Source organism: Cupressus sempervirens, chromosome 6 (genome assembly GCF_028749045.1).
Source record: "Cupressus sempervirens isolate cs-2001-9-10 chromosome 6, ASM2874904v1, whole genome shotgun sequence".
Lineage (NCBI taxonomy): Eukaryota > Viridiplantae > Streptophyta > Pinopsida > Cupressales > Cupressaceae > Cupressus > Cupressus sempervirens.
The window spans coordinates 491,036,440-491,108,528 of NC_143123.1; the positions used below are offsets into that span (position 1 = coordinate 491,036,440).

The window sequence follows — 72,089 nt, forward strand, 5'->3', positions numbered from 1 at the left end:
AAGCTCTCTCTATTGGCTCCCTTAGCCCCTGCATTAACATGGGGATCATTAAGCTTCTTCCTAAAGATGGTGACAAGGCCCTCATTAGGAACTGGATGCCCATTACTCTCCTTAATGTCTCCTATAAAATCTTGGCTAAGGTCTTGGCCCTTAGATTGGTCGATATTCTTCCCAAGTTTATATGTGCTACCTAGACTGGTTTCATCAAGGGAAGATACATCCTCAAGAATCTCATCACTAGCTGGGAAGCCATGGACTGGGCCAAGTTCTCCATCAAGATTATGCTATGCTTCTTTTAGACTTTGAAAAAGCTTACAATAGAGTTGAGTGGAACTTTGTTAATATGATGTTGGAGGCTTTTGGCTTCCCTCCTCCCTTCTGTAATGTTGTTAGAGTGTTGATGAAGGATGCCTCAGCTTAGGTTGAGGTTAATGGTGCCCTCTTTGATTCGTTCCCTCTTGGTAGATCTATTAGGCAAGGTTGTCCCCTTGCTCCTATGCTTTTTGTCATCTCTTCTCAAGCCCTATTTTATATTCTTAGGGATAACTTCTTATCTCCTGCTACTAAAGGTATCTCTCTTCCTAACGATGAAGAGCTTATAAACTATCAATTTGCTAATGACACCTCTATATTCTTTGAGGCTACCTCCAACAACTTTGTTGCTCTTCAACATAAGCTTGATCTTTTTTGTACCCTTTTAGGGGCTAAGGTGTCTCAATGCAAGTCCATTTGTTTAGGATGGACTGATCAGCCCCTAGACTAGCTTCATCAATACCAGTTCTAGTAGGGGGGCCCTCATAAAGTGGTTAAATACCTAGGTATCCCCTTTTCTATGGAACCCTCTACTAAGGATATGTGGTTTTGGCTTAAGGACAAAGTCTACAATAAGCTTAACAAGTGGCATAATAGATCCCTTTTCTTAGCCAGTAGAATTCAAGTCTGCCAAAAGCTCCTCTCTACATATACCATTTTTTATTCTTCTACCTAGATGTTTAGTAACTATCATATTCTTGAGATTTATAAAATCATTAGAAACTTCCTCTAGTCAGATGGTAAGGGCAATAAAAAGATCCATGTTGTTAAGTGGTTATGGTGTCATACTAAGAAATCCCTTGGAGGCCTTGGGCTTAAAGATATTAAAACTCAGGGTATTGCCCTTGCTAACAAATGGATCTTTCACTCCATGGAGGGGAATGATCCATGAAAGATCCTTATTCGACATAATATTGAAAGAGGCATCCCAAAGAAGGCTAAGAGCTAGAAAAATCTTCCCTTTGGTGACCTTATCCTTGGAAACTTCCTTGTTCGGGTTCATGGGTCCTCTGTTTTCAGGTCTCTCTAGAAAGCATGGGAACATGTCTGACAGAATATTACTAATAAGGGCTTCCATGATGATTCCCACCTATATGGTGAGAGATCCATCTGGTCGAATCTCCAACAATCGGGTAAACCCTTGGCCCTTTCTCAAGGGTGTTTGGCTAGATCCTAGTCCAAAAAAAGGCATTAATTAGTTTATTTATATCTTTGAACAGGACAATCTTATCTCCTGGGAAGAGCTTAGGTGCAAATTTAATATCCCTGGTTCTAAAAAAAAATGTTCACTATGATTATGAGAGCTACTAAAGATCTTCCCTCCAAATGCAAGGTTGACTCCCACAATTTCTTAAAGTGTAAATGGCCTAATGGGGTCATTATCGCGAAACTTAAGGCTAAAACTATATACAACATCCTTGATCAAAATGATCAGATTATTAACCATGCTAACTCTCTCTGGTATACTTCTATGAATAATAAAAGATGGAATAAATACTTCAAACTCCTTTGGATGGGAACTATTGAATCCAAAGTTAAGTGCTTCAAATGGTTGGCTTTGTTGGACAAACTTCCTCTTAGGAAAGATGTTGATATGGCTGATTGCTCTAGCTTGTGCAGGCTTCCTGAAACTACTAGGCATATTCTTTTTGATTGTATGTTTGCTAAGGAAATATGGAGATTATTTGGCATTATTTACCCCACTAACGTCACTATTATTGAAATTATCACTAGTTTTATTGATGGATTAAGCAAAGATGCTAATAATTTCTAGTTTATTTTATCCTCTAACATTCTTTGGTAGATCTGGAAGTGTAGAAACGAGGAAAGGTATCAAGGTCGTCATAGATCTCTTACTGAAGTTTTTCGAAAACTCACTCAATATAATTTTTTTTTACAAGTTCAAACTGCGATGATGATTGCTAAGCTAAAAAAGTTCCTTAAAGATGGTTACACCACTTTTTTCATCTATGAGTTGAAGCATGGTCTTGTCTGGAAAAAGGCTCTAGATGACTTTCAGATGTTCGAAGGTGCCTGCAACCGCCTAAACCATGAGATTAGGAAGAGAAAGAACATTGACATAGAAGAGTTGTGCATTTTGAACGAGATCCAAAGCAAGAAGAACATTGTATGGATGGAAGGGTCGTTAGGGTGGACCGCTTGGGTTGACTTATACGAGGATATTCTCCATTAGCTCTCTTCTGCTCTTAACCTTTTTTGGTCTCTTTTTTTTGTATGCATAAACTTTGCTGAGGCTTGGCCTCTTTGATACTCTCAGTGCTACTTGGGTTCTTAGCCTGGTTATTGTTTTGATCCCACGATTATCAATAAAAAAAAATATTAAATCTACAAATACTTAATGATTCGAAAAGGTCTCTCTTTTTAAAATATTTTTATCTATTAATTTACTTATGTGGATGTTAGGATTTATATTCCAATAATAATATTTTTATAAATATATTATTTGTATTATTTTAATAGTATTTTATATATTTTATTTTTTGATATTTTTTACATACAATTTATTTATTGTTATTAAAAAATAATGAGATTTTGTTGGAATTATGAAACTCAATTCTAGTTTATTATTATATTTATTTAGAAACCAAATTAAATATAAATAAGATTTTAAATCCTTAACCAATAAATAAATAAATATTTGTATAAAATTAACAAAACATTTGATCTAATAATTATTCTTTATTTAAAAATATTAAGATATTTATATATTAAAATTAAAAATATTATTTACTATAAATATATCTCTTTTAGTACAATCATTAATTTTTTTATTAAAAAAAATTAATTTTCATTACATTTTCTTTTTCATCATGTAATATTTAAAGGCTTACAAAGAGCTCACCAAGGATCAAGTCTTTCGAGTGCGAGGTTCCGACATTTATAAGGGATGAGGCCGGGATCGTGCCTCGGACGAATTTGGCGAAATGGATACTACTTAGTCCTTCTTAACCAAAGAAGCTAGGCGAAAAAGCTGATCTCCATGGAAAAGGGAAAAAAATTGCTAAACAAACTAATAGTAATATTAAATACAAATCTTACCATTTTAATCAGTGGCAATATATTTTTAAAATAATTGGAAGAATTTTGCAACTGATGAAAAGAGCTCTAAAGCGTCAACTCAGCTATTTAATAGGGCCCACATAAGCCAACGTAGTAGTTATGAATGTGTGATTTGCGTACATTTGTACTGGTATGGGACTGTCACAAACAGAGAACTGACGGAACCAACGGGCCAGTGCCGACCAACTTAACACAGGCTCTGAAATCCGCTCGTCCATGTCCTACCACGCGATTGCAACGTTAACCTTTACAACGGCTATATTCTATTATTTTGTTTTTGTTTTTGTTTTTGAAAATCCAGCATCGTTTCAATATTTAATGTTATTTTTTTACAACGGCTATATCGAATATTTTAATATTTTAATCATTCTTAACCTCACGGAAAAGGCCGTGTTTCATTTTTTAAAGGAAAATCCAACAACATTGTTATTCATCTCTTTTGCTATTCCATTTCTTTCCGAGAGAAAATAAAATCACGATTTTGCGCTTTAAAATCGGTCTGCAAATAAAATCAATTTAAGCATGTAAAAATGCTACAAGACTGTAAAATCGTTAGGAATACATGTAAAAATGCTACAAGAATGTTCAAGCATGTACGGGTATGTGCCATTTTTCTGGTTTAGTACTAGTATTTCTTTTAGGTTTTCTTTTTTCCTTTGATTTTGCAGTGTTTCAGTTGGGGTTTTAAGTGCTAGAGGCGTCTGCATTGATTCAAAGTAGATTGGAGGGTTTCTAGGGTCTATTTAGAGATGATTTGTTATTCATATAGGTGTTGGAATTTATTGTAGGTGTATTTCATCAACTGCAGAGATGGTTCTGCAAAAACTCAGTAATGGAGGCTCTGTAGCTTTATGCACAGGTATGTACCATTTTGCTTGTTTAGTACTTTCGTATTTCTTTTAGGTTTTCTGTTTTCCTTTGATTTTGCAGTGTTTCAGTTGGGTTTTTAAGTGTTAGAGGCGTCTGTAATGATTCAAAGTAGATTGGAGGGTTTCTAGGGTCTATTTAGAGATTATTTGTTATTCATAGAGGTGTTGGAATTTTTTGTAGGTGTATTCCATCTACTGCAGAGATGGCTTTGTAAAAACTCAGCAATGGAGGCTCTGTAGCTTCATGCACAGGTATGTACCATTTGCAGCATGAATTATTGAACTGAACATAGTAAAAATCATATGCATTGAACATACGCATAGTTCACCTTATTAAAGCAAGGCGGTGAATTAGTAATTTATTAGTTAGACTAAATCTAAACTATGATGAACTGACTGAGAATCAATCAAATACATGCGATAACAGCTAACTCCTTATTCAAAGCAAAGAAAACTAAAACTAAAGAAATCTATCAATTGCGATACTGATGGTGGAATCGGAGTTCGAACAAGCGGTAGATCTGGAGTTTGGAGAAGCAGTAAAGATGAAACAGAGCATCAATCTTCACCCAAGTCTTCCATTTCAGTTTCCAAAGCCCAAAATTGTTACCTGAATGCAATTCTCATTAAACATGGTAAAATGCACTTAAAATCTTTTACAGCTGGTAGTTGCGTATATAAAAACTCACACCCTCTGCATTCAATATAACAATGTCATTTGCCAAAACTTTTATGAGAAGAATCACGGACACTCAAAAGCTCGCAGACTGAATCTATTAAAATTTGGAGAAATAGTTAAAAGCCCATCTAGATTTATGCCAATATTGCAGTCTGATTCTAATGCAAATAGTCTTAATTCATCATTTCTTTGCATAACAGATCAGGATTATGTGGGTTCTCAAGATAGACTATTTTTAACCAATTCGAGCTTCCCACAAGAAGTTCAGACCATTTGCTGAGTGTGTGATGCAGGGGATGAACAGATCCCGCCTGTTAGCAAACGTTAAAATGCAAAACCTTTTTGCATGACCATATTCCAATGTAAGTTTAATTTAGGTTCATAAATCTTCAAAAAGAAAACTAAGTTTTCAGGGCTTCATATATTAAGAGGTACAAGCAGTAAAACGTTTACCAATTTATAAAAGGAACTTGGATGCCATTGTTTGTGTACAAAAGAAATGAACATTACTTCGCTAGAGAAGCTCCAATAAACACCATTTTCCTAGATTGTGAAGGCATAAGGCATATGCAGTACAAGATAGGTAAAATAGAACAAGCAGTGCAATCTGCATTAATGTACTTGTTGCATATTGACTGTTTTAGTCTGAGGTTAAATCAAAATGGTGCTCATCCCCCATTTACATATCAAAGCATTTGTATTCAGACTGTAACATTCAAATCATTGACTACCCATAGAAATGAAAGCACTCAGAAAAAAAATCTGGCAAGTGCTAACAAAAATGAGAGAACCAAATAGATGGCCACCCTTGAGTGTGTTTCTGTAAGATCAGCCAATACTATAATGTTATTGGTTGGAATCCTTGAACAAACCAAAACCCATAATCCCGAACTCATGTAATATCCTTGGGATCAATGGAAGAAAAGCCGGGAATGCTTGCATAGTTCAGAGAAGCAAGCTCCAACAGTCTAAAACAATGAAGCACTTCCTAGAGGCCAAAATATGATTCAATCTTATACATATAGACAACGTCCTCAACTGCTATCAGGGTAGTAGAAATAAAATCAAATATTAGTGGGCATTAATTTCTAAGGAAGTTGTAGTCCTTTCTATCTGCTGGCATTAAAGTATAACTTTATCAATATGGGGACATAAAGGAGACCGTCTATTAAGTTGAGATTTCATTTTAATTTTCTCGAAGTAACGTACTCTGATCAAGGTGGATCGGAGATTACTTGAGGGGCTGTATGATAATTAAAAAGATTTGGTTTAACTTCAAGTTGGGTTTTTACTTACAAACGGAAACCCATGCCCAATTGGTGTCTTGACTTAAAAATAACCTTTTCTTTTAACTTTATTTGGGAGGTCTTATAACTGGAACATCCATGTTTTGTTGGTGATAACTTTTACTTGAGCATCATGGTGAGTCAGCCGCTTGAAGCAGAAGAACACAAGTACTTGTTTATGACATGGTACGTAGAGATGTTGTACATACCTCAAAAGTTGCTCAATAATTGGTATAGTTTTCTAATTCAGAAAATTTTCTTTAGTGGATTGTCTTGATACATTTCCATACATGAATAATAGAGAAGATGAAAAGCAATTTAAGGACAAACTCGATAAAGTCCATGTAATGTAATGTTTACTGGCAGTAAGTTTTATTGTTTGCTTCTTATTTATTTTGTGGAGACAAGATAAATGGCTGATGTTAACAAGTAAAATGCAATGATGCATTCAAATCAATCCTAAGTTGAAGAACAACGATGGGCTTTTTGTGTTGCAGATTTTGAGAATGCTAATAAATTTTGAAAGAGAATCAACATGAAAACCTTTTGAAAGGGCTAGAAAAGTAAAATATAAATATTTGGAAAAGTAAACAAGATCATGAATAACAGAGAATAGAAAACTGAGTGAGAATCATTTTGGGACATCATTGAACATATGAACTGATGCAGGGAGTTTAGAGAGTCATAACTTTTGACTCGGATTTGGATTTTCTTAGAATTTTTTTGGGTTATTTTTTCGAAATCTATAGTTGAGGTGGATTCCAATTCAACCAACTCTATTGGGGCTGTCTTGATTTATTTTTGGAGAGCTAAAAATTCCATCTTGAGCTAAGATATTTCAATTTTAAAATATCTTAGGTGTTTTTTTATTTTTTCTACTTTGTAATAATTTCTAAATTTCTGAGATTAGTTGGCAATTCACCTTTTGGTAGATATAGGAAACATCCAGAAGATGATGAGTAGATGGCAACAAGATATATAAATGGTTTAAAATTCACCATCTAAGATGAGTTGAGCATGCACCATGTCAATAGTATGACATATTTTTTCAGTTGTCGAAATCTGCCAAATTTGGAAATTATTTAAGAGTTAGTTATTATTTAATCCAGTTAGAGATCCATGTAGAAGCAATTTTCAATAATCATTTCAGAGTTTGAATCTATATTGAGTTTTGTCATGAGTTATTAATTTTTTTATGAATTGAGATCGATGTGCTACATCATTTGGTATCAGAGCCACAAGATGGCTGGGAGAGGAAGCGTTGTCCAATTTCAAAGAATCATATTGGACTTGCAAACGTAGATTGAGGAGCTTACTGAAAGAGTTGATAATCAAACAACATGAAATGATAATGTATTGGAGGAAGAAACAGACGGAGGAAGCACTGATCGAACCGAGGGAAATGTAGAAGATGAAGCTGAGGAGTTAACATGAATGAGCTATGAAGATAGAGTCCTAAGGGCTTTAGAAGGAAAGAATGATGGTATCAAAATTGAAGTCTCAGATTATGCTGGTAACCTTAAAGCAAAAGAATTGATAGATTGTTTAAATGAGATGAGTAAATTTTTTGACTAGAAGCCGATGACAAAGGAAAAGAAGATGAAGTTTGCATGCACAAAATTAAAATCTCATGCCATGATCTAGTGGGATCATCTCCAAAAGGAGTGGGTGAAGAAAAACAAGGACAAGATCAAGACATGGAGTAAGAGGGAAAAGAAATTGAGGGAAAAAATATTGCCTATAGATTACTCTCAAACTCTCTTTCTTAGGTTCCACAATCTAAAGCAGAACCTATCTTTTGTGCAAGAATACACAAATGAATTCTATAAGTTGTCCATGCATATAGAACATCTAGAAGATGATGAGCAGATGGCAACTAGATATATAAATGGCAACTAGATATATAAATGGTTTAAAATTCACCATCTAAGATGAATTGAGCATGCACCATGTCAATAGTATGGAAGAGGCCCCTATCAGTTGGCTCTAAAGGCCTATGAGTTGAGCATGCACCATGTCAATAGTATGGAAGAGGCCTATCAGTTGCTCTAAAGGCTAATAGACAATATAACTAGAGGAATAGAGGAGGACGCAGAGGCACATCAAACCCTTTTTGAGGAAGTTCCAGTTATGGTCGAGGAGACTCATCCTTAGGATTTGATAAAGCAATAAATACTCGACAAGAAACTCAAAACCCAGAAAGAGGCAAGGGTTTTCAAAGAGGATGAGGCTATGGTAGCGAAAGAGGATGGAAAAATCAAAGAAGGTCTTTTGTTTGCTTCAGATGCGGAGAGGAAGGACATAGGGCTTTCGAATGCTCAAACAATGCAAGGAGGACAAACCAGAGTGAACCTGATGCAGGTAGAAGAAGAGGAGGAAGAAATCTCACCAAATGTAGGGGAAAATCTTATGATGAGGAGATCAATGATCATCCTAGAGAAGGACATAACTCTTGCAAATAACTCTGACAATTCATGGCTACGAACCAACATCTTTAGGACCAGGTGCACTTCAGGTGGAAAGGTATGTCAAGTTATTATTGATGGGGGTAGTTGTGAGAATATTGTGTGTAGAGAAATGGTAGAGAGACTAGGCTTACAATGTGAAAAGCACCCTCATCCCTATCATATTGCATGGTTTAAGAAAGGAAATGAAGTCACTATTGATAAAAGCTTTATAAGGATGAGATATGGTGTGATGTTATCCCTATGGATGCTTGTCATATATTATTGGGGAGACCATGGCAATATGACAAGAAGGTCACACATGATGGCGAGAAGTACATACACATTCTGGAAGGATGGCTCAAAAGTGGTTCTATTACCACTTAAGAATGAAAGGAAGAGTGAGGCCATGTGTCTGCAAAAGAAGTTGCCAACGAAATGAAGGTAATAGGGTGTTGTTATGCCCTAGTAGTGAAAAGGAAAGAAGACCAGGAGAACCCAATACCATCTGATGCAATGAAGGTATTAGAGGAATTTTTTGATGTTGTACCTGATGAATTACTAGATGGTCTATCGCCAAAGAGGGATATCCAACACCACATTGATCTTATCCCTAAAGCCACCCTACCTAATCAAGCAACCTATCGAATGAATCCAACCCAACATGCAGAGCTATATAAACAAGTCGCAGAACTCTTGAAAAGGGTTTGGTTAGAGAAAGCATGAGCCCATGTGCAGTACCAGCATTGCTGACTCTAAAAAAAGATGGTACATGGAGGATGTGCACTGATAGTAGGGCAATTAATAAGATTACCATTAAGTACCAATTTCATATTCCTCGTATCGAGGACATGATGGATGAATTGGTATGTGCTAAGTGGTTATCACCATATTTGTATTTGAGAAGGGGATGAATGGAAGACAAATTTCAAAATAAAGGATGGTTTATACGAATGGATGGTCATGCCATATGGACTTTCTAATGCACCAAGCACATTCATGCAATTGATAAATGCTGTACTACAACCTTATATTGGTAAGTTTGTGGTTGTTTATTTTGATGACATCTTGATTTTTAGCAAGAACAGAGAAGAACATGTACAACACCTAAAAGTTGTCTTAGTTGTACTAAGAGCAGAGAGACTCTATGCAAACTTAAAAAAGTGCAGATTCATGCAGACTAGCTTAACCTTTTTAGGATTTTTCATTTTTGGAGATGGTATCCAAATGGACCTAGAGAAAGTTAGAGTGATTCTTGAATGGCCTACTCCTACAAACATAACAGAGGTCTGGAGTTTCTATCGAAAGTTTATTAGGAATTTTAGTAGCATTGTAGCACCTGTAATAGATTGCACAAAGGGAAGGGATTTTGCCTGGACAACAGATGCAGAAGAAAGCTTCAAGTTTTTAAAGGAGAAGGTAACTATAGCTCCTATACTTGCACTTCTAAATTTTGACAAAGTTTTTGAAGTAGAGTGTGATGCCTCCCATATTGGAATAGGTACTATTCTTAGTCAAGTGGGTAGACCTGTAGCCTTTTTTAGTGAAAAACTCAATGATACAAGGAAAAATTACTCTACCTATGATTTGGAATTCTATGCCATTGTTCAAGCACTATGCCATTGGAGACACTACTTAGTGCCATAAGACTTTGTGCCATTTACTGATCACCTTGCTCTAAAATACATCAACACCCAAAAGAAGTTGAATACACCACAAAATCAAGTTGTTGATGCCTTGAGCAAGCATACTTCTCTATTAACCACAATGGCAACTGATGATGATTTTTGGGAAATTGTGGTTCAAGCATTAATAGGACGTCTCATGTCAAAGATGATTATTTTCTGCAGGATGGTTACTTCTCCAAGGGAAGACAACTATGCATACTAGTTGGCTCTATGCGAGTAAATATTATTCGAGAATTTCATAGTGGAGGGATGGCTAGACACTTTAGAAAGGACAAAACAATACACTTGGTGACACATAAGTCTTATTGGCAAGGTGCAAAATATGTCAAATGGCTAAGGGACATTCACAAAATACAGGTTTATACATGTCATTACCAGTTCCCATTGAACCATGGACTGACTTGAGTATGGATTTTGTATTGGGTCTTCCACACACTAAGCAAGGTAATGACTCTATTTTTGTTGTTGGTTGGTTTTCCAAAATGGCTCACTTTATTGCTTGTAAAAAGACTAATGATGCCACTAGGATCGCCAAATTGTTCTTCTTATAAGTTGTTCGCTTACATGGTTTACCCAAAACCATTACTTTTGACCGTGATATCGAGTTCTTGAGTCATTTCTGAAGGACTTTATGGAAGAAATTGGGAACCAAGTTACAATTTAGCAGTGCTTGCCACCCTCAAAACAATGGACAAATGGAGGTAGTCAAGCAAAGTTTGGGGAATCTATTACAATGCATTGTTGGTGAGAAGCCCAAATAGTGGGACTTGGCATTAACCCAAGAATAATTTTCTTAAAATAGTTCTGCTAATAGGTCAACAAGGAAATTGTTTATGGTAGAAATCCTTAAGGTGTTCTAGATCTCATGCCTCTACCATTAGGTGATAGGATTAGGGATGATGGAGTGGCCTTTGCTGAACACCTTCAACAACTCCAACAAGATGTCTAGCACAAGTTACAAGTCAACAATGATAGCTACAAGATTCTTGCAGATGCTACTAGAAGACACCAAACATTTATTAAAGGTGACTTGGTCATGGTTTGCCTCTACCATTGGGTGACACAATTGGGGATGATGGAGTGGCTTTTGTTGAACACCTTCAACAACTCCAACAAGATGTTCGACACAAGTTACAACTCAACAATGATAGCTACAAGATTCTTGCCGATGCTACTAGAAGACACCAAACATTTACTGAAGGTGACTTGGTCATGGTTTACTTATGCCGCGAGCAGTTTCCTATTGGCACATATCACAAACTAAAATACAAAAAGATTGGGCCTTGCAAAATCCTTATGCAAATTAATGATAATGCCCATGAAGTCAGCTTACCCGACAATCTAGACATCTCTCCTGTGTTTAATGTTGCTGATTTGCATAATTTTCATGGAAATGTTCTAGAGGTAGTTGATGGACAGGAAGTTGAGTGGCAACATCACCTTCCAAATAAGACACATGATACAATTGCCCAAATTCTTGATAAACAATCTACTTCTACAAGGCACAGTCAATACGATTGCTATTTAGTACAGTGGGATGGCTTACCAGACACTGAAAACACATGGCAATCTGAGTAGGCAGTGCTGTAGTTAGATCCTTCCAAGTTGCACCACTTCACCAATAGTCACTTGCAGGAGCAATGTTTCTTTCTAGAAGGGGAGACTGATGTAGGGAGTTCAGAGAGTCATAACTTTTGACTTGGATTTGGGTTTTCTTAGATTTTTTTGGTTTTTTTCAAAATTTATAGTTGAGGTGGATTCCAACTTATTTTGATTTTCTTTTGAGAGCCAGAAATTCCATCTTGACCTCTGAATTTCAGTTTTAAAATATCTTAGGTGTTTTTTGTTTTTTTGCTTTGTAATAACTTCAAAATTTCTTTCTAAATTTCAAAGATTAGTTGGAAAATTGCCTTTTTGATTTAAAGGGTAGATATAGGAAACTTCAGATTTGCTTTCAAAGGTTTTTTAGAAGTTACCAAAAATGGCATATTTTTCCAGTTGTCAAAATATACCAAATTTGGAAATTTCCTATTTTCTCTTTTAAGAGTCAGTTGTTATTTAATTGAGTTAGAGATCCATGTAGAAGCAATTTTTAATAATGAATAATTCAGAGTTTGAATCTATATTGAGATTTTTCATGAGTTATTAAATTTTTTGTGAATTGAGATCGGTGTGCTACATCATGAACTTTGGCACTTATAGAGTTTGAACAAAGCATAACTATGCATATAATTTCACATTGAACTACTAAAGCCTTATTCTAAAGGATGAACATCCAAATATAAAAATATGAAGAAAAATAAATAATATTTCTCTAGATATCAGCATTGATGAATCTTTAGATGGTTACACATAGCTTAAGTTGGAATGACAAAATATTCAATAACCAAATAGAATATTAAAGGCGAGATGACTTAGCACCCATTTTAGATATAAAATGGTTAGTGACTGATTGATAGTCCTTCTACTTTCTTTGATCAGGCAGGAAATTTCCAATCAATAAGAATCTCCCATTCATTGACATGATACAATAGAATTTGATTAAATGTGGAAATTTTCAACAACTCTTCCAATTATAGCTGACCTAACCTCTCTATATAAACAGGTCATCCTAATGGAAGTGAGGGTACAACTGCTTCATTAGCTTCCTTTCAAAAAATTAGAAAGTCTGCAAAACTATAGTAGTTATAAATTCCAAAAATTATGTGTGTGTACCATATAAGGTACATCTGTATATATAAAATATATTTTCTACATGCATATTGTAAAAAATACTATGAAACATCCCTAACTTTAGTGAATGCTTATTTCACTTGCATTTGCATTGATCAAATATAAACAAATTATAGAGATAAATTTGTGTGTACATGGGCAGAATTTTTTGATTATAGTATTCCCATAGTTGCATCTCTTTCTGAATGGCTACATAACAGGAAAAGAAAAGATTAACTAAACCAAATGAATGATTAGAATTTTTTGGACATATTTGTGCAAGAACTGTCAAAACATTTTCACAATATGAGACTAGTTAGAAAATAGTTTCAAAAACCACACAAGCTGCCTTAACATGGACCTTCAGACAAAAAATATGGGCAATTTAACATACTGTTCAAGCAATTTTGTGGGTTCGCCCTACAAGCTACTTCATCAATTTTGTGAAAGGTCTTAGGTTACCATTGAACTTCTGAGCTAACTATTTCATTTGTTTGTTTTATAGGTGTCCTCGTAGGGCTAAAGTTTTAGATGAACCCAGCAGTAGCACAGAGGTACCACAAAGCTACCATTTCTCTTATATGCATCACACATAGGAATAATACTGACATATGTATCACCAAAATAAACTTCAGTGTATAAATTAAATCGAATAACTTTTACCTGGAAATGCACATCAAGGCTCCACACAAATATAATTAAATTGGGCGTAGCCTAAATCAATCTAAAGCCTTTATTTTTCTAGCAATAAAAGATGCTCCAATGGAATACCTACTCAATATATGCAAGTACTGCACAAATACCAACAAATTCACAACTTTGAAAACTTTGATCATCTACATTCAAGCATTAAATTTCAAAGAAGTGTATCCAATGTCATAACAACACTAAATTAAGAAATCATACTTACTAGGAAGGGTCCTCAAAATCCAATGGCAACAGACCCTTTAATTGTGTCATTCTGATGAATCTTAGTCCTCCTATTAAGCTAAGAAAGAAAATTAATACTGTTGGGCAAAAAGGGAAAATGTAAAATAAAAATTGCAACTAAAAATATTGGTCTCTGAATTTTAGAGCAAATCTAAACTTTGTCATTCATAAGAGAAATTCAAATTCGTGATAGAAAATATCATTTAGCACTTAGGTGTCTTGTGCTTGAGAGTGATAAAGAGAATTGAACAATGAATATGATGGGCTTTTGTAGAGCAATACACTTGATTTCTGAAGTATAATGGATGATCACATAAAATATGTCATGACAATGCTTTCATTTGTCATCATAGTTCCCATGTGTCATTTTTCATTTTATTATTATTTGTCATGCTAGGCAATTCCTATGGATCCTCAACAAATATGTTCTCCACAATTTGTTTTCTTCGCCATGATCTTTGGTATCATGTGTTCTCTGACATTGGTAGTCATGGAAGGCTATGCCGCTGTTTGAAATGGGTAATGAGAATTGGCAAAATCATGTCTATTTATTGCCAAAATAGTGACCCCAAGAAATTTATTCTTGCTCCCTCCCTCAATATATGTGTGTTCTCTTGGGTAGAAATTTGTAAGTGCTCTAATTTAGCAAGCATAAAACTACCGGCATCCATTTTGCTAATGCAACCATTGAAGACTGATAAACTTTTTGCTCACAAACATTGATTAAAATATAACAATGATAAAATACAATAGAACCATTGGACTTGAAGAAAATGTTTAATCACTAGTTAATGCTTACCCTCGGCAATAGTTCTCTGCCCATGGACAAGAACATGAACTAATAAATGGTATTGTAAGATGAGTGGACATTTACATGTAGACAAAATCAAGGGCTTGTTTGATTTCCTTTTGAAAATGTTGATCTATTTCATGCTACTTGATAAGGGGAAGAAGGGGGCAAACATTATCTGCAGATGATTTGCTAAACATATATTTGATATTTCTAATAAGACCGCCACATCATTCAGCCTATGAAGTTTGGGATGCAAATGATTTCTAAACATTTCAAAAGCTATAATTTAATAGACTACATAAATTTCCTCTTACGTAACTAAAAATCCTTGTTTGTTTAATTTGATAGAGTACAAACAAAGGTAAGATGGGGGTGGGTTTTGTTTAGATGAAGGAAAGTAGGTAAAAAATAGGTCTAACAATGAAGCTACCACAAATTTAATTCCTTTCTCCAATTCCCCGTGTTCTCATGAATTCGTTCATGAGACCATTTATCTACAAGGTCAAGGAGAGGGAGAGATGGTTCATTGTCGTTGAGTCTCCTTCAATCATGACAAAAAAGTTCTTTAATAGGTGTTTGGCATTTAGTTCATATGCTTATGATTTATTTAGCAATTACAAAGATTCTATTGACTTATCATTTATTAAATTGGAGGAATTACTTTTTTGGAGTAGATCCATTTGCCTTTAGATATTTCATGTAAAATGCCTTTAGATATTCCATATAAAATGCTCACATTTATTACAATATATAATAGTTGAAAACACAAATCAATGAGAATTTAAAGTTCTTTATTGTGGTTGAGAGATTATGTACCTTAAGATGCATTCAATGATGCCTACTCATTGGAGACTCTTGATAGATGAATTCTCAATCACTCTAGAATTGTGAACATAATCTATGTTGTTCATCCCCATACAAAAAGTAAAAGAGTATGTATTATATAAGAAAATTTTGTTTAATTAGAGGCAAGGTATTCCAAACCTCCATAAGGATCAACCACAACATATAGAACATCAATACCTTGCAAACAAGCCTTGAACTTGAGCTTGTCCTTTTGATTCGCTAATAACTCTTAGATTATTTTGGTGGATATTTCTTAAAGTTTTTCCTTTAACCAAAGCCCATTTCCCTCTCTCAGAGTCTAGAATTGACCTATCTATCATCTTCCAAACTAATATTTTTTTTTTTCTTAAAATTTGTTTATTACTCTGAACTTAAGGTGAAAGTTCAATAAAAAATAAGATTATCATATAAGAAAGAAATATAACAATAATGAGGATGACTTGTAGAAGCTATGAGGTTCTTTGACGATGGAGGAGAATCATGGATGTAAGAAAAATCTTGTATCATGCAAAAATCTTTCTAATTTGTCATTAAATAAGGGTTCTCTCAGTGTAGAGTTATTGTTTCTAGAGGTATACTATTTTTAGTAAGTTCATTATTTGAGCTTAGAATGTTTTGATTTCATCCTTGGAGGTTCATTTTAGATATATCAGCCAACTAGTAAAGTTTTATTGCAATATTAAGTCTTTTTATGAAGTTATTAAAAAAATTTGGTATTGGCAGTAGGGTATATAACCATTAAACTTAGTTTTGATGATGTAGGGTATAAAACCTTTGAACTTAGTTTTGAAGACTTTAGAGGTTCTAGCAGGATATCATACTTGAACCGAATAGAGCTTGTGCAAGCTAGATGTTATAGATTAAGTCACGCCATATCCAAATGGGCTCATAATAGTCAATCAAAATGACTAGCAATGAGTTATGGTATTTGGAAGTCGCACCACCTAAAATGGGCATAAATGACATCTCTTAAAAATTTCTTTTGAGTTTTAAAAGTTCTTTGGGCATACTCTAATGTAATCAAATATAAAACATAATAATAACTTATGGTTGGTCGACCTCAAGGTTCTTAAGGTCTAAGGTTAAATTTCAAGAACCTTCTTGGGTGGTGGAAAATTACCTCTATAAAGAAGGCTTATCGGGTTGTCTAGGATAGTTCTAGGGTGTTGATGGTAAGCTCTATATTATAGAATTTTATAAGGAAAATGTACATGTGGCTTTGCATGCTTTATTTCTACAATTTGTAATTTCATACTTTTAGAGATAATAAGAAGTGAGGTTTTTATTCTCATGATACTCTTGTCACAAATTCTAATCCCATTGTTCATATTTCTTAGTCCTACTACTCTAATCCTTGTCTATAGAATTTCTTTTTTTTAAATCATTCCCTTAGGACCTTAACTCTTACCATCTCAAGGCTTTTCCCACAATACTCTTTATATTTATTAGTGGATTCCAAAATAATTCTTTACCAATAACAATATCTTGCACTCCTTACTGTCAATATAAGATACTAAGTTACCACTATAGACAACACAACTTTGAGCATATCTTGTGATGGGGACACAACCCAACAACAGAATAAACACAATAGAAAGGGGGAATTATATTGACTGAGTAAATAAGCTAGTACAAATAGTGCAGAGAAAATAAACTTCAAAACATGCCCTACGAGCTTACAATAGCATAAATCTGGAGAATATCTCTCCTTTTAGCACCTCCTCTCAAGCTCCAATCCGAACTGCCTTTTACAATGCCAGAAATCTCCTTAAATAGACCCCGGAGGGTTAAGGACTAGGAGTACATTCTAGAAAGTGCTAGTAGGCATCCACCGACAAAATAGAAGGTTCCAGAAGCTGCGTTAGAAGTCGGTGCAAATCTAGAAGAATCTAGAAACGGTAACCGAACTTCCGGGAGGCATAACTTTTGAACCGTAGCTCCGATTGACGAACTGTTTACATTTTCAAAAAGCTCTCGAAGCGCTCTATAGCCCTATGGACAAGCTTTGCTCATCCCCCATTTTTTGACCCTTTTTGAGGTCATTTAATACCCCAAACCTGACTTTGAAGCATTCTTAGGAGGTCTCCAAAACCCGAAAAATTGCAATAACTTTCAAACCGTGGCGCCTATTGACCTGATTCTTTTTCTGGAATGCTCTAAATCATGATTACATTCATCTGGCCAATTCACACCTTCTAGTTTACCTAAATGATGGCCCAAATACATGCTCCTATTTTTTCGAGATTTTCAAATGCACTGATAGTTGAACTATGAGAGTTGGAACCTTTATTTGAGCCAAATGGGTATCCAAAAATGTAAAGACATAAAACAGAAACTAAGTCTAAGTACATTTTTTTTTTTGGGTGACACAGGATTGCCCTTATACCTCTGGATGCTCCTGCATCAGACACCCAGGGTAGATTGAAAAGTGACCCTGTCACTTTATGGATGGTAGAGGAAATCCCAAATGGAAAACCTCAACTGCTAAAATCCAAGTTGAGTCCTCGATCGGTCGTCCTTTCCATTTGACCAAATACTCTTCATACTGCCTGTTTCTGGCACTCCTACCCACACGATGATCTAGAATGTCTTCTATCTCCTCCTTCTTAGAAGCAGGAATTGGACATGGCTCTAAAACCAGCTCCTCATCTGCACCATCATCATGATACTCTGTTAAATCTGCAATGTTGAAAATGGGAGAAATGTGAATACCATCTGGCAGCTCCACCTCATATGCATTTCCTGAGTTATGTTTCTTCAAAATTTTGCAGGGGCCAAATTTCTTCATTTTCAGCTTGTTGTAAGTACCAACTGGAAATCTTTCTTTTCGTAAGTGCACCATGACTAGGTCCCCTACTTGGAATTCCTTATGTCTTCTCCTTTGATCAGCCCTAGCTTTATACTCTTGATTCATCATGATAATGTGTGCTTGAACCTCCTCATGTAGATGCTTGATGTGTTCAGCAAATTCCTCAGCTTCAGCACTTGTTCTCTCCCCTTGTTCTATCTTCCTCAATTCTGGTGCAGTCTTTGGGCTATTCCCATATACAATTTGAAATGGTGATTTTCCAGTACTCCTATTTACAGAGTTATTATAAACAAACTCTGCGTGTGGTAGAATCAAATCCCATCCCTTGGGCTTATCTCCAACTAAACATCTCAGCAAATTGCCCAGACTTCTATTTACCACTTCTGTTTGGCCATCAGTCTGTGGGTGATGCGTGGAACTGAATTTCAAGTATGTTCTCAACTTCTTCCACAATGTCCTCCAGAAATACCCCACAAATTTAGTATCTCAGTCAGAAACTATACTCCTTGGAAGACCATGTAGTCTTACCACCTCTTTGAAAAACAAGTCTGCAATATGGACAGCATCATGAGTTTTGTGGCATGGAATGAAATGTGCCATTTTGGAGAACCTGTCAACCACCACGAATACTGAGTCATTACCCCTTTGTGTCCTTGGCAATCCAAGAACAAAATCCATACTTATGTCCTCCCATGGCCTTGATGGAACAAGCAATGGCTGATATAGGCCAGTATTGTGACTAAACCCCTTGGCAACTTGACAAACCTGGCAACTCTGTACAAACTTCTTCACATCCTGTGTAATTTGAGGCCAAAAATAATGTTCTCTAAGAATGGAAATGATCTTATCCCGACCAAAATGTCCTGCCATACCTCCACTGTGTTTCTCCTTAATCAGATTTTCCCTCATGGAACTCCTTGGAATGCACAATTGACTACCTTTGAACAACATGCCATCCTGAATCAAATAGTCTAACCACTTGGTTCTATCTACAACAACAGGTTCTTTACAAGCTTTCCATGCTTCAGCAAAATTAGGATCCTCGGGGTACAAATTCTTGAGTTCATCAAACCCAACTACTTCAACCTGCATTGTTGTAAGCAACAACTGTCTCCTACTTAATGCATCTGCAACCCTGTTAGATTTTCCACTTCTATGCTTCAACACAAATGTATAACTCTGCAAGAATTCTACCCACTTCATATGCCTCTGATTCAATTTACCTTGGCTATTTAGGTACTGTAATGCCTGATGATCAGTATACAAAACAAATTCCTTTGGCAATAAATAATGTCTCCATTTCTTTAAGGCTTGAACTATTGCATAGAACTCTTGATCATAAACAAAATACTTCTTTGCATCATTCAATTTTTCACTAAAATATGCAATAGGCTTACCTTCTTGGCTTAACACAGCCCCAATAGCGCTACCACTAGCATCACAATCCACCTGGAATACTTTTCTAAAATCTGGAAGTGCCAACACAGGGTGTTCAGTCACCTTCTTCTTCAACAATTCAAAACTTCTTGCAACTGCTACAGTCCATTTGAACTCTTTTCTATCCCCTCTTATTGTATCAGTTAGAGGTGCACATATGCTACTGAAATTCTTAATAAACTTCCTGTAAAAACTAACCAGACCATGAAATGATCTTACCTCAGTAGCAGACCTTGGAGTAGGCCATTCCAAGATGGCTTTTACCTTCTCTGGATCCATTTTGAGACCTTCAGGTGATATAAAAAATCCCAAATAGACTAACTCCCTTTTTGCAAAGACACACTTCTTTAGATTAATTAACAGTTTCTCTTCCCTTAGCCTTTCAAGGACACTACGAATATGCAGTAAATGTTCTTCCAAAGTCTTGCTGAAAATTAAAATATCATCCAAATAGACAATAACAAATTTTCCCAAGAACTTCTTAAGTACCTCATTCATGAGCCGCATGAAGGTGCTTGGGGCGTTCGTCAATCCAAAGGGCATGACTAACCACTCATAAAGACCCTCCTTGGTCTTGAAGGTTGTTTTCCACTCATCTCCTTCTCGAATCCGTATCTGATGATAACCACTCTTCAGATCTATCTTTGTGAAGTACTGAGCTCCACTCAAGCAGTCCATAAGATCATCCATCCTTGGCAAAGGAAACCGGTACTTGATGGTTATCCTATTTATAGCTTGAGAATCTGTACACATCCTCCACTCTCCATCCTTCTTTGGTGTGAGTACTGCAGGTACTGCACATGGACTCAGACTCTCTCGAATCAAGCCCTTCCTCAACAGCTCCTGAACCTGTCTATTTAGCTCCTCTGTTTCAGTAGGAGTCATCCTGTGAGTAGCCTTGTTAGGCAAACTAGCTCCTGGAATCAGATCTATCTGATGACTAATTTGCCTTACTGGTGGCAATCCATCTGGAATATTATCAGAGATAATATCTCCAAATTCCTCTAGTAAATCTGAAACTTCAAATGGTATTTCACTACTACCTTCTTTATCTTTCCTAGGAATCAAAGCATAGCACATACGCTGATGTTTGATGACATCTAAAAACTTCCTTCCATCAACAAGACAAATCCTAGCACTGCTACATACCTTTTCACCTTCCTTTTTCATGGGCTTCAATTTGTGGCGAACTCCATCCTTTGTCAAAGAGTATGTGTTTGCATGTCCATCATGTATTGCATGTCTATCAAACTGCCATGGTCTACCCAACAATAGATGGCAAACATCCATCGAAATAACATCACAGAGAACTTCATCATGGTAACTCCCAATTTTGAATTTTACTAAACATTGTTCACTTACCAGGACCTTATGATCATCTTTTACCCAAGAAATTCGATAGGGCTAGGGCTGTTTCTCCCTCTTGAGCTTCAGCTTAGAGACCATCTCTTCTGATACCAAATTATCAGTGCTACCACCATCAATGATCACATCACAACATTTATCCTCACATTTGCATCTGGTACGAAACAAACTCCTCCGTTGTCCTGGTTCATTCTCACCACTTAGTAGGACTCTTTCATTTACCAAGGTCTCTCCTCTTTCTGCATCCTCTGAATGTGATGATTGTGCATCCTCATCCACATGAGCAACCCTAGCTTGGCCCTCAGCTCTCCTATCTATCCTTCCTTGTCGTTGAGGGCATTCAAAGGCATGATGACCTTCTTCATTGCAATGGAAACAGGTACCATGGAAGCCTCCTCTTCCTTGTCCACGTCCTCTACCTCTTCCTCTTTGATTTCCAAAGTCTTGATCATGGGAGCGGTTGAAACCCTCATTCCTCTGGTTCCTGCTAGTACCCTCATCTTCATTTTTCTTTTGAGTTTCATTGCGGCCTCCAGATGATCTACCGCTTCCCCTTCCTCCTTGACCGTGCCCTCTTTGTCTTCCTTCAAACCTTTTACTCAGCTTCTCTTCAACTCGTAGGGCAAACTGGTATGCTTCTTCAACGTTGGTCATTCTTACCAGACTTAATTCCTCCTGGATGCTAGGTCGTAACCCACTGATATAACGAGCAACCTTCTCCTTATTTGCTTCTGCATGCCCCGGTCTAATCAGGAGTCGGTAAAACTCCTCTGTATATTCTTGGACTAATCTTCCTACTTGCTTTAACCCATGCATCTTCTTAAACAGATCAAGCTTGTAGTCCACAGGAATGAACTGCTTCTTCAATTTGTCCACCATGCGATCCCATCTTGTGATCTTCTCCTTTCCTCTTCTAAGTCTTTCCAGTTGAACCTCTTGCCACCAGATTTTGGCATGGCCTTTCAGTTTGGCCTTTGCAAACTTAACCCTATCTGGGTCCCTTATATCCTCATACTCAAAGTATTCTTCCAGTTCATTGATCCAATCGATCAACTCATCTAGTTTCAAATTTCCCGAAAATATACCCACTTCAATTGTAGGTCTTTTCCCAAACCTAGTAATGGCCCTAAAAAGCCTTTCCTCTACAGGATTCAGAACTTCCTCGTCAACTTCCATTACTTCCTCTTCATTGTCATCCTCACTATTGTCATCTGCGGCAATATTTGCTCCTCTACGAAGCTCCTCTTGCAATGCTTGTACCTGTCTCTGGAGGGCTCTAACCTCCTCAGGATCAATAGCTCTAGCCCTTCCGCCATGCTCTCTTCATGGAGGCATCTTCTAACTCGAACCCACAACCACACAGTCATGGTGCAAACTGCCTCACAGTCGGCGCTCTGTCTACACACTCAGGAAAACTGGCTCTGATACCACTTGATGGGGACACAACCCAACAACAGAATAGACACAATAGAAAGGGGGAATTATATTGACTGAGAAAATAAGCTAGTACAAATAGTGCAGAGAAAATAAACTTCAAAACATGCCCTACGGGCTTACAATAGCATAAATTTGGAGAATATCTCTCCTTTTAGCACCTCCTCTCAAGCTCCAATCCGAACTGCCTTTTACAATGCCAGAAATCTCCTTAAATAGACCCCGGAGGGTTAAGGACTAGGAGTACATTCTAGAAAGTGCTAGTAGGCATCCACCGACAAAATAGAAGGTTCTAGAAGCTGCGTTAGAAGTCGGTGCAAATCTAGAAGAATCCAAAAATGGTAGCCGAACTTTCGGGAGGCATAACTTTTGAACCGTAGCTCCGATTGACAAACCGTTTACATTTTTGGAAAGCTCTCAAAGCGCTCTATAGCCCTATGGAAAAGCTTTGCTCATCTCCCATTTTTTGACCCTTTTCGAGGTCATTTAATGCCCCAAACTTGACTTTGAAGCATTCTTAGGAGGTCTCCAAAACTCAAAAAACTGCAATAACTTTCAAACCGTGGGGCCTATTGACCTGATTCTTTTTCTGGAATGCTCTAAATCATGATTACATTCATCTGGCCAATTCACACCTTCTAGTTTACCTAAATGATGGCCCAAATACATGCTCCTATTTTTTTAGGATTTTCAAATGCACTGATAGTTGAACTATGAGAGTTGGAACCTTTATTTGAGCCAAATGGGTATCCAAAAATGTAAAGACATAAAACAGAAACTAAGTCTAAGTACATTTATTTTTTGGGTGACACAGGATTGCCCTTATACCTCTGGATGCTCCTGCATCATATTGATCATCCAAAATCTTCCTAGTACTTAGATAACCTCTAGAGCCTTAATCTTCTCCTCACAATATTAAAAGTACAACCTCCCAATATCTCTTTTGTGGGCAAAATTTTAATTCCATTCCAATATCATAACTTTGTGATAATTTTTTAGAGCTTCCATGGATTCAAGTCATGTGCAAAACCTTCCATTATCTCAAGCAACAACAAATCTAGGTTAAATATGCACATTCACACCACCCTATCAAACTTGGGGTTTTATTCTATTTGAACTAGGAAGAAAAATACATATTAATACACATTGTTTACCTAGATCAGGGTTTTGATGCTAAAATGATGCTAACTCAACATCCTAACATGCCATATAAAAGAAGATTCAAAGTGAATTCATCTAGATTGCAAACAAATGTTGTGATTAGTATTATATAACTATAAAAGCATGTAAAATATGTTGGAAACTTATAATGTTTATTGATCCAGATCTCTTACATTGACTCCCTACCCCAAAATTGGACTTACCAACATATATAGACTATTATCAACTATGGGAACCAACTCAAACTATTTAGACACATTTAAGCTACCTTTTCTAATTAGGTTGCTCGCTAATTCCATGTTGTCAATCTTGAAAACTTACATGTATTTTGGCTTTTATCATTTAAATATTATCGTATTACATTTTGAAATGATCTTCCGAAGACCTTATGAACATAAATTAAAACCCAAACCCCTAGGCTCCCCATTAGCCCTACATTTAGCCCTTTGGACCACTATTTGCCAACCTTGGCAACTTTGTATTTATGGATTTTTTTCGTCCATATTACATTTAAATGGCTCTAATGGCCATGAGTATAGCCTTTAATGACCTTATAGGTATTGTTACATTAGAAAATGATCACCTTATTGGTCTTCAAGTGTTTAAGGTATTCGATGTTGACCCCTTGGTGTTCCTTCAAGTCCTAGTTCTCCTACACCAAAAATTGATTCTTGGAGTTGCAGAGGTGATTGGATTCAATCAAGGTAAGATTATTTTTAATGTATAATCAACTAGAATGGTATGCTTCTAGCTCTAAGTCGTCTATATTCTAATTAAAGTTCTTAAAGGCTTAGTTAAGTAAATGTGTAGAAATAACTTTAATGGGAACACCAATAAATTATATCAATCTTCCACCTTTTAAAGACCAAAGAAAGAAAATGAGAATTGACTCCTAGTCCTTTTTATTCAAACTATATGTAGACCAAATAGTAATATAAGGGGAAAAAAGTGACCAAATATGAACAACTCCGGACATTGATGCTTATCATAGATTGTTTGATTCTTGATTCTTATATTACTCTTTCATAGTTTTTATCAAATGACTTATGTAGATGTTGGTAGGACCTGTATCCAACAATATTAGATGGGTGTAATCTTGAAGTGAGATAAGAGCTATCATGACAACATTTTGGGAGAAGGTTGGTCTACACCTTACATAAGAAGTTAATGTTATCAAGTCATGGAAGGTAATATAGTACTCTAGAGTCAAATTAAAACTATCCATCTTCTATAGAACCCATGAACCAATAGTAGTAATATTTATGTTTAGAAAGCTAAAGAAAAGTATTAATGAATGATGACATCTCTATATTGTATTTGTAGCATAGAGATGAGGTAGGCACCCACAAAGGCAATCTGACAACATTAATGAAAGTTGAAGAAATCACATGCTGTTGAATATATACTTTAACAAAAATTAGTCAATAATTCATTGCAAATATCAATGACAGTAAGGAAAAAGATTTGGTGGAGGAAATAATATAGAGGACTCAAAGTAGAAAAGAGAGCACCTTGCGATAAATTTGTAGCACAAATTAGAGCCACTTTTAGCATTCTCTTTTGAAATTTATGCCTCATAAAAAAATCTTCTTGCAAAGTACTATGCAATTTACTGGGCTACATTTGTATAAAAACTATAGAGCCAGATAAACTTAGGTGAGAATGAAACTAAATTAAAAAACTAGGGATTTAACTGGCATCTATGATTAATGTGGAAAACCCTGAGATAGTATAAGGAAAAAATATCTTGTTCGCATTCAAGGCTACCATGTCTACCTTGTTAAATCTTCCTTAAACTATTGAATCATAGAAGTTATACTTAGTGGAATTATCCAACCTATTATTTTACATGACAAAAAAACATTGGAGTAATTCTCAAGAGCCACTCTAGATTTTTGAGGGGAGAACTTTTTGGAAGCTGGTGAAAAAAGACAAATAAATAATATATACATTATTGTCTGGTCCCTTATTGCAACTTTTAATTATTTTTTCAATTAAGGAAAACTCGTCCTAGGGCTTTATCCTTGACATTTGGAATAGACTTATAACTAGGTCACCTATTTGAGTGTGGATGTGGATTTAGGTGTGCATATGCATAATTTTTTTGGGGGGTATGCATAAATTTTTTGGGGGGTTTTTGAAACAAAATACAAAATTAAATCATTTGATAGTATTATATTTCATCATTAATAAACATCAAATACAAATGGAAGTATTTAACATATAATGTTGGTTATGAGAAGGTATCAATATATTTTTGGGGGTATGCATAATTTTTTTGGGGGGCTTTTGAAACAAAATACAAAATTAAATCATTTGATAGTATCATATTTCATCATAAATAAACAGCAAATACAAATGGAAGTATTTAATATATAATGTTGGTTATGAGAAGTTATCAATATGTTCAAAGATCAATTTTTCTGCCTAATTTTTAACTATGGATCAACTTCCCACATTAAAACTTAACTAGCTCAAGATAAATCTCAACAACCAACATGAGTAAACATTCAACAAAAATCAGATCTAACTTTTAAATTAACAAACTGTCAAATTTTCATAATTTCAAAGTATACCCAATTCCATAGATCACAAATTGAATCTTTGGTTATTAGGAATGCATATTTTGTTCAATTGGAAGCATTTATATATGACAACCAATCAATTGATCAATCTTGCGAGAAGTAAGATTGGTTGCACTATGAAACCTTGCAAATATGTTGTTCCTCCAAGATAAGGGACTTATGTTCAAGATGTAGATGTTTCTTGGATAGAGATGTTGTGAATATATAAGCTAATTAGCTTGAATAAGTAAGGGTAAATGTGAATTAAGGAAGATGATGGGATTGTCTAGTACTAAAGGTTGCACGCTTACATTCTTTTCCTTGTATATGGCTATAACCTTATCCATTATCTAATAAAAAATTGGGCAAGAAAGTTGTGTATTTTTTTCTTTTTAACATCAATAATTACATTTTTGTACCTAAAGGCTTCTTTTATGTGCACTCTAGTATATAGAGGAAGTACATCTTAAGGATGTGGATTCCCTGTAGATCTATTAAAATGCATCTATAGGGCATCCACCCCTAGAATGCACTTCCAAGATGCATTTGAAGTGCGTCCACCTCCCAACACATTTGTATTGAGGGAGCACATCAACAACTTAGATTTATAATATAGTTGATGGTGTGGCGTAATTGTGAAAAGATTGGATTTTGGAGTCCCTAGCAGACTTTATAAAAATCTAAAAGAAAAATAAAGAGTTTAACTAGCTTCATCATGAGCTCTCTTTTAGAATCTAATTTTTTCTATCTCATTCCAAAGTTTGTTCTATGATTTCCTTTTGTTGCATGATGGAAGAACCCTTGAATATTCCCTAACCTATTTCATTGTTCTACTCTATTATTTCCCCTATTTTCTACTCTAATGTAATCCTATTTTCTTTGCACAATTATTAGTTGAAAGACTAAGACAAGATAAAATCTATGAATTGATTAGAGATTGACAATTGACTTGGACTTCATGCAAACTAAGGGATTATTTGACAAAAAACTTAGTAAAAGAAGGATGAAAACTAATTTCTAAAGGCTAGTTACATTTTTCCCTACCATATGGCCACTACCTCAATCAATAAATTCTTTCCCAATCTTGCTCTGGTTTCATTAGAGTTGTTTAAAAAATGAATAATGTATATTTCATGCCTATTTTAAATTTTGATAATAACCTTCAGACACTACTCACCAATCTAATCTTTTATTATGGGTGAAATTTTATTCGTTAGATAAATCTAAAACAAACCAAACTAAATTTCAAAGGAGCAATTATGAAAAAAGTGAGGAATGATGGCAATCACAAGTGTGCCACTAATGGTCCTATTTAAGATGTGGGAGATAAACATAAATACCCAATCAAAGTGCGATAGCCAACGTTCAATGCAATTAGAAAACATTTCAAATTGTTTTTTTGGTGGGAAAACATAGAGTAGCATGTTATAATGTAAATGGAAATATAGTCAATACATTTACTAATTCTTAATGAAAGATGTGCATATCATATTGTTTTGCACCACATCACAAACTGACAAAAACAAAATATTAGCATAGATAAGATAAGATAATGATATTAATGTCCAACAAGAGACCAATGAGGGTCTATGGGATTGAAAGATACAATCATATAAAGAAGACTACAACAACAAGAGTGCCAAAAGGCATCCAGGAAAAGAAAAGAAAACACCAAACAAGAAGCAAAAAGAGAAGAAAACAACATGAAGAGAGAGAAGGATCATCAATCCTTCCATGGTACAAAGAAATCACACACAAAGGGATAAGGCGTAAGATGGGTAAGGGTTAGGGCCTCACTCCGCCCTTGTCTCTATCTCTGTGTAGCAGTGGGGATAGGGTGTTGCCGTCTGAGGAACCCATGCCGAGGTTTAACCGATCAGGTGTGTCCAGAGATGAATGTATGTGACTGTGCATGTTAATTAGCCTTAGAGGCTAACCTCAACTCCCAACTTGTGGGAAAAGTGTCTCAAATCACTACCTTGAGGTTTTTGATCATTGCCCACTTACCCTCCTACTGGGTTGCCATAATAAGAACCTAAACCCACTTAAGTTCTGCCACTTGTGATCTAGTAAGATCCTCATCAAGATAAATCTTCACAGAGAGAGGGAAAAGCTTCCTCTTTTCCCTAAGAACCTGAAGACAATCAGCAAGTGAGAGGAACTAGATAAAGAGGGTGCTATCATGCCCAACCTAGGCACCATCTAGTGTGATGTCAGTGATATCGAATTGGTCCTTGAGGAAAGAGTAACCTACAACAAGAGGCTCTGAAGAAGAAGAAGGAGGAGGAAGAGGGAGACCACGAACTCGCAAGTTAAGCTCACGGGTGCACCTAACCCTTTCATCTGCTATCTTAGTTTGGACCAGCATAAACAAATTAGTTTAATCTAATAATTAAACTACAAATCCCTTCTAAAATCCTTTCAAATTTGATAACAAGCATTGCTTGTTGCATATTTGTCCTACTTGATAGAACTAATGTATACTATTATTATGAGGCATGTGGCCCAATTTCTTTGATGTCCAAAGCTTGTATGACTAGGTGGCGACATTTTTCATCATATTTGTTTACATGGTTTCAATTGTACCCTAAAGGTATACCAAACAATACAATCAAATAAATTGTAACTTGAATATCCGTCTAAATGTAGTTTTGTTATTTATTGCATTGGCAAACATTCACACAATTTCATCCTTTAATGACCACTTTACAAAGCAAACATAAATATTTATAATCACTAAATAAAATACATAAAATAATAATAAGTATACAAAAGTAAACAGAAAAATCTCATGTCTGGCTTGAAAACCTACCTTTCACTTCATTATTAGGTGAAATTTAAATTTTATATATCATTATATGAATCTTTGTAAAGATAGTATTGTTCCAAAATCAACAATCATAAAATAATTTATGGACATCAACTAAAGGAAAAAATGTCAAACCCTCCAAATCTTTGTTTGATATGTCGTTAAGTTCTTAAAAAATTGGGCCACAATGTAAATCTTGGTGGTCCTTTATTTTTTTGGTCTAGTTTTTAACCCTCTTGTTGGGAACATGGTGAGTTCCTCTAATTTGTTGGGTGGTGTTCCATAGTTGTGTTAAGATCCTTCATTGCTATATCTTTCTTTTCTCTTTGGACAAGATTTTGTGTCCTTTCAAAACATGTTTTTACTTAATCAAAACAATCATAACATAATGGAAATTAAGAATCAATTACACCCTAGGAATTGCAAAAACATTCTCATTGAGCCAAACTAGACATATAGCTTTCAAGTCTTCATAATGTCACTGGAAGCATTTAGTTCACATACTCTTTTGTCAAATGTATAATGCAAACAATTCTCAACAAATAAACTATCAATAAAAAATGCAACCTCTCTCACAAGTGCCAAACCTTTAGGAGGAAACTTGAGCCAATAGACTAAACTTGATGAGTGTAGGATTCCACAGGCATAATGCTTTAAACAAAAGAAAATTGGACAATTTAGAGTTGGATATAAGCTTATGTCACAAAGGTCAACCTAGAGCACACAATTAAATCCTAATTATATTTAAAACTTAGCTGTGTGGAAATTATATGCGGTATTAGGAATTTTTGAAACTGATAGAAACTAAAAAGCTAGATCAATTTATAAATTTCACCATCAAATTGCCATTTTAAAAATTATTATGATATAAATAAGGCCTACTAAGATATTCAACTTAAATATCTACCATATATGTATATATGTATACATAAATAAACACATTTATATTTATATATAAACACATTTATTTTTATATATATGCATGTATATATATAGAAATATCTATATTTATGTATAGTTATAGATATATCCACTATTAAGAAGTCAAAAAGCAAGAAATCCACAAATCAAATATTATAACTCACCATAAATGATAAATCTCAGAAAATGGGAGGCAAAATTATTTAAATTTTTTATTATAGAAAGATGCGAATGTCTAATCTTTACTACAAGGGAAGAAAATGAATCTATGATGGTCTTATGTTAAAGAACACATATCATGAAATGAATATAATAAGTTATAATTATCAAATGTATAACTTAGGTCAACATAATTTCAAACATAGAGTGCTTATGGTATAGTTCATGAAATAATGTTGGAAAATGAACCATCTAAAAAGGGTTCAAGTCGAAAGGATTTTGGAAAATAGTGTAGTTCATAATTTGGTTATTGGTGATCATGAAATCTTTCGATAGTATGCAACCAATCCATCATATTTTTCTTGGATTGCTATTTACTGCAATTATTTTTAATACAAATGTTGCCTACAAAAGCAATCTAGAGGAAAGAATAGGGGTGCAGTTAGTTAGGGCCTCTATGGATGATCTTGTACTTAGTGGAATCAAGTTTTTTCAAAATAGATTTATTTCTAAGAGAAAAAATTGAGGATAAAATGAAAATAAATAAATATGTGAATTATTACTTCTACCATGTGTTCATCACCCAACAATCAGAGCAACAAATCTAGTAGGTGGATCTAATTCATCTATTGAGGGATCACAATATATAGAAGTTCTACCATTTAAGTGAGTATTATTACCAGATCTTCTAGCTTGGTGGAATTAGACACATCTACTAGTTCTTTTACCTTCAGATTGAGAGCAGTGATCTCTGCTCTCAGATTTTTTAGGGTATTGGTTTATAAAGTCTTATATAACAATTGTACATGCAAAATGATAGTTGTGATATCTCTACTCAAATCCTAGGGTGTGGTATTATGTTTCATAAAGGAAGTATGTAGACTGAGAGCTTTGACATCTCCACTCAAATCCTGGAGTAAGATGACATATCAATAATGGGATAAAAGTTGCACGTGTAGACTTAAAAAAGGAATTTTGTACTCCCAAAAATTCGTAATGTCCTCTTTTAGATTTTGATGCAAACATTCGACACTAAGTTTGGTTTGAAATCAAAAACTTTGTCACTGCAAAAATTTTCAATACCCCTATTTTATCCCAAATACGTTCCCCAAATTTTATCAATGTTTTAAACAAATCTGGATTAGTTGCATAATTTTTTTCTACAATTGACATTATTCTGGTAATAATATCTATTAATTTCTTATGATTCTTATTACTATAAGCATAAAAATATAGATAAGTCTATGCAAAATCTTTGTTAGAGAAAATTCCATGAAGAACTCACCTAATCAATTATGTCATTATCAAAATATTGTTAAACACCAATACTATTAATTTTTTTAAATATTGTTGAACACCAACACTCTTGAAACTTTTAAAAAAGATTTAATGATGCAATCTTTAGGATGTAGCTCACTCAATTTTTTAAATTTCATTTTAAGGTAAAAATCTAAGCTCACATATTTTTAATTTTGGAGTATCTGTCACATCTTTTTTATGTTGTAATTAGGGATCAATTAATTTTTTGTCCTTTTCAATGTTATACTATGTAGTTGCTATTAAGGATCCATTAATTACTTTTTAAACCACACCCATCATGGCTTGAAACTGGTCATATTTAAAGGTTAGTCAAATATTTTAAATAGGAAAAAGAAATTAATCAAAGTTTCTTCATCACCATGTTAACGATGTGATTCTACGACCTACACATTATTTTAATTACCATAAAAATAGTATCCCAAACTTGGTCAAGCCAAATACAGTTGAGGTGAACCCTTTCCACATGTTATTTTGATCAAGCTTAGCTCACGTTTATTTAACTTAGGGGCTTCTCTTTCTCCTTTTTGTAATGAAATTTGATTTGTGTTATCTATCTCTTTTTTGTAAATGTAATTTTTGCATTATATATCTTGGGATTGGACTATACATGATTTCATGTGGCTTTAAAAAAAAGAAGAAGCTCTCTCTCTCTCTCTCTCTATATATATATATATATATATATAAAAGGACTTATCTTTATTATAAAACACAATGAGTAGATATGCAGTCATTGTTAATATATGGTAGACATTAACTAGAAGTATAATATTGTAGACATTACGAACATAACAAAAAATCCATAGAATGAGGTCAAATTAACATGTTAAAACATCTTCTCAATGTAAGTAAAAGCTCAATGGAGCATTTTACTGCTAAAAATTGGAAAGTGTAATGTTCAACATCTAACTAGATCAAATATATTCATAGGACAAGTGCATGACATATAGGAATCTTCATAATGGACATGTGTCCTTACATAATCTAAGACCAAATGATTAGGAGAGAGACATGGTTGGAGGAAAATAAGTTGCTAGAATAAAAAAATTTAGGTCCTTGTAAACTTGGGTTTGCTTCTATTGGTTTATTCTAGGTTCCAGGTCCTTGTAAAACCTGTGTTTTCTTTTGTTGGTTTACTCTAGTGGTTTTAGGTCCTTGTAAAACCTGGTTTTCTTGATGTTTTGTGGTGAACTTTAGGTTTTAGGTTCTTGTAAATCTCGGTGATGTGTCCTATTTATCTTTAGCTTTTGTAAAGGGTTTCGAGTCCATTCAAAACCTATTTTTGCATTAATCTAAAACACAAATCAAATTTTGTTTTCTAAAAAGAGACATCTAATGTAAATAAAATTTCATTTATGGAAAAGAGAAAGAGAAGCCCCCAAGTCACATAAATGTGAACCCATGATCAAAACAACACGTGGAAAGTGCTCACCTCAACCAAATTTAGCTTGATTAAGTACATGATACTATTTTTATTATTATTAAAATAATTTGTGGGATATAGACAAAGTTTGACCAATTTGTTTCTATTTAAAATATTTTATTGACCCTTAAATATGACCAATTTCCAATCATGATGAGTGTTGTTAAAAAAGTAATTAATAGAACCCTAATTACAACTATGTAGTATAACATTAAGAAAAAAATCTAATTACTAATTATAGCTTATGTAATGCCTAAAAATTAATTGATCCCTAGTTGCAATATGAAAAGGATGCGACAAATGCTCTAACATGAAAAAGATGCAAGCTTTCATTTTTTTATACCTAAGAATGAAATATAAAATTGAGTGAACCCAATCCTTAAATAATGCTTCATTAAATCATTTTTGAAAGGTTCAAGAGTGCTGATGTTCAACAATATTTTGAAAATTTCAACACTATTGGTGTCTAACAATATTTTGAAAATGATAGAATTGATATGGAGAGCTCTTCTTGAAACTGTTCTATGAGAGCTTTTGCATGAACTTCATGATATGTTTGATGCTTATAGTAATAAGAATTATAAGAAATTAATAGATATTATTAACACAATATTTTCATTGGTAGAAGAAATTTACGTGACTAATGCAAATTTGTTTAAAAGATTTGTTGAATTTGAGGAATGTATTTTAGATGAAAATAGTGGCATTGAAAATTTACGTAGCTACTAACATTTTGATCTCATGGCCAAACTCAGCTCCAAACGTTTGAATAAGGAGCTGAAAGAGGGAATTCATAATTTTTTGTAGTATGCAGTTTCTTTCTTATTTCTACATGTAGAACTCTTGTGTCATAATTCACATGGTAATTTACTCTAAGGTTTGAGTGGAGATCTTAGAGCTCTCGGTCTACATACTTCCTTTACTATATATACCAATGCACTTGAAGATTTGAGTAAAGATATCACAACTTTTACTTTATATGTACAAAGTTTATTTAAGACTTCATAAATAAATACTCTAGAGAATTTGAGTGTAGAGACCACTGTTCTCAGTCTAAAGATGAAATAACTTGTAAATTTGTCTAATTCCACCAAGATGGAAGACTTGGTAACAACACTCACTCATAAGGTAAAACTTTTACATACTATTTTCTCTCAATAGATGAAGTAGATCCACCCACCAGATCCACTACTTTGATTGTGGGGTGATGAATACATGGTTAAGGTAACAACCACCACATTTATCTATTTTCATTTTATCCCCAAATTATTCCATTAATAATAAATTCATTTTGAGAATATTAATTCCACCATAAAGTAGAAGCTGAGTAGAAGATCTTCTAGAGAGGTTCTAACTAACTGCATCCCTATTCTTTCTAGATTACTTTTACAAGCAACATTTTTATTTAGAATCGCTATAGTATATAAAAGTGCAAGTAAAGCATGATGGATAAGAAACCCTTTTAGATGACATGAAAAGAGATCAAATGGTAGAAAAATTATAATTATTTCCTCAAATGTCATGGTAGTAAGCATAGGGAGATATAAATTTACATACAATGTCTAAGACCCAAAAATATTCCTCAGTTTGACATCTGTCGATTCTATTTTTAGAAATAATTCAAGATTCAATTGATGACATGTTCAAAGCATAAATCTAAATTAATATTTCTTTTTGGACTCACTACACATCAATTTCAATTCTGCATTTTATGTTCATGTTTATATTCCCATTGTAAAATATAAATGATTTATTTCCTTTACTGACATAACTTTGATGATTCGTATATAACTAAAAAGAATCCTAAAAGCACTAACCAAGAGTAGGATTCCTTACATTAACAAGTAATAGGACAAAGTCACAATGAAGTAGGTGAAAGGTCATGTTGGACATCATCTCTCAAGTCTCACACATTTTTTGAATAGCCAAAAAAAATTCTAATAAATATTGTGTGATGAAAATAGTGTTGATTAATGGACGTATGAACATGATAACAAGATACTGAGTGGGGGTAGGGGAGGAGGATTCGGTGAATCAGAATCTTAAGCACTTTGTCTTTTAAATAATTTATTCACATATTCATCAGTTAACTTGTGCATGTAAAACTTGTAATAATAAACATTCTTTAATCATGTAAATCTAATCTATCTTATGTATGAAAATAAACACATAACACAATATTTGTTACCCATAAACCCTCCAAGGTGAAGGTAAACCTCGGGTGGGATGACATCCAAAAATGATCACAACTACAGTAATAAAGTTAACCTATTAGGGTTACAATGTTTGATCATAATATATGATCTACATTGTGAGGGGTTTGCCTTGTTAAAAGTGTTTGAGACTGCTAAGTCTCACCTTGTTAGAGGATTTAACACTTACACTAGAGTAAGGACTCTGTTAGGAGATTTGCAAAGATATATTAAGACCACTCTATTAAGACATTTACCCTAATTCAAGTTGGTTAGAACTGATTTAGTACGTGACTCTCGTTATGCTCTATAAGATGATTTCGAGTCTTCTCCTTGCTAACTGACCCTCTCTTCTAATCTAATAAAACTTTTCTTCTCTCTCATTGGTATGAATAGGTCACTTGCTTTGTTAAGAGAGAAAAGAACACTTTCAGTGACTTATGATCTAATCTCAATCTTTCAATTTGCTATTACATTTCGCTCCTTGTTTGCATACACACTCTTCTCCTCTCATCTCATTGCTACACCACACCATACAATTTAGGTTACAATCTTCTCTATTTTAATAGTTGCATAAATATTTTTCTAGATACTTCCATATTTTGCCTCTTCATCTAAATCATTGATCACAAAACATAGGGATCTATGATCCACATCATAAATGTGTAAAATATTTGTAATGATATCTACATATTAAATGTTCTTTCAAAGTCATCTTCAAAATGGTTGATGTCAAAATTTGTATAATTCCTAACTTTTATGCATAGTCTACATTGCTCGGCCTTTACTATTTTTTTGATGCTCTGCATTGCTGTTTCTTGATCTCTATTGTGTTCGACACATACTATATAACTTGGTGCTTTGAACTGCTCGATAGGTGTTGAGCTCACTTCATATAGAAAATACTTGGTGACCATAAACTTACTCGACTCCCATAGAGTTTGGTACATACTTAATTATGTACATGACTTGGCCTATATAGAGTAGCTTGATCACAGTGATGACCTTTTGACTCTAACTTGTAAATGACTAAGTGTTTAACACTAATAGACAACAATATTAGAGATACCAACAATCTCCCCCTTTGACATTAGTGGAATAAACATTTTTTCATATTTACATCTTTACAAATACAATCTGATATAAGCTCCCCCCCTAAGTCTTATGACTTATGCCAAAAATGAATGATGAATAAATAATATAAAATGAATACTTATCCACTTACTCTGCTTTATGTCAACAAATTCATTTCCCCCTTATTTTTGAATATGTATGTCATGGTTACTTGGGTTGAATAAGTGGAAGCAAACCATATTTATCAATGAATGTCTAATGAACTCGATGATCATGGACAATGCATGATCCCATGTGGTTCTTGCTACCTCCAAAATGTGATTATGAAACTGTAATCTTACAACTAAATTAATTAAGTTGTTAGCGATGGAAAGATTATGTTCTTTGTTGATAAGATCCTAGGTAGATTACATCACACTTTGCACGACCTCTAAACAAGGTATTAACATTGCTTGAATAGAGATCAATTTAGATCTCATGTTACTATAAGTTGTTTGAAGCTCAGTCAATGTGCCTTAAGCATCTAGTAATGTATTGTAATGATCAATGCGAGATCCTACTAACTGTGAAATAATATTATTGGATCTCTTCATCTCAGCTTGAATCTGGTGTATTTGTGCCTGAATGTCACTTGTGAATCTTGACATGTCTGAAAAAATATTGTACAAATAATGTACTTTCTTTGTAAGTTCTATCATAACTTGTACATGCCCTTGCAATTGAACTTTGTACTCGATAATTGTTATGGAAACTTTATCCATGACCTTATTCTTGAATCATCCACACTAACTTTAATATCTGGCAAAGTGTCATTTATTTCTTTTCCTCTTCTACTTAGTGAAGGAGTGTTGCTACTCAACACTACTTTGGGAGTTGATGAGGGAGTTTCACCAGTCAGTCATGCTAATACTTCAGTGGTCGAGACAACAATTATTGCACTTGGTTCAGCTCAACATATCTCTTTATTTTTCTCAATAGAAAAGGTGTTAAAATAATCTAATTGTCTACACTTGTATCTTTTATTTCAGTTCCTGCCTTTTTATTTGTGAGCCTTGATTGCTCAGGTTCTGAAGTGCTAGGGGTGTTAGCATATGCTAGTGACATGCTACCTTGTGGACTTAGTACACCTATATTTTTCCCACTACTGTGATCATCATCTATGATGAGGCTTATATATATGGAATTGAAGAATGATTGGAAGAATTCAAGATGAACGTTGAAGACAACCAATAGCATTCAAGGAGAAGGACATTGAGGTTTAGCAATGGTGGAAAAGTTATAATGGTACCAAAGGACATGGTTGCAAGTATGGAGGAGCGATGAAGATTTTCTATATTCTCTACATTTATTGTTATGCCAAAGCGGTTGTCCAGACTTAATTATTCCCACCTTGAGCCATTATCTTTTATTCCTACCTTGAGCTATTATCTTTCCTTCTTTCTCTCCTGTGGATTTATAGCTAGGTTGTTTTCTTTTTTGTTTTGAAATAAATGCCAATCTTCTATTTATAGGGATCAGACCAATTGTGTTAGGTTAGTTAGAAGAAGAAAGTTATGACAAGAAACTGTTAACTTTTGTAGTGAGTCATTTTTATAGTTCTATGTATTGTTCCCATGTAATAAATTTTTGAAATGTAATGAAATAGTTCTTAGCTTACATTATGTGCTAGTAGATTAGTAGAAGCCAACCAAGGGGGCCCACTTGGGAGGTGGATTAGATTAGAGTAGTGTAGATTTGTTTTTCTTTAGCATCCTTAGTTTTGCAGGTAGAAGTTGTAAGTTCCTTCCTGTAGCATCATACTTTGTGAATGTTCCTGCAACATCTGTAAGAACAATTATAGTAGATGAACTGAGTTGAAATATATGTTAACATTTCATTACATTTCCAGTATTCATTTCAATAAAGAGTTAAGTGTGTTAGTTTCCTGCAACATAAGCATAATGACTCATTAAGAGACCTAGTGCACATACTGTGCCGACCATTTCAAGTATACATCCCTGGGTTGACAAGATTAAATGCATCTCATGGTGGAAAAAAATAATCCTTAGATTGAATACACTATTCCTAAGCATAGCCTTAAGCATGATTATTATACACTTATTGTGAGGCAGACCAATCTATGGTCACAGTCTCAATTTCTTTCTCTATCTCTAATCCCTTGGTTGATAGCCCAAAAATGCTTTTCCAAAGCAATTCATCCTTGTGCTACAACTTCCATTAAATTTTTAAAAATCAATAACATTCTATACTTAGGAACAAATAATTTCTTGTTGATCATGTGACAGATTGGGCATTACTCTGACCAAAGTTTCAGTCCTTATTTTTTTCTATTTTTCCTTGACCTATTGCCATCTTCTTTCCAATCTGTCATATAAGTCCTTGGGTATCTTCTTCTCAATTTTAGTAGGAGCTAGCTTCTAATTTACAAACATAATTATCGTAATCTCCTCAACTTTGGTTCTATCAATATTATCCAATGTATCATATTTTACAAATCTAAAACGCTATAATCCTACATATCTTCTAAGATCTATACATACATCTTTGATAGATTTTGTTTTCCTTATGGATGATCCTCTGACCAATCTCCTTCTCTTTAGTTTAAGGGCACTGAGTGATCTAGTCTCTACTACTCTTTGTTTTGCAATCTACTCACCACAAGCAACTACCTTGGTTCTTCATGGCTTAGTTGATGGTGGAGCAGAGAGGGGTGTCACCACTGGCTTCTTAGTTTCTTGAGTTCTCTTCCTTGGTGGAGTGACAACAACTAGGGCTTTAACCTTGTAACCTTCTTCTTCCTCTTCCTCATCACCACTATCTTTTTCTTCATCCTCTCCAAGATCTTGTGTTATCTATAATGGTCCTTTTCCCTTATCTAGGTTGCCTAGTTTTGCTTCTAGGTTTTCAATTATTCTTTTCCTTTTCTTCTCCTTAGAAGCTATCTTGATATTTATAGTTATCCTAGCCTTAGTTTCCTCATATCTTTCAAAATATTTAGCCTCAGTGTCTATTTCTTCTTCCAATAGTGCAACAATGTTTGCCCCTACTAAATCATTATCAATTTCATAATCAAAACTTTGTAACCACGCCTTTCTTGGCTTTACTACTTGCACAAATATATTATTTGTGTCTACAAGAAAATAAATATCATTATAATACCTTGCAACCAATTCCTTAGGTATGCTCATTCTCATCTTCATTCTTTTCTTGAATTCCTCAAAGTAAACATCCATGACATTCTCAAAATTTGCTCCTAATTGAGTAAAGTATTTGTTTATCTATCTAGTCACTAGTTTGCTATATTCCCAAACAATATCACCAACACCAAGAAAATATTTCTAGATATTAAAGAAACTGCATACAACAAACGATCCAAACTTACACATTGAATTCTTTACTTATCTGATAGATGACAAATTGTCTTCTAGTTGCAATCTTTGCAGCTCGGCAATATCATATTCATGATATTTCATCACTATCTTTTATGCTTGATCCACTGCCATACATGGCATAATGTTCGATCTACTTTACTAGTAAAATTTGTGAGTTATAACCCTTACAACAATTTTGATTAGTGAACTAGAAATATATGTAATGGAGAGACCTTGTCCATTCTAATCGACACTTGTGTTTGCCTCAATTTCCTCTTGACTTAGGCATCACATGGTGTTCTTCCTATCTAGGGTTGGACAACCTATAACTCTATGAATCATTATCTTTGTGATCTCCATGGATCCATTCTATAACCAGTACTTCATGTCATTGATTTTTTTCAAACAAATTTTCATGAATTTGATCTTGAAATTTCTTGAAAATTCTAGGGCATGAGTTAACCCTTTCCTTTCAACAACTTTAAGTTAATCTTTCAAGATTCCTTCATTACATAACTTATCATATGCTTCTCTTATCTCATAATCTTCTACTTCTTCAATCTTACACATATAATAGCTCCTAACATCTCAGATCATAATAACTTTGGGCAGTATCGAGGATAGTGCACCCATTGAACCTCCTTTCATTGCAATTTCTAGAAGAGTACACGACTTTGGTGGAAGACAAGCGTAACCCTTCACTAGTTGGATTTTACTAACCTCTTGGCTCATTCTAGTGGTAGATGAAACTTCTATATCCTTTGTTAGGCTTTGAAGTCTCTTCTGAATTGTCCAGATTAGATCTTCACTAGTTGAAGCCTCTTGTCTAGTCGCTCAAATTGCCAAATCACTTTGTGTTCTTGAAAAGTGTATGCAAGGAATGAGAAAATACCTTCTTTTGATTAATATAGGATCTCCATTAATGTTATGTGATCAAGTAGGTGGAAGCCAACCGTCTTGATCATTATTAGTTCCTTTGAACTAGGTCTTTACTTTTCAGCTCGGTCTCTTCCATATCTCTCGCTCTCCACCTTTTCACTCAATCTCTCCCATTTCACTTGGTCTCTACCATATCACTTCTAAAGTGCTCAATCCATGTTGCAATGCTTGGCCAACAAAGACAATTCTTGTTTTGTTATTGTTAGGAAATCTGTTGTTATCCATCCTCATATACACAAATACAAATTTTTGCTCATTTCCTATAGGGAACTGATGTATGATATAACAATTGAATATACAATTCAATACATACATGATCACATTCTCCATTACATTGGGTGACCTCGGCTCCATTTGATCCACTATTTCCATCTTATACTTTGTTTGTTCAATGTCTACTTTACCTTTACCTTTGTCTTTGATTTGATTTACTGAATGTACTTGAGTCCTACAATTCTTACTTATATGATGTAGCACAAGGTAGGAGAATCCCCAAAGGAGATGTCCTATCCCCCAACAAATAACCACACTAAAGAAAGACAACACCAATGCAAGATCTGATACCAAATCATATCTCTTTATTCATAAAATAACTGATTACATGCAATGCGCTAGGTTGTAAGGCCTTCTTGGTTAGAATAAGTAATAGTTCACAAGATCCCTTAAAATCCAATCCAAACCCTAGCTAGTCCAGATCCACACTCTGATAGAAACCTCCAAGGAAGATCTAAACTTGTGCTTGCAAGACACTAAGCAATCTCTTTGTTTTCTAAGCCACAAGTACTAGCTCTTCTCAAAGTTCGCTTCTCTACCATATCCTCTTCTCCAAGATGGATGAATAATGACTAAAGACTCCATAAGACCCCCTACTTATACCCAACTAAGCCACAAGTTGACCTAGTAAGCTACAAATTAAATAAATTTTTACATTAAATACATGTTGAGCCACAAGTTGACCTCCGACATAAATTAAATACTAAATGCCTTAAAAGGCTTACAACACTTATTAAACACATCAACAACAATTAACCAAGACCAAAATAGGTCCACACAAACTCCAAGAAAAATGCTAGACTCTTTAGGAACCTTGGATGCCACTGCATTAGACTCTTGGGGTACAAAGAAAACTATGTCCCACACTTTGATGCCCAATGAAAAATCCACAACTATCTTCATTTTCACCAAATTCTTCCACTCTAACAGGGACAAGAAAACCAAACTGTACATCATCCATATATGTTTCAAACATCCAAACATTAGAAGCATCTGAATCACCAATAACCAATCAACATAAAACTTATCACATCCATCCATATCAACAATAAGTGCATCCAACTCTATATCCCTAATGACAACATGTAGATCCAAGACCAAATCCACATGAACAACAATATGTAACTCCTCAGCAACATATACCAAACTCTCACTACTAGCATTCTCATTGCTCACAACAAGATGCTATGCAATACATAACACATCACCAACAACCACCAGATCCTCCACAACCAAGTGCTCTACAATTTCCATGCCAATCTCAACCAACTGATCATAATGATGCAAGAGCATCTTGGGTGTAAGACCAATCTTGCATCACCCAAAAATATTTTATTTTCATTGTTTTTTATTTTAATAAGGACTAGTAGATAGGGTGGTTACTATTTATGGGAGCTTTCTATTTTTAGTAAGTTTGTTATACAAGCTCGAGATGTTCTCATTTTCTACAGAAAGTTTCATTTTAAAGTTGTAAGCCTATCATAAAAATCTCATTACTCTAGCTTAAGTATCAGAGAAGTTATTGCAAATTTTCAATGAAAAAATTTGCTAAAAAATATTTAGGCTCATCGTTGAAGGCCCTAGAGTGCCTAGATGAGGTTCAAAAATTGATAGAAGGCTGTTTGTATTGATTTAAACCTATAGATAAATAGTTGGAATTTCTAAAAAGTGGTTATAATAGCCAATTAGGGCAACGGTTCGAGAGTTATGGCCTTCCAAAGTTGGACTACCTAAAATATCTAAAATAATTATCAAAGATGTATTTGGCCAACTTTGTATGTATTATTAGGGTCTATCAGCCCTAGGTATTAAGTTTCAATGTCTAGAACCTTACTAGGCGACATAAAATTGCCTATTTAAGAAAGGTCTAAACATTGTCTAGAACAACTTTGGGTGATAGTTCATAGCCTATCTTGCAAATTATTGTAATAAAGGCACCCATGTGGGTTAGGATATTGTACTTGTGAATTCTATAATTTTGCATTTTTGGTGCAAATAGGAAGTCCATATTTTTTTCTTGCATTTGTTGTTGTTTGTTTGTTTTCTATTATGGTTTATGGTATTAAGGGGAGCACCCTTCATCAAGCGGTATCAGAGCTAGAGTTCTTGAGTGTGTAGATAGATTATCAACTATGAGGCAGTTCACACCAAGAATGTGGCTTGGGATGAATGTGTAGATAGATCGTTGATTGTGAGGCAGTTTACAACTAGGGTTTTAGTGAAAGTGTGAAAATGCATCCACAAAGAGAGCATGGTCAAAGAGTTGACAATGTTACACCTGAGGATTTTAGAACCCTCTAGAGGCAAATGCAAGTGATGCAAGAACAAATTCATAGAGGAATTAATCCTTTTGTAGGAGATGATGAAAGTCAGGATGAAAGAGAAGAAGAAGGAAACATGGACTTAGACACACTAGAGGAAGTTCTTAACCAAGAGGAGGCAAAGCTTTTTAGGGTCATTTCTAGTATTGGAAAAAGAACTAAGTTTCATGTTCCCACATTTTTGGAAAATCTCAACCTAGAGGAATTGATTGACTAGATCAATGAATTGGAAGAGTACTTTGAATATGAAGATATTGAAGATTTGGGTAGGGCCAAGTTTGCAAAGGCCAAACTGAAGGGTCATACAAAGATTTGGTGGCAAGAGATCTAGTTGGATCGAAATAAAAGAGGAAAGGATAAAATCACTAGATGAGATCAGATGGTAGCTAAAATGAAGTAACACTTCATTCCCATGGATTATGAGCTTGATCTATTAAATAAAATGCAAGGGTTGAAGCAAGTGGAAAAATTTGTTCAAGAATATACTAAAGAGTTCTACCAAGTTCTCATTAGAACCGGCCATGTAGAAGAAAATAAGGAGAAAACCATCTATTATCTTAATGGGTTATAGAGAATCATTCAAGATAAGATGAGTCTTATTCAAGTGATCAATATTGAGGAGGAATACTAGTTTGTCCTAAGGGTTAAGGAGAAACTAAGCAAGATGATTGATAACAAGAATAGTGGAAGAGGTTGTAGTGGAAGATCTGGCAAACAATCTTATGGAGGTCAAAATGATGATTAGAAGAATAAGGATGAGGCTGAAAATAGTAGTCAGAACAAAAGGGGAAATAATTTCAATCATTTCCATGATCAAATAATAGGTATCAGAGAGGAAGAGGCAAAGGACAAGGATTTGGAAGAGGAGGCTTCTGTGGGAAATGTTTTCACTATGGAGAAGAAGGGCATAGAGCATTTGAATGTTCCCACTGCCAAGGAAGGACAGATCAAAGAACAGAAGGCCAAGCCAAAGTTGCACATGTTGATGAAGATGCCATATCATCACATTCTGAAGATGTTGAAAGAGGATAAGTCCTAGTTAATAGAAGAGTCCTACTGAGTTGTGAGAATGAACCTGATCAAAGGAGCTTGTTTCTCACATGGTGTAGATGTAAAGATAAGTGTTGTGATGAGATCATTGATGGTGGAAGTCCTAACAATCTGGTGTCAAAAATGATGGTCACAAAGTTGAAGCTAAAGAGATAGAAACACCCGTGTCTATAATGTACTACTTGGGTGCAAGATGACCATGAGGTCATGGTCAATGAAGAGTGCTTAGTAAAGTTCAAGATTGGAAGCTACTAGGATGAGGTACTATGTGGTATCATACCTATGGACATATGTCATATGTTGTTGGGTACACTCTGACCAAGGATGGAGTGAAGCATAAGTTGAAGTCATTGAAGGATAATGAAGAAAATGTATGTAGTGCTTTCATAATATGTTTTCTTGATGGAAAAGAGTTTCTCAAAGGTATGAAGCATGAGCATATGTGTTTTTCTATAATTCCAAAAGATAGTAAAGCAAAAGTAGATGAGGTGCCTGTAGAAGTTGTAGATATGTTGGGAGAGTTTTTTGATACTATATCAGATAATGTACCTAATGGATTGCCCCCTAACAGATTTAGTTCCCAGAGCCAATTTTCCAAACAAGGCAGTGCACAGAATGACACCAACAGAAAGTGAAGAGTTGAACATACAAGTTCATGAGTTGTTGCAGAAGGGGTTTATTCGAGAGAGTTTGAGTCTCTGTATAATAACAACTGTATTAGCAGCAAAGAAAAATGGAGAATGGAGGATGTGCATAGATTCTTGTGCTATCAACAAGATCGCAATCAAGTACAAATTTTGATTGCCAAGGATTGATGATATTATGGATTATTTGAGTGGGGCTGAGTATTTCACAAAGATAGATATGAAGAGTGGGTACCATTAGATTCATATCAGAGAAGGTGATGAGTGGAATACTAATTTCAAGACAAGGGAAGGACTATATGAGGACTTTTGGGCTAGCCAATGCACCAAGCACTTTCATGCGGCCCATGAATGAGGTAACAAAGGAGTTGCTTACCTAAATGATATGTTGATCTTTAATAAGACATTAGAGAAGCATTTGATTCATATTTTCAAGGTGTTTGATAAGTTGAGGGAAGAAAAGTTGTTGATACGCTTGAAGAAATGCAATTTTGTAAAGAAGGAGTTGGTGTACTTGGGATTTGTAGTCTCAATAGAAGGTCTAAAAATGGACCCAAAGAAAGTGAAGGCTATCCTTGAATGGCCTACTCCAAGGAGTGTTATAGAGGTAAGATCTTTTCATAAACTAGCTAGTTTTCACTGAAAGTTCATAAGAGGTTTTAACAATATTTGTGGACCCTTGATTGAAACAATGAGAGGGGATAGGAAAGAATTTAAGTGGATTGTAGGAGCAGATAAATTTTTTAATATGTTGAAATAGAAAGTTACTAAGTAGCCTATTTTAACACTTCTTGATTTTAACATGGTGTTTCAAGTAGACTGTGATGCTAGTGGTACTACAGTAGGAGTTGTTATGAGCCAAGAAGGTAGACCTATTGCTTAGTTTAGTGAGAAGTTGAATGATGCAAAAAGAAAATATTCTACTTATGTTTAAGAATTTTATGCTATAGTTCAAGCATTGAAGAAGTGGAGACACTATCTTCTTTATATAGAGTTTTTTTTGTATACTAATCATCAAGCTTTGCAATATTTGAATAGTCAAGAAAAATTAAACCAAAGGCATTTGAAGTGGGTTGAGTTTTTGTAGAGCTATACGTTTATTTTGAAACACAAGAGTGAGAAGTCTAATAGAGTTGTAGATGCTCTTAGTAGAAGAGATGCTCTTAGTAGAAGACAACTTTTGCTAACAAAAATGAAGATAGAGGTGGTTGGGTTCAAGGAACTCAATACTTTGTATCCAAATGATCCTAATTTTGGCGAAGTGTGGAAGGCTTGTATAGAAACTGTTAAACTTGATAGGACAAAGTGGTAAGATTTCATGATCCAGGATAGTATGTTGTTTAAAGGAAACCATTTGTGCATTCCTTGAAGTTCAATGAGAGAGAATCTCATTAAGAAGAAGCATAGTGGAGGATTGGCTGGACATTTTGGCAGAGATAAAACCATAGCTTTGGTTGCTGAGAATTATTACTGGCCATAGTTGCAGTAAGATGTGAAGAAGGTTGTATAGAGTTGCAGTATGTCAGATGGTGAAAGGAGTGAAGCAAAATACAGGGTTGTATCAGCCATTAGCTGTACTAGAGAAATCGTGGGAGGATGTCAGCATGGATTTTGTTCTTGGATTATTAGGTCATGATTCTATTTTTGTGGTGGTTGGCAGGTTTTCAAAGATGGTATATTTTATTCATTGTAAGAAGACTAGTGATGTTGTTCATGTAGCATAATTGTTTTTTAGAAAAGTGGTGAGACTATATGGTTTGCCAAAGAGAATAGTTTTAGATTGAGATACTAAATTATTTGGGTATTTTTGGCATACATTATGGAAGAAGTTGAAGATAGATTTAAAGTTTAGTTCATTGCGTCATCCACAGACTAATGGATAGACATAAGTTGTCAATCACAGTTTGGGAAACTTGCTGAGATGTTTGGTTGGAGACAAGCAAAAAGGATGGAATTTGATTTTACCACAGAAAGAATTTGCATATAATAATCATGTCAATAGGACTACTAGTAAATCACCATTCCAGATTATATATGAGAGTAGTCCCAGAAATGCTTCTAAATTGACGCAGTTGGATAAAGGTGAGATAAGTAGTGTTGAAGTAGCAGAATTTGTTGAACATTTGAAGAACATCCATGAGGAGGTGAGAAAGCACATTATAAAGATGAATACACAATATAAGGCTAGGGTAGATGTTTTAAAAGGAGGTATAAGGAATTTTAGGTTGGAGATGAAGTCATGGTTCATTTGAGAAAGGAGTATTTTCTAGTGGGTACATATAATAAGCTGAAGATGAAGAAGTTTAGGCTATGCAAGATCATGAAAAGGCATGATTCTGGAAATTCTTATTAAGTGGAGTTGCCTATTGAATTGAATATTTCACTAGTATTTAATATTTTAGATTGAATAGAGTATTATGAAGGAGGTGATGGAGATGAAGTTATAGAAGCATAGTGGAGTTTTGCAGCAGCTAGTTTGACTATAAAGGATATTGAGGAGATAATGGATAGTCGTATTGGCATAAGTACAAGGAAAAAAACTTATGAGGAATACTTGGTCAAATAGAAAGGGAGGCCAGTAGAGGATTCATCATGGCAAGGGAGGAGGTTAACCATTTTGGTTTTCCTTTGAACACCTGAGACATGACGGAGTCACTTCTCAAATTACCCCAGGTGTTTGATACAAGAGCATCCTAGGTGTGTAAGAGCAATCTTGCATCACCCAAAATTTTTTTTTTTCAATCTTTGCTATTTTAATAAGGACTAGTAGACATGGTGGTTACTATCTATGGGAGCCTGCTATTTTTAGTAAGTTTTTCATACAAGCTTATAATGTTCTCATTTATATACAAGAAGTTCATTTTAGAGTTGTAAGCCTACAATAAAAATCTAATGGGTACATATAATAAGTTGAAGATGAAGAAGTTTAGGCTATGCAAGATCATGAAAAGGCATGATTCTGGAAATTCTTATTAAGTGGAGTTGCCTACTGAATTGAATATTTCACTAGTATTTAATATTTTAGATTTAATAGAGTATTATGAAGGAGGTGATGGAGATGAAGTTATACAAGCATAGTGGAGTTTTGCAGCAGCTAGTTCGACTACAAAGGATATTGAGGAGATAATGGATAGTCGTATTGGCAAAAGTACAAGGAAAAAAACTTATGAGGAATACTTGGTCAAATAGAAAGGGAGGCCAGTAGAGGATTCATCATGGCAAGGGAGGAGGTCAACCATTTTGGTTTTCCTTTGAACACCCGAGACATGACGGAGTCACTTCTCAAATTACCCCAGGTGTTTGATACAAGAGCATCCTAGGTGTGTAAGAGCAATCTTGCATCACCCAAAAATATTTTCTTTTCAATCTTTGCTATTTTAATAAGGACTAGTAGACATGGTGGTTACTATCTATGGGAGCTTGCTATTTTTAGTAAGTTTTTCATACAAGCTTATAATGTTCTCATTTATATACAAGAAGTTCATTTTAGAGTTGTAAGCCTACAATAAAAATCTCATTCCTCTAGCTTAAGTATCAGAGAAGTTATTGAAGATTTTTGGTGGAAGCATTCATAGAAATTTTTTTAGGCTGATTGTCAAAGGCCTTAGTGTGCCCTGATGAGGTTCGAAAACTCGACAGAAGGGTGCTTAAGTGGTTTAGAGGCTATAGATTAGGAGTTGGCATTTCTAAAAAGTGGCTATAATAGCCAATCAGAGGAACGATTTGAGTGTTCGCAACTCAAATTGATAGTTCACAACTTGCCATGCAAATTATTATAATGAAGGTGCCCATGTGTGTTAGGATATTGTACTTGTGAATATGGTTAATGATATTAAGGGGAACACTCTTCATCATATTGGCAAAAGTACAAGGAACAAAACTTATGAGGAATACTTTGTCAAAAGGAAAGGGAGGCCAGTAGAGGATTCATTATGGCTAGCAAGGGAAGATGTTAACCGTCTTGATTTTCCTTTGAGCACTTGAGATGTGACAAAGTCACTTCTTAGATTACCCTAGGTGTCTAATGTAGGAGCATCTTGTGTGTAAGAGCAATCTTGCATCACTCAAAAATATTTCATTTTTAGCCTTTTCTATTTTAATAAGGACTAGACGATAGGGTGGTTATTATTTATGGGAGATTGCTTTGTTTAGTAAGTTTTTCATACAAACTCGAGATGTTCTTATTTTCTACATGAAGGTTTATTTTAGAGTTGTATGCCTACCATAAAAATCTCATTGCTCCAACTTAAGTATTGGAAAAGTTATTGTGGATTTTCGGTGGAAAAATTTGTAGAAAAATCTTTAGGCTCATGTAGTGCCTCTCCCATTTGACTTTTTTAAGTCATCCTGATGGATGTAACCTTGTTGATCTTTTGTTGTGATGGATCATGATTGTGACCATGATTGGTCTACACCGTTGAGTTGAGGTGATTTAATTTATGTTTCTGTATTAGTTGCTTTGATTATGCTTATAACTGATTTATGAGATTATGATGTGATTTTTGATTCACTGAGGTTTGTGCCAGTGGTTACTAGGATTGATGTGGTATCATGAAGTTGTTCAGTGATTATTACCCTAAGATGTGTGCAAAGATTGCACTATGTACTATTACCATGCTATACTGGACTAGGTTCCTTTAGCAGTGGTTAGTCATGTTTATGACTATGTTTGCTTATGTGTTTTAAGTTCATTTTTGTTGTTGTTTAAACAACCATTACTAAATGCTTAATAATAAGAAATGGACTGTCCTTGTTGGGTTCATTGGTTACGTGCTTCAGATATTTACCTTGTTATATTTTGATCCAAGAGATATTTGTTACTTATGTTATGCTTTACTTTTGAGATGACCTGAGGGTCAGATGTCATACTTTGATTTCAGTTTCATAGATGTTAGACTACTATGTTGTTTAGTTGATCATATTGGCATGATGATGCCATTTTGAGATGGCAGTTTGTTTTATGATGATGTCTGGTTATCCAATATTTGGACATATCACTGATTATGTTATGTGATAGATTTAACGCTATGGTTATTTACTTCATTCCTATGTTGTTATGCTTTATGCGAATGTGAGTGATGTAAATAGATTATTTTGATATAATTAAATAAATGGTTAAATGAGGGGATTTAATGCATTTATTACTTTGGCTATGTTATTATATGCAATTGCACTTGATCATGTTGTTTAGTGTGCATGATTTATATCCCTAGTAGTGGCACATGGAGTTAGTGATTCAACTATTCATATTTTACCAATGTCATCCCTATTTGGTTGACATATCCTTATTTTAATTGTTGAATTAAACCTTTTAGTGATTATTAAATTTGAACTCATTTGCATTATGTGATTAGACTAGTGAGCATGTCTGTGCATTTAGAGGTTCGCATTGTCACAAAAGATGTTAAGGAAATTTATGTGCTTTTGGGTTTTCGAGCTTTTAAATTGATTTATTTTAATTTCTAGTAGCTTTTCCATAGATGAATTCCTATTTATAGGAATAGCCTATTTTCATTTGTGTCACATGCCCAATGGAGATATGTCATACAATCCTTGATTGTATCGTACATCTCTTAGAGAAATGTCATGCGATACTTTCCAGTATTGCACCCCCTTTGAAGAAGTATCATACGATACTTATATTGTATCGTATGCCATTAAGAGAAATATTGCCCAATTCTTGAAAGTGTTACCCTCTTTCTTGAGTAATATCGTATGATACTATAAAGTATCACCAAGTGCTGATTTAAAGTATTGCCTGGCTTTTGCAAAAACTTGTGTAGGCAGACAACGATCACTTTTGGTAAGACCTAAACTTTTTAAGAAGTGTTTTGGGTACCCTCTTAAGTGTTCTTCAATCCTTTGGTGTTACATTTTGAATTTAGAATATTTCAATTTGGATTCAGTTATGTGTCTTCTGTTGTCTGTCATTTTGGTTAGTAGTGGCATTTGGAGATTCGTTGGTTGTTGGAATTCTGTTAAGTCTTCCATTGTGATCTTCTTGATCCCTCTATGATGATGTCTTATGCATTCATACTTGTAAAAAATAATATCATGGTTTGAATTGTATGCTTGTTCCAAGCATCTCTAGGTGGGGTATTACATCTGGTATCAGAGCCCATGTTCAGACATTGGGATCTCTACGTATATGTTGCCCATATAGTTGTTGTTGTGTTGTGTGAGTGTGAGTGTCTTGGTGAGAGCTCATAATCTTTGTTGCTTTGGTATCTACTTGTGATGGACTTGCTTGTCTAGTAGATGCAATTAGATCTATGTGAGGAGAAGGAAGTGAGACTTCCCTTGTTTTGTAGATGTAATTGAGGTGCCTTTGCTTGGTTGGTTGTGTGTGTGACCTTTTTGGATGGAACCACTGATTGGTGTCCATGTGTTGGCTTTGAGTGCCTCTTTTGTTTCTCCTTATGGAGTTAGGTGCATTGTTTCCCTGTTTTCTCCTTATTATAAGTAAATAAATGAATCTTATTTATGATTCTATGTTATGACGTTATACTAATGAAATAGTTCTTTTTATTGAGAAATAAGTGTTTATTAAGAATCATTGCAAAGTAGGTTTTGCATTATATCCTTGGGTTAATGACTTAAGTCCCCAATCTAATTGCTTCATAAGCTTATGGAAATTGTATCAAATTGATGGATATCTAAATGTTGCATTGCATGGAAAAATAATAAAGGAAATTATTGTTGTCTACATATGCATGAGATTAGTGATGGTATACTACTTGATGTGTGTGAGTGTGTTCTCTAACGTTGCTAGGATGATGTATTCCTTAACATTGTGTGGTGATCTATCCCTCTTGTGTGACTTTCCTTAGTCATCACATGTAATGTGATTTGATTGATGCCTTAGTTTATTTGGCTAGAGTTACTTTCCTCATGTTGTTGGGGTAAGATTGGTTTTCAATATTTCCTCTTTTGGAATAGTCATCAAATTTTATCCATTGCTCTCTTTGTGATAGTTGTCACATTTGACTTATTGTTGAAATGTGCACTTTTGTTATTTACTATTGGAATTGACAATTTCCCATTTGGGCTTTTTGTTTTGGTTCATGATGACTATTTTGAATGTGTTTTAACTGCTGCCCAGTTGTGTGTTGTCACTCTACCATGTTCACCTCAAACCTTTGGTAGTACATATAAGGGATAATATCATGAAGAACATGCTAGTGTGTCTTTGATAGATTTAAAGTTGTAATGTAATTGGATGGTTTAAAAGATGACCAAACCTAATGTTATTCTTGAAAGAAATTGAAAGATATGTACTTGTTTTATGGTGACTCTTCAACCCTTTAGTGTGTGAACTACCTTTCATTCGATGTCTTATGTTATTTTAGTGCATGTTGTTCTTGAGTGGTTTTGGACATTTTGTGTGTGAAATTGAAAGATAAGTAATGATGGTTTTAGTGTGTGAACTACCTTTCATTCCATGTCTTATGTTGTTTTGGGGCATGTGTGTTCTTGAGTGGTTTCAAACGTTTTGTCTGTTGCTTGTCTTGGTGACTAGATTGTTGTTTTTGCCTATGTGGTTTTGTCTTGAGTGGTGACTCAAACTCTTAGGTCTTAGGACTCTCTTAACTTCATCATGTCATAGGCCTTGTCAATATCTTTTTGATGCTTTTTGAATGAAACCAATCCAAGTCTAAATCTGGAAGTTATGGCCTCTGAAGTGAACACAGTTTTTGTGCTGATTTGAAATTTTGTGCGAGAAACTGGTGGTCATGCACTTTCTCGCCTAGTTCATTGTACTTTCTCACCTGCTTTATTGAGAAATTTCATGTGAGATTATGCTAATGCAAAGTTTCACTTGGGGAACAAGAAGTAACTCTTTCACACTTTTGGAGTTGCTGATTGATGTTCTGAGTACCCTGTTACCAAGTAGAGACCAATTCAATCATGACATATCACATTTATGGCCATTGAAGAAGTTTAACTTTCATGTTATTCTTAATGGAAGAGTTAATATGGTCTTCATAATCTACTAGGTACTTGTTGGGTTTCGTTCTTGGGATTGTGCGTTTCCTATAGCATTGACCCACCCTTGTGAGGTGAAGTGTGGTTTGTGAGCATTCCTTGCTTGAGGTTGATGTTGCCTTGTCATTTGGGAGTGACTCAATTCTTTGAGGAGTCTAGATTCTCCTTTTTGGATGTTAACTTTGGTGCTTCTCTGTATCCTTTTCTCTCTTCAGAGAGTAGGCTAGCATGGTTATGCCACTAGCTCAGTTCTTGGGCTGATTTAGTATAGGGGTTGAGTGAGAGACCCCCTCTTAGTCCTATATTCTATAGTTTCTTTCTCCCTAAGCTTGTTTCTTCAAAAGACTTATCTCAATCAAGTTTTCTCATTGACCATTGACTTGAAGCTAGAGATTGAGTTTAGCAGTAGGTTGGGTGTGGTATTCCCAACATGGTGCTGGAGGGACATAGTATTATTGGACACATGTTACCATCTTATGAGTTGGTATGTAGATATTACATGATTGTGTCCATTGACCAAAGTCTTTGGATCCTTGTGGAAAGGTGATATCTTATCTGGTTTGCTTATGTAACCCTAGTTCCCAGTAGTAGTTGAGCTTTTTTCCTTTGGAGGGGCATTGTGCTCTTATGCTTGGTGGTTAGTAGTGGTGAGTATCCTTTTTGGAGTGTGTAGTTTTGTTAGTAAACTATCATCCTCTTTGTTCAAAGGGTGATTTTACATGGATTCAAGGATGCTCATGTGTGACATGATAGTATTCTTGGGAATTTGGGATGGTTCTTCCCCATGATTCCAACTCTTGTTGGGAGTGTGTTGTGTTTTGAATTTGAGGTAGAATGGCTTGTTCCTTACCTTGTATTGTTGACTTTATGGCTAGATGGGTTTTTCCTAGTGCATAGAAGGTTCCTAGTTGGAGGACCTTATGTCAATGTGACACTTTCCCCTTATGGTTGACCTATTTGGGGGTTGACGTGATGGTTTGAGAACATTGGAGTGATCTAATTTGACTTGTGGGAGAGTTTGTTGAGTCTTGGTGTGTTTTGGTTTCTATTCTTGGATTGCAAGCTTCCAAGAGTAAGCCTAGTCTTTGGGGGGGATGATGTAGTGCCTCTTCCATTTGACTTCTGTAAGTCATCCTAATGGATGCACTCTGTCGATCTTTTGTTGTGATGGATCATGATTGTGACCATGAGTGGTCTACACTATTTACACTATTGAGGTGATTTGATTTATGTTTCTATATCAGTTGCTTTGATTATGCTTATGACTGATTTATAAGATTATGATGTGATTTTTGGTTCATTGAGGTTTGTGCCAATGGTTACTAGGATCGATGTGGTATCATGAGGTTGTTCCATGATTACCCTGAGACGTGTGCAGAGATTGCACTGTGTACTATTACCATGCTACACTGGACTAGTTTCCTATAGCAGTGGTTAGTCATGTTTATGACTATGTTTGCTTATGTCTTTTAAGTTCCTCCTTGTTGTTTAAACAACCATTATTAAATGCTTAATAATTAGAAATGGATTGTCCTTGTTGGGTTCATTGGTTATGTGCTTCGGATATTTACCTTGTTATATTTTGATCCAAGAGATATTTGTGACTTATGTTATGCTTTACTTTTGAGAGGACTTGATGGTTGGATGTCATACTTTGATTTTAGTTTGATAGATGTTAGACTACTATGCTATTTAGTTGCTCATATTAGCATGATGATACCATTTTGAGATGATAGTGTGTTTTATGATGATATTTGGTTATCTGATATTTGGACATATCATTGATTATGTTATGTGATAGATTTAATGCTATAGTTATTTACTTCATTCCTACATTGTTGTGCTTTATGCGAACGTGAGTGATGTAAATAGATTATTTTGATATAATTAAATAAATGGTTAAATTAGGGCATTTAATGCATTTATTGCTTCAACAATGTTATTATATGCAATTGCACTTGATCATGTTGTTTATTGTGTAGGATTTATATCCCTAGCAGTGGCACATGGAGTTAGTGATTCAACTATTCATATTGTACCAATGTCATCCCTGTTTGGTTGACATATCCTTATTTTAATTGATTAAATCTAAACTCATTTGCATTATGTGATTAGAATAGTGAGCATGTTTATACATTTAGAGGTTCGCATTGTTGTGAAAGTTGTTAAGGAAATTTATGTGTTTTTGGATTTTTGGGCTTTTTAATTGATTTATTTTAATTTCTGGCAATTTTTCCATAGATGAATTCCTATTTACAGGAATAGCCTATTTTTGTTTGGGTTGATTCAGGGTTTAACTAGGTTGGTTGGTTATTTTCCCTAATCGATTATTCACTCGAAAAGTGAATAAGTATCCAAAAAGGAATTTAATTCCTGACTTTTCACTTTTGAATTAGAAAGTTGGAGAGTAAAACCCAAAATCATCTTCATGAGGATTTACTATTTTGTTCATTGTGGGAGCTACAGGCATGGGATTGTCACAAGATCGGGCTCATTGGATCTAGCTCGGGAAAACCTTGGATTGCCATGATTTTTAGCTACTTCTGCGAGCTATTTATTTTATGGTTCAGATTCTCATTTTGTCTTTTTGGTTGTGAGGTAGGGCTTTCCTGTTTTATTGTTTTAGCTATGTTTCAGCTTCTATTTTTGGTAGCTATTTGTTTAGAGGCTGGGAACTAATGTTCCCCTCTATTTCTATTTGCTAGTTCTACTCAGTTTTTCAGGTATGAGCATTTCTTTGTATACTGAACATTTTTGCATACGGTGTCTGAACTCAATTATTTTTGGATTTTTTGAGTTTTTGTACCCAAAGGTCAAATGGGTTTTAATTTTGAAGTTTTCCAAAATTTTGGAGTTTTTGCCTCGTTTTGTGTGTCGCCATGTTTTCTCAAGTTTTCTTGGCACAATGTGGGTCGTGGATGTGGATGATCCATTTGGATATCAGTCAGACCACTATTGCACTTTTATGTTGCATTTGGATGCATGTCGCACCCATACTCTCGACTTTGTGTTTGGTTGAGTAATTTTATACCTGTTGTTATGGTTTCTCTTGGACCTTTGGTTTTGTTTTGTGGACACTAGGATTCATGTAGAATCCATGCTCCTAGATTGAGGTTGGTTGAGTGAGTTCATGATGTTTGGTCTTGTTGCATCATTAGTATTTGTGTAGAATCCATACTCCCGGATTGAGGCCAATTGAGTGATTTTGGGACTCATGTAGAATCCGTCCTCCCATGTTGCTTTTAGTTGGGTGTTATATTTTGTATTGTGTTCTCATCTAGTCCTTTTGTTATGATCTTCATGGTGGTGGTGCGCCACACACAAGTGCATGCATGTACATTTGTCGGCTAACTTGTGAGTCCCCATCTTTCGTGGTACTTCCAAAAGTTGTGATCATTGGGGTTGGGTTGGGAGTATGCATGCCCACAGGCACTTATCGTAGGATGACCATGGGTAGGGTAGGGTAGCATATGGAGGGAGCTTCTATCTCCACAAGCCCAGTGTCTATTTCTCGAGGCTTGACGTGCAAAAGCTTTGTAATCAAGTGATAACTAAATAAATGTGTGAATGTTAATAAAACTTAAAGATAATAAAAAGGATTCAGGATGTGCTCCTTCCGTTGGGAAGTGTAGAGCTGCTAGTACCAGCTTGGGCTTGTCGATGCCAAGTGACTCTCTATGATGTTAGCCCCTACTTAGTAGCCTATTGAGTGTTTGACCAGGACCTTTACTCCTTGCATTGTCTTAGGTTCTTGGTTACAACCATCATGCTCTTTGGTGTGAGTGTTAGCCATAGATGTTGTTTTTGTGTGTTTATGGTTGGATCATTATCTCCATCAACACGACGGGTGTGGACCTATGGGTACCACATGGTTGGGAGGCATAGCTACCTACACCACTGCTAAGGACCAGTGTACAAAGATAGTCTTTTGTTCTAGTGTGACCGTTGCTGGATGTTTTCACTTGATACTTTAGGTTCTAGAGTATGCTTTCTTGTGATTTATGTTTTTATTGGAATGCTTGTATATCATGTTTAGGTGATGATAGTTATTGTTGAATTTTCTTATTATGATGATTAGTATGTGATATGTGATGCTATCTACTTTGTAGGATTATCTTATGCTTTACTTCTAGCATGTTAGATTTCCTTGTGCTTATATTGTAGCATGTTTTAGTAGTGACATCCCTATTACAATAGTACCCATGATCTAATTGGTGGCTTGGGATGTTACACACGGGGGATGGCTAGGATCCATGATGGTCTTATGATGCTATTGATGGTTGGGAGGAACCGCGTACTCAGTTAGTTGTTTTGTTCATTGTGATGTTATTTCTATACATTGCGATGTTGCTTTTGTTCACTGCAATGTTGCTTTCAATACATTCTTTACTACTTTGGTTTAGATAGATAGATGTTTCTCTTTCTTATTTCATGGCATATTGTTGATTATGCACTAAAATGTTCACTCCTCGATCTATGTGGACCCAGTACTCCCTGGTGTGGAGGTTCTAAACTTAGTTTCTTCTTGTTCTTCTTCTTTAGTAGTTTTCTCTCTTTTTTGGGTGACCATGTGTCAGCATGGGGCAATAGAATTTTGTGTCACATGTCTAGTGGAGATTTGTCGTACAATCCCTAATTGTATCACACGTCTCTTAGAGAAATGTCGTGTGATACTTTCTAGTATCACACCCCCTTTGAAGAAGTATCATATGATACTTGCATTGTATCATATGCCCTTAAGAGAAATATCACTCAATCCCTGAAAGTGTCACCCTCTTTCTCGAGTAATATCGCATGATACTATAAAGTATCGCCCAGTGCTAATTTAAAGTATTGCCTAACTTTTGCAAAAACTTGTGCGAGCAGACAACATACACTTTTCAATAAGACCTAGACTTTTAGAGAGGCATTTTGGGTACCCTCTTAGGTGTTCTACAATCCTTTGGTGTTGCATTTTGAATTTAGAATGTTTTAATTCAAATTCAGTTATGTGTCTTCTGTTGTCTATGTTTTGGTTAGTAGTGGCATTTGAAGATTCGTTGGTTGCCAAGATTGTCTGTTAAGTCTTCTATTGCAATCTTTGTGATCTCTGTATGATGATGTCTTGTGCATTCATACTTGTAAAAAAATATATCTTGGCTTGAATTGTATCCTTGTTCCAAGGATCTCTGGGTGGGGTATTACAACTCATTATTAGAGGCCTTAGAGTGCCTAGATGAGGTCTGAAAACTCGATGCAAGGGGGCTTCCACAATTTTGAGCCTATAGATTAGGAGCTGGTATTTACAAAACGTGGTTATAATAGCCAATCAGAGCAATGGTTTGAGAGTTATGGCCTTCTGAAGTTGGGCTACTCGAAATATCTAAAATAGTTGTTAAAGATGTATTTGACTGAGTCTATATGTATTTTTAGGATTTCTTAGTATTGTATTTGACCAAATCTATATGTATTGTTAGGGTTTGTTAGCCCTAGGTATTAAATTTCAATGTCTAGAACCTTCCAAGGCAACATAATATTGTTTATTTAGGAAAGACCTGAACATTGTCTAGAACAACTCTAGGTGATAGTATGCAACTTGTCTTGCAAATTATTGTAATGAAGGTATCCATGTGGGTTAGGATATTATACTTATGAATTCTATAATACCACATTTGTGGCACAAAAAGAAGTCCATATTTTGTTCTTACATTTTTTGTTATTTCATTGTTTTATGTTATGGTTTATGGTATTAAGGGGAGTACCCTTCATCACATGAAAACCAATCTTCATCCCAGCATCAACAAGGTTAGGAATATCATTTTTCCTGCTCAATGGCCCCCGCTCCTCCTGTTCAAATTTATGGATTTCCTGCACATGTTTCTCTTGCCCCTTTAGGAAAAGTGGAGGTCTCTGCTCCCACCTGTCATCTAGGTGGAGGTGCTGATAATGGTGGATGTGATGCTGGTGTGGGCAGTGTGTCTGCCTCACATTTGGCTACTTTGCGGGTGGGGGTAGGGCTTCTTCTGCCCCTCATGCGGCCTCTATGTCTCCTACTCCTCGTCCTGGGTCTCTTGGTTTTGGTTGTAGGTCTATTGCAAACGTGGCCGCCGTTGAAGCCAGTTTGCATGATGCTTCCATTTCTTCTAGTCCCTCTCACATTTTGCCTGTAAGTTCTTTAAAGCCTATTAGGGTTTCTTTAGACCCAGAATTAGTTGAAGACATTTTCCATACGACTAAAGACCTTTCTTCTCTTGCTACCATTTTTTGCTTCTGCGGCTATTGGCCCTCTCTTGCAGATCTACATGGTTGGATCTCCAAGAACTGGATGCCACTTATAGATAATAAAGCCCACATCTTCCTATGTGCTAAAGGTTTCTTTATAGTTAAGTTTCAAAGTTCCAATGACAGAAAGATTATTTTGTGTCACAATAATTTTTTTTGGCAGGGCAGATTTCCACTCATGGCCAAACCATGGCAAATGGATTTCGATCCTCTCTCGGAATCCTTTAATAAGGTCCCTATCTGGGTCTGGCTCCCTAATCTTCCATTACATCTTTGGGAAGATTCGATTTTTGAAACTATTGGGAATACAATTAGAGATTTCTTATATGTGGATGCTGACACTTCAGATATTCTCCACTTGACTTGTGCTCGCTTTCTCGTAGACTTGGATGTTTCTAAGGGCCTTCTTGAGGTGATTTGCTTGGATTCCTTGAGGGGTTCTTGGAGACAATTGTTGGATTATGAGGGTATCCCTTTTCGTTGTAGGAAATGTCACTTGACAGGTCATATTGCTACTTGCTGTGCTACTGGGAAACCCAAATCTAGGCAACCACCTTCTTGGTGGTCAAAGACCTCCTTTTAGCACTACATGGTGAAACATTCCTTGGTTGCTCCTAAGGATTCTGAGGCTGAGGCTAGCTCTGAGCCGGTGGCTGAGGAGGATGCTCTAGTGGAACTTTCCTTGGATGCGTCTAAGGTTTCTATGGCTGAGGATTGCTTTCTGTCCAATCCGGTGGTGGAGGTTGATGCTTTGGTCTCTACCCCTAGTTTGGATGTCCCTCCTAGGGGTCAGACCTCATCTGATTCTCTCACAGAGGTTGTTGCAGCTTTTGCGTCCCCTGAGTTCCTTGGGTCTTTGTCTTCTAAGACATGGGTCACTAAGGCTGCGAAGATTGAGGATGGTTGGATCGTAGTTAAATGAAAGAAGTCTAATTCTTTTGCCCCCCCTTTTGATAGGGTCCTTCGATCAGGTAAGGGAAAATCCATATCTAAAGGAAAATCTTATGTTTCCTTATGATGACTGGTTTTTTGTGTTGGTGAACTGGTTGCTTTACTAGTTCATTGGATACTAGTTTGGGAGGTTTTTTAGGTTGTTGTTCCAGTCTGTTGACCTTCCAGGGTCCAGTATTGTTTTGGTTAATTTTTCTAGTCAAATTTGTTGGTCTTAGGTCCCTATAAAACCTGATTTAGCTATTTAGCTAGTTTTTGGTCTTTGTACCTGGTTGTGCTTAATGGTTTATATTTCTCTTAGATGTAAAGGGTTTCGGGGCCCCTTCAAAACCTGCTTTTACCTTAATCTAAAACAAGGTTAGGAATATCCTCAGCAACAACCTCAAGTTGCTTTGTAGGCTTTGCATCAGAATCTACAAATTGATCAACAAAACTAACCTCTACCTCAACCTTTTCATGCCCTCTTCATTCTCAAATAAGTATTCTAACTGACCAAACAACTCTCTTCTAGATTGGTAGAATCCAACTTTAGTATCATAGACTTTTCTTCTTTGGTTCCTCAACTCTTTTAGAAAATGCAGCATCCACAACAACATCAACCCAACTAATTCTCTCATTAATCCTCATCTCTACTATATTATGAATATTCACAATCAACCTAGGGTCTAATCTTTTAAGAAGCATCTTCCATGATCTCCACAAACCCTGTACAACAAATCTTTTCCACGCACCTTGTGACAAACCAAAATTGTTTGCAAGTCTAGTAACCTACCACCTCACACAAACAAGTAGGAACAAATCACAAGTCTAGGAACACACATATGCAACATCATAAAAACTTTGTGTGATCATCCTCCAATAAGATCAACCTTCCACCTTTGTAACCATTTATCCATCATATCAAGATCTTCTCAGGTCAACTTCTCCCAACCAAGGTCCTAATATAAACTACCTTGAATCTAGTGATATGTCCACACACCTAGGAACAACTGTTCTCTGATACCACCTGACACAATGCAAGACAGAAGAATCCCCAAAAGAGATATTCTAACCCCCAACAAAAAACCACACAACATGTAATGACCTTGCTCAAATATGATCCCAAAATGCTAATAAAGGTTCAAGAAAACACTTTGCATACAAGGGTCATATGACTGATATAAAATTTTAGTTTGCTTTTATGGCTGTTTCCTTCACTTAGCATCAATAAGAATGCTTGCAAGAAGACTCTTAATTGACTAAACAATGACCTAACATGAATGTGCAACTTATTTTGACAATATTCAATGCACATATGCGACTGAAACTACTTGCAATATGCAGCTACAACAACTAGTAATTTTGACAAACACTTGGGATGCAGAATTATAACATTATTTATGCCAAAAAGAGAACCTCTAGCCAGCTGGCATTTTTACAAACAGTTGGTATGCAAACTAAGTTGCTGATAAATAATGATATTGAATTGCTCAAATGACACCAACAACTATTATCTGCTTAATTGCAATGAAATTTCTAATACAATGCTCATGAAATATGGCCAAGACTTTTGGCATTTACATACATGGATTACAAAAATTATAATGTTGGTATAATGTACACCTACATCTAAAACTTATAACACCTAAAATGCAATGCTAACAAAGGAATCTGGTTGTAGATGGCTGTAATAATTTTCTCCAATGCTGCCCTTTCTGCTTTGCTTTCTTTTGTTTTGCTTTTTCACTTGCTTTTTTTCAGATCTGCTTTTTTGATTTATTTTTTCGAACTGCTTTTTTGGATCTACTTTTTCGGCCTACTTTTTCGGACCTTCTTTTTTAGACTTCTTTTTTGGATTGCCTTTTGGGTACTGCTTTTTCAAACTCAAACCCTCAAGTAGTCTAAATATACAAATTAATCTCAACTTGAAATAGCTAAATACCACTTCCAAAGTGCAACCCTTCAGAAGGTCTTTCACTTCCTGAGTTATGCAATCTCTTGAGAGGTATCATTCTCAAAGACTATGCTGACTATCAAGCTCCACAAATGCTCATAAAAGATGTAGTTGAGTTACCAAATCCTGTGGATCCAAATGGGAGACCAAGCCCTGTATTTATCTACTTTCCTAAGAAGTTACTAAGAACTTCTAGAAACATCCATTATAAAATCTCATTATAATGCACTTTTTTTTTATAATAAATAATTTTATAAAATAAAAAGTGCAATCTCAACTTAAAATTATAACATGTAGGCCGTGTATAAAAAGTAATGATAAAATAATATCTCCAAGAGCATAATAAGCTATCCAATCCTCAAATAGATGCCAGAATGACTCTCTCATCACAACCACCAGTCTACGAGAGTCTGTGATAGAATGATCTAGCACACAAAACAATGTCAACCAAAACGAGGACATTACACAACAAAAATGCCAGATTTGATACCAAATCACAACTCTTTATTCATAAGATAACTAATTACATGCAATGTGTCAAGCTGTAAGGCCTTCTCAATTATGACCAAATATAAAGAGAGTAATAGTTCTGCAAGATCCCATAGGATCCAATCTAAGCCCTAGCTATTCTAGATCCAAACTTTGGTAGAAATCTCCAAGGAAGATATAAACTTGTGCTCACAAGCTACCAAGAAATCTATTTGTTTTCCAAGCCACAACTGCTAGCTCTTCTCAAAGTTCACTCCTCTACCACATCATCTTCTCCAAGATGGATGAATAATGACTAAAACCTCCAGAAGAGCCCTTACTTATACCCAACTAAGCCACAAGTTAGCCTAATAAGCTAAAAATTAAATAAAGCCTTACATTAAATACATGTTGAGCCACAAGTTGGCCTCCAATATAAATTAAATACCAAATGCCATAAAAGGTTTACACCACACACAAAGTCCACTGAAATGTGAGAATCATTAGGAACCTCAGATGTCCCTACATCATTATATGTCCAAACTTGTGACATTTGCAACATGCATTGTTAGGTGCATAATTCTTCCTCTGATTTGTCTAATAAGGTTTTTTCTGAGATCTACACTCATATGCTCTATGCCCATACTTTTGACAATTATAGCAATATCCTTCAAATCTAGATGTAGTTGATGCATTCCTCATTTTTGACCTACATTCATGTATTTGATGTCCTTGTTTCTTGCAATAAAATTAGTAACCAATTTTTAGGATTTTGTATACCATGGTTGCTTTGACAAATGTTTGCAGTATGATCAAGTTTTCCATAGTGATAGCATGTTTGTTTGTCATTTAACTTTGCATCCTCCAATTTTCCATTCCTAGATAATTCTCTTTACTTAGTGTATGACTGTCCTAAGATATTAGTGCTACTAAATGACTCCACAGGTTCTTCAAAGTATTTCATTACTTCTTTTAGTTTATTGAATATCTCCATAGACTCTTTCTCAATTTTTTAGTTCATTCTTTAGTATGTCCTTCTATGATTTGAGATTTGAAATTTCTGCATCCTTATGATTCAATTCCTAATTTGTAAGCATTAGTTTATTTATCATGTCTAGTTGAGTGTTTGTGAGTTTCTACACATTTGATATTCTTTCTTTAAGTCTGGTAGCCATTACCCTTTTGTCTTCTTCACCTTTCTTCTTTTGTCCAGTCACTTCGCATAATCTTACTAATTGGATTTTATGTTCTCTTTTCATTCCTCTTATTTATTTATGAGTTTTATCTTTTCAAGAAGATTTTTAGATGCTTTTTCATTTGGATTGATTGATTCAAATAATCCTGCAGTCTCAACATCTTTATAGGAACATTGTTTATTTTGAATAGAAAATTCCTTTCCTTTCTTTAAGGATTTCTTGAAATCTTGTCTTGCTTCCTCAAGTTTCTATAGTATGAGTTGGATATCAAGTACTTGATTTTCAATAACCTTGTCCTATTTAAAAGCCTCCATGGTGCAAGAGCACCCACATAAAATATTTTGGACATGATTTCTACATGAGCCGAGTTGAGGAATTTATCCTAATTTTGTCATTAGGATAAGATCTTTTCTTGGGATTCATTTAGACCAATGTGGGGTCATTCTTCTCCCTATTCTATATTGATCTAGAGTATTTTGTAAGTTGTTCTTCCTATTTTGTAATAATCTAGAATGTTCCATAGACCATCCTAGCAAGTATAAATAGAGTTTTTAGGTTTATGTTTAGGTCAAGTTTTTGGATACAAAGTTACAGGGAGAAGAAATTTGTAGGAGAGAAAGTGTAAATACTATTCATTTGATGAATCAATTAGAAGAATATTATTATCTATCTCTTTCTGGTGCTGGTTCCTTTTGTTTTTGCTTCCGTTGAATTTATCTCTACATCACTTCATCTCCAAGATCTAATCTCCAAGTAATTAAGCTTCTCTTAGAAATGCTCTGATACCAATTATTGATTGATGAAAGTATAAATAGGATAAAAAGCTATTGAGAGGTTTGGGGGGGGGGGGGTGGTGTGGTGTTGAAACAAAATCTTAAGCACTTTTTCTTTTCAATAATTCATTCATACATTCATCAATTAACTTTAGCATGTAAAAATTGTAATAATAAATTTTTTGTAGTCATGTAAATCTGATCTATTTATAATCTCCCCACTTTAGCAGTTAAATTAATTTCCTATAAAGTCATTAAATAAATTAAAAATTAAAAGGTGATTTTATATTTAATTAATTTAATTAATTATTGTATTGCAAGGAGAAGCTTCTAGACAGTGCATTAATTATTGGAAAGGGGAAAGCCTCTAGTAATTTAATTTTCTAGAAGTACAATTAATTATTGTATTGTAAGGGAGGAGTTTCTAGATAAGATAAGATAAGATAAGATAAGATAAGATATTTTTATTAATGTCCAACAAAAGACCACAATGCGGGTCTATGGGATTGGAAGCTTACAACAAGGAAAAAGCAGACAAATGGAGCACCAAATGGTGTCCAAAAAAGAACAAGCACAACAAAAGAAGAAAAAAGCAGGAAACATCATGAAAAATATTAGGTATCTATCTTCACAGGGAAAAAGTCCAACAGTGACTGATCTGTGTGGCTACCAGAAGCCCTGTGATGAAGTTGAGTGCCACGAGAGGAGTCTCACTAGCAAAAAGGTCCCCTGTGGGGTCTCACCAATCTGGAATAGTCCGTGTTAGGGAAACTGTATAGTCGCTTCACACCTCGAGCTGGAGTTAAGGGTGAGAAGAAGGTTGTAATAAGCTATGCCTGGGTTTGACTCTTGGGAAATGAAAGCTGTAAAGTATGGTCATGAAGCTGTAAGGACTCGTGGAGATAGAATGCATTAATTATTGGAAAGGGGAAGCTTCTAGTGAATGTAATTAATTAATATTTTATTTCCTTCTAGAAGGCTATAGGGAAAGTATAAATAAATGTGGGAGCTTCATTGTTTAGCGTCATATTATTGTAGATTGCATTTGATAAAAGCTTGGAGGTGTGAGTTAGAGATTTGGTCTTGGCATTAGAGGACGTTCATCCTCTCTTGTAACATTCTAAACATCATTCCCTTGGGGTTTGGGCTTTGGAATACATTGCTATGTATTTGATTTTATCATTTTGAGAACTAATATTATTTCAACAGCAGTTCAATCTTCAATTTGCATAAATTCCTTCTTGCTTTTGTTATGTGGATTAAAACCTATATAAAGACATTAAAATTGTTATCAGCGATTGGTTAGTTCTTGGGCATTTCTAGGGTGCCCATTACGGTGGTATCAGAGCTTGCTTGCAAAGTGTTTTATGAAGTTATAGCCAGAGCTACCCATTATAGTGGTATCAGAGTTGCCCATTATAGTGGTATCAAAGTGGTGCCCATTATAGTGGTATCAGAGCTATAAGTCCTATTATCCTATGAAGATCTTAGTGGTGTTGAAACAAAATCTTAAGCACTTTTTCTTTTCAATAATTCATTCATACATTCATCAATTAACTTTAGCATGTAAAAATTGTAATAATAAATTTGTTGTAGTCATGTAAATCTGATCTATTTATAATGTCCCCACTTTAGCAGTTAAATTAATTTCCTATAAAGTCATTAAATAAATTAAAAATTAAAAGGTGATTTTATATTTAATTAATTTAATTAATTATTGTATTGCAAGGAGAAGCTTCTAGACAGTGCATTAATTATTGGAAAGGGGAAAGCCTCTAGTAATTTAATTTTCTAGAAGTACAATTAATTATTGTATTGTAAGGGAGGAGTTTCTAGATAAGATAAGATAAGATAAGATAAGATAAGATAAGATAAATTTATTAATGTCCAACAAAAGACCACAATGTGGGTCTATGGGATTGGAAGCTTACAACAAGGAAAAAGTAGACAAATGAAGCACCAAATGGTGTCCAAAAAAGAACAAGCACAACAAAAGAAGAAGAAAGTAGGAAACATCACAAAAAATATTAGGTATCCATCTTCACAGGGAAAAAGTCCAACAGTGACTGATCTGTGTGACTACCAGAAGCCCTGTGATGAAGTTGAGTGCCACGAGAGCAGTGTCACTAGCAAAAAGGTCCCCTATGGGGTCTCACCACTCTGGAATAGCCCGTGTTAGGAAAATTATACAGTCGCTTCACAGCTCGAGCTGGAGTTAAGGGTGAGAAGAAGGTTATAATAAGCTATGCCTGGGTTTGATTCTTGGGAAATGAAAGCTGTAAAGTATGGTCATGAAGCTGTAAGGACTCGTGGAGATAGAATGCATTAATTATTGGAAAGGGGAAGCTTCTAGTGAATGCAATTAATTAATATTTTATTTCCTTCTAGAAGGCTGTAGGGAAAGTATAAATAGAGGTGGGAGCTTCATTGTTTAGTGTCATATTATTGTGAATTGCATTTGATAAAAGCTTGGAGGTGTGAGTTAGAGATTTGGTCTTGGCATTAGAGATTCTCTTGTAACATTCTAAACATCATTCTCTTGGGGTTTGGCCTTTGGAATACATTGCTATGTATTTGATTTTATCATTTTGAGAACTAATATTATTTCAGTAGCAGTTCAATCTTCAATTTGCATAAATTCCTTCTTGCTTTTGTTATGTGGATTAAAACCTATATAAAGACATTAAAATTGTTATCAGCAATTGGTTAGTTCTTGGGCATTTCTAGGGTGCCCATTACAATGGTATCAGAGCTTGCTTGCAAAGTGTTTTATGAAGTTATAGCTAGAGCTACCCATTATAGTGGTATCAGAGTTGCCCATTATAGTGGTATCAAAGTGGTGCCCATTACAGTGGTATCAAAGTGGTGCCCATTACAGTGGTATCAGAGCTATAAGTCCTGTTATCTTATGAAGATCTTATTGGGAATTCAGAATAGCCAGATAGAGAGAAAAATGTTTGACAAAATGTATATCAGTCCAAATTAGGAAAATGTAATGTTCAGGTTACTGAATACATTAGAGGAGCAGAATAGGCAAATGGATATAATGTTGCAGCTAATGGCTAGATAGAGGGGCATCAATATCGATAATTTGTATGTTACTCCAGTGTAAGAGGTAGTTGATTCCTCAGGTGGGATCAAGACACATATAGAGCCACCTAGCTATGATGTTGGTGAGAGTCAGGAGACCACATATGAAGCTTTGTCAGAGAATGACACTACAACATTAGTGGGATTAGGAGAATGCAAGGATACTGTCATATCAATAGTCACTTCTATGTCAGTTGAACCATCCAACGAGGAGTTTAGTAGTATGCATGTAGTGTTTGATGTATGTTCTAATGATGGTGCACATGTTGATGATTATGAATTTTCATCAACTACAAATCCAATTTAGTTTTCTGTTGCGACAGTTAGTGTTGTTCCTATGTCCATATATTTTGACGTGACTACACGTATTGTTGATATAGTTAGCATGAGTGCATATGGTTTGCCTATAGCTACATCTTTTTCAATGCACATTGGTGATGATAAAGATTCTAGTCCAATATATATTATGTGGGTGGATACAGGGAAGAAGAGAATTCTTAGATCTTCTACGCAGTTGCCTTTTGGTGACATTCTAACTTCTACATCATCTGCACAAGTTTTGGGTGCTAGGCTACATGACATATGGTTGGTCTTGATGATGCTGGTTTGCAATTGGTTTAATGTCCACAAGGATGTCACATACTACTTCATTTGGGATCCAGGTGGAGGTTGGAGTTCATTGTGTTGCTGGATTGCTTGAGGACAAGCAATTTCAAGGAGGGCAAACTATAATGTCCCCACTTTAGCAGTTAAATTAATTTCCTATAAAGTCATTAAATAAATTAAAAATTAAAAGGTGACTTTATATTTAATTAATTTAATTAATTATTGTATTGCAAGCAGAAGCTTCTAGACAATGCATTAATTATTGCAAAGGGGGAAGCCTTTAGTAATTTAATTTTCTAGAAGTACAATTAATTATTGTATTGTAAGGGAGGAGTTTCTAGAGAATGCATTAATTATTGGAAGGGGGAAGCTTCTAGTGAATGTAATTAATAAATATTTTATATCCTTCTAGAAGGGTATAGGGAAAGTATAAATAGAGATGGGAGCTTCATTGTTTAGCATCAGATGATTGTGAATTACATTTGGTAAAAGCTTGGAGTTTTGAGTTAGAGATTTGGTCTTGGCATTAGAGGATGTTCATCCTCTCTTGTAACATTCTAGATGTCATTCCCTTGGGGTTTGGCCTTTGGAATACATTCCTATGTATTTGACTCTATCATTTTGAGAACTAATATTATTTTAATAGTGGTTCAATCTTCAATTTGCATAAATTCCTTCTTGCTCTTGTTATGGGGATTGAAACCTATGCAAAGACATTAAAATCATTTTCAGCAATTGGTTAGTTCTTGAGCATTTCTAGGGTGCCCATTACACTATCACATGCATGAAAATAAACACATAATGCAATATTTGATACACAAAATTCCTCCAAGGTGAAGGTGAAAAATGGGGTTGGGATGACACCCACAAAGCTTCACTACTACAATAATAAAGTTGAGCTGTTAGGGTTACAATGTTAGATCATAATATATGATCTACCTTGTGAGGTGTTTGCCCTTTTAAAAGCATTTGAGACTGCTAGGTCTCACCTTGTTAGAGGATTTATCGCTCACAATAAAGTAAGGACCCTGTTAGGAGATTTACAAAGATCTTTTAAGACCACTTTGTTAAGAGATTTAACCTAATTTAAGTTGGTTAGAACTAATTCAGTACTTGACTTTAAGTATGCTCTATAAGATGATTTCTAGTCTTTTCACTGACTTCTGATTTGATCTTGATCTTTCACTTCACTATTTGCATCTTACTCCTTGTTCACATAGACACTCTTCTCCTTTCATCTCATCGCTATGCCACACCATATGATCTAGGTTAAGATCTTCTCTATTTAAAGAGGTCCATAAAGATTTTTCTAGTTACTTACATAGTTTACCTCTTCATCTAAATCGTTGATCACAAAACATAGGGATTTGTGGTCCATGTCATAAATGCATAAAACTCTCTCTAACAACCTCTACATATATTAAATGTTCCTTCCAAGTTAGATTGAAAGTGGTTTACCTCGAATCTCTATCATTCATGACTTTTATGTATACTCTACATTGCTCAAACTTTACTATTTTTTTGATGTTGGACATTGTTGTTGCTTAATCTGTAGTGTGCTCGGCATGTACTACGTAACTCAGTGCTTTGAACTTCTTTATAGGTGTTGAGCTTGGTTAGTATAGAAAATACTCGGTGACCATATCCTTACATGACTCCTATAGAGATCAATATATACTTACTTATGTACATGACTCAGCCTATATAGAATAGCTCGGTTGCAGTGATGAACTTCTAACTCTACCTTGTAAATGACTAAGTGTTTAACACTAATAGACATTAATAGTTAGAGATACCAAAAAATCATAATAACCCCTACAAGTAGAACACAATTCTTAGCCCATATCTACCAAAATATTATTTCATACAACTCGCATGGTAATATGCTCTAATGAATGTCTTTAAGTATGGAGAATGTTGATAAAGGTTGTGGAAAAGGCTAGAATATAATGTCCCTCTTAGAGATTGCATTTTCTTTGAAACTTAAAATTAGTACTTGTTACCACACGCACCTGTTGAGCCTAAATATTTAGTTATAGGTTTATTTGGATTTTTTAGACAATACAGATTTGCTCCAAATTCATATTTTCTTTGTCTTTTTCATTACTAATTTGGTAAGGGGAACCCTATTGGAATTTCAAACAACTTGAACTAAATTTGTAAATGTAGAGCAAATTTTTTGAGTAGTAAGTCAACTTTTTAATAAAGTTATTTATTTTTTTTATAAAGTTTTGGGCTATAGTTTTAAAATTGTTTATTTGGGCCCCAGACACATTCTTTTTTTGCCTTCCATTTTGGACAAAACAACCCTAAATATCTATTCATGACGTGGCATTTGATTTCTATTCGAATCCTTTCAACATCCTCTCATTTTTTCTAGGTTGTTTTAATAAGTCATTTGGAAAACTCGAGAGCCATCTTTTTGCAACCCTTTCATCTTTGTTTGAAGACTATTTCCTCCTTTTGGGTGACCATTCTATATATACACTTCAGATGGTTCATTTTATTAACATTCTTCCATGAACACTATAGACACTCTAGGGTGATAACTCTATAGACTTAAATAGTGGATTTAATAATTATAATATATTTTATTTATTTCATGATATGTTTTCTTTAAAATAAGAACATCACAGACTCATTCTTCCCTTGTAGTAATGATTAGTTATTCACACCTTTCTATAAGAATGTGTTTTAAAATGATTTTTCTCCCTATTTTTTGAGATGTATTTTGTGTATGGTGAAATTTAACATTTGATTTGGGTTTTATTACTCTCTCACTTCTTAATAGTGGCCATATATAATAATAATAATAATAATTATATATATATATATATATATATATATATATGCACAAGGTGGAGATGTTTGCATTCAACACTATCATTTTGGTTTTTACATTCGACTAGTATTCTTCAACATGTCAAGAATGGCAGACATTGGTTTCAAATGTGATTCCTACAATCAATTCATAGGCTAATAATGTCAAAGAATTACTGTATTAGAATTGAGCAGAGTCTACATGAAGAAGTCTTGCCCTTGTATATTGATGATGCTTCCTTGGAGGTAATGTTTTGCATAAATTCGCCCTCAATCCATAGGGTAATTACTTCTAGTGTTAGTGCTGGTGTCAATTCTTAGGTGTTAGGTCACGAAAGTGTATTGATTCATGTTGGAAAGGAACAATCCTATTTTTTCCTCAAGAGGTTAAGCCTAAGATTGGGTCTCCGAGTGTGATTGAGGTATTACAAAGTCAAAACATTGGTAATGTTGATGCAAATTTGATGGTTCCTATTCAACCACATCAAGAAGAAGGTTTAGGTTTTGGTTGTACCATTAAAGATGATTGTACTGATATGGAGGAGTGATTACTATATAGGTTGAATGTAAATATTTTTGGTCTGATTCAATTACCTCTAATGTTGTAATATCTTGAGGTTTTTGAAGTGGCTAATATGGGTAGAATTTAGAAAATGGTATAGTTTTCTTTCTGGTTCTTTCCTGGTTGAGCTTTTAAAACTAGTTTTATTAATAAATATATTCAGTGGCTAGCCCACTTTTGCCTTAATAATAATAATAATAATAATTTTAAAAATGAGATCTTGTTGGTTAAATTTATACCTTGATCTTCCTTTTTATTTTCTATCACTTCGAAAAATTTCTAATACCATATACAATTTCTACATAGCTAAGTTTTAACAGTAATTAGGATTTAATTGTGTGTTCTAGGTTGACCTTTGTGAAATAAGGTTATATTCAACTCTAAATTATTAGTTTTATTTTATTTTGTTTAAATCATTATACCTTTGGAATCCTATACTCCTAAAGTTTAGTTTATTGGCTTGATTTCCCCCCTAAAGGTTTGACGCTTGTGAGAGAGGTTGTATTCTTGATTGATAGTCTATTTGTTGAGAATCATTTT

At 34.9% G+C, this 72,089-nt stretch overlaps 1 long non-coding RNA gene across 1 annotated transcript; it reads left to right on the forward strand.

Moving 5' to 3' along the window:
• The first annotated feature begins 3,848 nt into the window (after window positions 1–3,848).
• LOC149553174 (uncharacterized) lies at window positions 3,849–37,928 on the forward strand. The gene is made up of 4 exons (XR_016353399.1): window positions 3,849–3,992; window positions 4,182–4,252; window positions 4,444–4,514; window positions 37,370–37,928. It is a non-coding gene; the product is annotated as an uncharacterized LOC149553174 (long non-coding RNA).
• The last annotated feature ends 34,161 nt before the right edge of the window (window positions 37,929–72,089 follow it).